This window comes from Bidens hawaiensis, unplaced genomic scaffold (assembly GCF_021521415.1).
Source record: "Bidens hawaiensis isolate Kalapana, Puna unplaced genomic scaffold, B.hawaiensis_p1.1 tig00057791_1, whole genome shotgun sequence".
In the NCBI taxonomy this organism is placed as follows: Eukaryota; Viridiplantae; Streptophyta; class Magnoliopsida; order Asterales; family Asteraceae; genus Bidens; species Bidens hawaiensis.
In genome coordinates, this window is record NW_027500421.1 from 3,183 (window position 1) to 75,271 (window position 72,089).

Here is a 72,089-nt window from a genome sequence, read left to right on the forward strand (position 1 = left end):
CAAACGTTATTGTATACTTTACTTAAATAATTGCTCGATTCGGTGTTCTATGCTTACATGATTATATGCCTATGTGTTTACCGCTTTCGGTTGGTTGAACTATAAATCCTATACTATTTGGCAACCTCTTATAGCAAGGTGTCGTTAATGTATTCTTATTAACGATAACTATTAAATCCTAGTCTGTTGGGCATCCCCTTATAGCAATGTGTCACTAATGTATTCTTATTAGTGATCTCTTTTTATCCAAATTTATTGCTATTATTTATTGTTTCGTATACAAGATTGTAGCTTTTCTTATTATATACATATATGCTCAAAACCATGAATTGCTCACCAAACTTTGTGTTGATAAACTTTATTTTATGAAATGTTACAAGTTTGCATTTAGGTTGATTTGGGATTGTGAAGAAAACGTCATCAAGACCTGTAAGATATTAGCAAAATTGAACAATATTTGATTTGCTATATTTTGTTATAATTATCTTGTGAACAAGTATGTATATGTGAAATTTGATGTTATGAAATGAAATGAGTTTGTTAAATAATATTGTTGCTATAAATAGTATCATGCGCTTATCGGCAATTCGTCGCATCCCGGCATATTCTGCCGCTTTTGGTCGGGGTGTGACACTAAATTTCAAGCTATTCTCGGTACATACAAAATATCAAAAAGTTTAATACAATGATGGGAAACTTTCTATGTTAACTTGATGTCGCGTTACACAAGAAACGAATAAATATGTTAAATTCTGAGATCCATATTATAATGAAATTTTAACCTTAAACTAGAATGTATTTTGAGATTGAAAAAAATTTAATCCAGAGTTTTATTTTAAGTATTATTTTTGACATAACTAAAAGGTTTTAATATTAGCACTATTATACGAATCTATAATTATGAATTATTTAAGGACCAGAGGGTTTTATTTTAAGCAGTAATTTTTACATAATTAACATATTATAGTATAATCTTAAATTCGAATTCAAATTCAAATAAAATCGTGTAACAATTAATTAGTACTTTAATGGAATTCTAAAAAAAGGTTGGAAAGAATTTTGAGATTAAAAAACTTTTAATGGGAGATTTTTAACTTCAAAATGTATACAAAACGGAAATATTAACATAAACAATTCAAATTTAACGAACATTAACATTGTATTATGACAATAGTGAAAAAAAGTAACACACAGATACAAGAAAGTATCAATACTTTACAAATTAAAAACCATAAGAAGTTACAAAAATGGTTAATTACAATACCTTTCTTTGATACAACCTATTAAAAGAAAAAGAAAATACGATTAATTACAATGAATAATTATAAATAAAATAAATAATTACCGAAATATACCAATTAGTAGTTCATTTTATGATGATTATATAACATAAGTGCATCGAAAAAACCAGTTGAAGTTGACTTCTTGGATAGAATTCTAACTGACAATTTGTTGTCATGTTCACTTAAAAATAAATATAATCAATTCTTTTCGACGATCACACAATTCAGCCAGTACTTCAACCAATCCATTTGTAAAACATACACTTTTTCCATATCTGTTAACTCAACAATACAATACAACACCTTATAATGTTGAATTTGAAGTGTTTGATGCATATCTCTAAACTTATCGTTATTAGTTTCCACAAATTCATTTGGAAGTTCCTATAAAGTTATTATAAAATAAAATATCGAAAACGTACATAAAATGTTATAGTAGACAGAAATATTACAATACTTACCAGAATTGGGAATTTAGGATTCCAGAGCTCTTCAGGATTATTATGTAGAAATAATTAATCAAATTCAAACAATTTCAAACAACCTCTGTGAAAAAACCCAAAAAAATAATTAATAATGTATATACTAAATATAGATGAAGATGATAACAACAAAAATCAATAGGAGAAACCCGAGTGAATGAACAAAAAATTATTGTATAATCGTTATATATTGTATAAACAAACATAAAATAAAAATATGCAATCATAAAATTAGAATCGAACAATAGGGGGAAAGATTATGATACCGGATAAATGGAAGACAATCTTCGGGATTTGATAATTGTTACTACTTGTGATTGATGTTTGAGAGAATTGGTTAAATGGCAAGAGGGAGAGAAAAATGAAGAATGTGAATTAGGGTTTCTAATATTATGGTTTAAATAATAGGAATGAGGTGAGTTGGCAGTTGGTAAGATAAGAAAGTTGTGACATGGCATCTATGTGGCATGTAGGTGGATACCCTAGAATGATGTCATGTGTACAACTTGTGTTGTTTTAATAGATTAATAAGATTCTAATGCTACAGGTATATATACACTTCAACCCTTATCCAATATTATGATAGAATTACAGAAATTTTATCTTTACCGTTTCTCTCTTTGTACTTTATATATCCTTTACGTTTACAAATCCAACGCTCATGTCTTTCTTAATAATAAGTAAGAGAATAAGAATCTAACGCTCGAAACTCCTCACCATGTCATAAGTAAGAGAATACAATGCTCTGTCTCCCTCGAAATGTCATAAGTATGAGAATAAGAATCTAACGCTCGAAACTCCCATGTCTTTCTTAGTTGGACCAACCAGCGAGAGAGGTCTTCCTGAATTTGATTACTTATGTCAACTAAGGAGATTTAGGTTACAATTCGGATTATTTACCCTATCTTTCTTAGTACACACCAACTTATACCGTCCACTTCCACCCTTCACCTTCCCCTTCCAGTTATGTTTCAACAGCACCACCCCAAACCGCCTCTCTCTCTATATGGGTGTTCGACGTGATCGAACAGTCATGCCTTGGTTGGGATGCCAAAAGAGGCAAACGAGTCCGAGAAAACGCACCATTCTAATTAGGTTCTAATGGGAACCTCATACTCACGAAAGCCAATTGGCATATAGTGTGGCAGACCAACACCGCCAATAAGGACGTTGCATATTTCGCTACTCTCTCCTATGGTAACATGGTGCTTCGTGACTCTAACTTTGTCTCGCAAGTCTTCGATTCCCCTGGCACGCTCTTGATAAGCCAAAGTCTCCGGGTGAGAAGAGGTCCGTACAAGCTCATGAACCGGGATTCGTTTACCAACAACATTGAAGGGTTTATAGCTTCGTGATTGAGCCGAAAAGACTGGATTTGCACTACAAGAACTACATGCGGTACTGGTAATCCACGTTCCGCGAATTAAATAGAGAAAATATGAATATTGTGATTGAAACCTTGGTGATTCAAAAAACAGAATACGAAGAGAAAAACTTTAATGCACTCAGGTGTAATATTCAAAACTATCATCAGGGCCTGCCCAAAGGGGGGGGGGGCCCATTTTCCTGAAAGTCCCACAATTGTTAATATATATATATATATATATATATATATATATATATATATATATATTTGTTATATATAAATTTGTTTTAAAACATAAGTCTATATATGACTTCTCGGTGCAATGGAAAAAGTGGTAATTTATGGAATTAAAAATCACAGGTTATGTGGGAAAACAATTGTTTAAACTTTTATCAACGTTAATGTTTTGATAATGACTTAATTAGAACAATATGACAAGAAATAGTCTTAGTTCATCATTGATACTCTATGCCACACACATGTCCCTTAACATTTGATCGATCATCATTAGTCACAATTAAGCAAACACAAGACTAAATATCCAAGATCAAGATTATCAAGTTCATCTTTACTAAGGGTTAAATTAAAACTAAAACACCAACATGAAGATGAAGAAATTATATGACTAATTCATTGAAGACTAATTAACAACTTAGTTAAGTTAGGCTGCTAGTTTTTATAAACTTAGGGTAAATTTATAAAATATTTATATTGAAACACAATTGTATAAATTTATAAAATATTTGAATTTCAAATGTTTTAAGACTTATTCCACTCTTGGTAAGTCTTACATCTAATCCATGCATTGAATACCAAACTCACCATATGGGCAAGTCAGACTCAAAGAAAGAAAGAGTTAAATCTTTGGTTAAAATTTATGAAGTATGTTTAACTAAATTGGTAAAATACTTGGGTTCCGTTGTATGTAGAAGCGGGAAGTGAATGGGATGTATTCCCACATGTGTTGGTCAACATTAGAAGCCAAAAATAAAAATGACCACACATAACATTCATATTGGAAAGCCCATTGTGAAGTGGATTGGGCGTCCATGGTCGCTGGATCGACCGCCAGGTGTCGGTCCCTATCCTAAGCATCTCATATGCTTGGATATAGATAGAAGGATTATTTAAACTAAGTCTTTACCCTTTACGTTAACATTTATATACACACTTGAAGGTTAATCTTTTCCATTATCCATGTCTAATCAAGCTTCAATTATTAGAGAGGAGATTACAAGTGTAGAGCAAAAAGAAGTGCCTTTTCAAAGCTAAAATCCAACCAAATTAATTATAATTTGAGGGGTGAACACTAGAGGTTGTTATAGTGTTTTGACAAGTGAAGATTCATCACTTAGTTGATGTGTTGAGAGGGGAAAACACTATCTTAACATAGTGTTGTTTTGTATTAGGTTGGAAATTCTATCTTAACATAGAGTTAATTAGTTAGGTGAAAGCTCACTATCTTGATATAGTGAGATTAGAAGAAACGATAAAGCTAATTACTTAGTGTGATTGATGAAGAAGGTTATCACTTCCTTTGAAGAGTAATACGATTGCATTGGTGATTCCTACCATTTTAGAGAAACAACTAGTGAAGAAAACTCTCGATAGGGGATCAGGGAGAGAACATAGAGTGGATTAGTTAACATTCACCTGAACCTCTATAAATCTGGTTATTTCGTCTCTAACTCATACATTTTTACTTATTTATATTTGTTTTGTAAGTTGTGAAAAGAGTTTAGCAAAGTTATTAGCTCGTTAAAATCGGATTAGAAGATAAGAAAAACTATTCCCCCTCTAGTTGATTTCTACAGGTTCAATTCCCTTAATAATATTTTAATTTTTATAGAAAACACTTTCAGTCTTGTTAAATATATTGACTATTTTAGTAAATTATTATTATTATTATTATTATTATTATTATTATTATTATTATTATATCGACTTTGAAAAAACAACTCAATTGATAAAATTGTCAAATTATTTATCACATAACTAAAAACGCGATTTCAGAGACCTCTTTTAATGTTCGTCTCGAGCCCGCAAACTTTAAAGGATTCTCGGAGACATCTTTGAAGATCTGTCTTTTGAGTTCCTTTATATAGATACGGGGCAAGGTCTTTATCATATCTTTGATCGGGCATCGACGGGAACCTTAGACTTTACACTTACCATGCAACTGTTTGGGGAAACGCGTGGAGCTTGTTGTATACTTTATTTGATAGGCTTGAGAACGACAACGAGAACGAGATTAATTTTGAAGACTAGTGTCAGTTACGAAATCAGTACGGGGAGATTGGGTTTTGTGAGGACAACCAATATGTCGGCTGCGCAACACTAACCGGGGTGTTTGCATGGAGCAATGATTGTGACACGAAGTCTCCGTGTTGTAACGCGGATAGTTTTACATGTTATCAGCTCAAATGTGTCATATCATTTCATGATTAAGTATACGAACGAGACTGGAGCATTGAAACAGAGCGATTGCGAGAGCACATAACAAAAGATTGTAAGTGTTCGGGTTACTTATATCATACGTACGGATATAGAGTTCGAGGTGATGGATTGATTACGAGTTGTAGACGTTGACAAGGGTCGGGAACTTGACTAGTTTAGCGTTCATCCCGTTGCCTAGACACGGGTTTTATTAGAAACTTGAAATAAAGTTAATGTTTTTAACCTTTGGATGTGTATTTGTGTTGTATTTAAATAATATACATAATAAAACGAGAGTAAATAAGTTGCCATGGTTTTAGAGATGGTAAACTCGAGTTTTTAGTTCGATGATGATGGGGATTAAGACAAAATATATATGTATACAACTCAGAAAGAAAATTTACTTTCATTTGGCGACAAAAATTGACGGAGTTAATTAGTTAACTGAATAAAAATGATTACTGTAGCATTAAAGGTCTAGATAAAAAAAATAAAAGAAAATGACCTTTTAGATAAAACGGACAAATATAATCAAAATCTTACGAGGATTTTAGAGTTTACTCTTTTTACATTTTTCATAACTTAAATCAAAATGATAACTTGGGTATGTTTGGTTGGAAGTACTGGAATAAAGAGGGAATTAAATGAGAGAATAAATGAAATAAACAAGGAAATGAAATGGATCATTACTATTTCTTTGTCTTGCTTGGTTAACATATAAGAATGAAATAAATAATTACTTTATATTGTTTGGTATCTAAAAAAAATTGTATGAATGAAATAGAAATAACAAAAATATTTCTATCCCAAAATATATATTTTTTACAAGAAAAAAAAACAACTGAAATGGCCACGGTGGTGGTGGTGGTAGCGACGGTGACGGTGACGGTCAGGTGGCGGCGGGTGGCGATGGTAGTGGTGGTTGTTAGGTGGTGGTGTTGTTCAGAAAGTAGGGTGAGAGAGGAATAAAATGAAGAAAAAGAAGAGGAATGAAAATGAATGGTTTTGATAGAATGCGGTTCCATGTGTAATGGATGATTCCATTCCATTAAGTAACCAAACACTACTTTCTTTATTCCCACGTAATAAATCATTTCATTCTCTCTATCATTCTTACATACCAAACATCATTCTTACATACCAAACATTACCTAAAAGTTTCATTAATTAACCAATCTAGAAGAAAGTATTTTCAAGCACGTACAAGACAAGTTGGTACTGTTGTTCAAACATTGTGTGCCTCTTGCAAGATGCAGTTGTCACTAATGTTGATTCCAATATATATCTCAAATAATATCTTACATTAAAAAATTGGAATAATAAAAGTCAAAACAACGTAAATATGCAAGCAAGATTTTTTGGACGAAGTTTCCGTCAAGACTCAAAACATCTTGTGTTCATATATATATTTTTTTCTTTTTTCTGAATGACGAATTTTATTTTCATCTAAAATCTCTTTAACCTTTCATTTATAAAGATTTGTTAAACCCATCACCTCCATTTTAGAAAGGTTGTTCGTATGAAAGCCCCATACATATAGAACACTATTGTGTTTATGTACGCATGAGTGACTGTTTATATATTGGCCGGCAGTTTATACGTATACGAAGGGTGTGTGTTTGTTGTTTAGAGTGTCTCTAGTGTGATAGGTCACAAAGGGGTGCAAATCTTGGTGGACTGAACTTCAACGTGTGTGTATGATTGCAATCATATATTCGGTTACGATGAATGAATCATTCGATTATCATTACATCAAGATGTCTCTTGTTCTTTATCACACTCATGCATCGGTCTCAACGATTCTATCAAGTGCAACCGTTGCTTGTTGATTCAATCCTGAAAACGTATTTACATCTTATAGTTAATCGGAGTTCTTATATTAATCATCAAAGCCACAAGAATTAATAAAACCTAAATCAGTTTAATTATTTTGACAGGACGATATAAGGAACTACTATTGAAAACTTAGAAAAAATTTACGATTTCATTTGAATACCTAAAAGATCAAAACAAATATTGAATGAATACGAACTGATGTTACCTCCCAATGGAATCAAACAAATGGATCTGGAATCTAAAACCCAAATCAAATCTGAAGATTATTATAGAGGAACATAGAGCGTTATGATGGAGAAAGACACCATGCTGGTGATGGTTTTTTGTTGGTGGCAGTTTAAATCAATAGTTTTGGTAGGTCGTAAAGGGTGGTGCTGTTTGGCCGCACTGGTAGTTGTGTGTTAGACCTCCATGACAACAAAAAGAAACTCATTATACAACATGTTCTAACATAGTTGATGCCAAATATAATAACATGTCAACAACTGTGAGTTGGATGTCCGATAACTTGAAGAACTTATAGTGTGTGCTGAGGATGAATGGAACTGTGAAGTGTTATAAGGATGATATTGCTCTCATGTGTTTAGCATGTACGTAACTTAAAATTTTAACATGGTTAGAACAAAAGGTCACCGTCTGTTTAACAAAAACACAAATGACATCCGATATGATACATTAGTTAAAAGATAATATTTGAAATCTAATCAAAACATAAAAAACAACTTTTGATTAAAATATAAATCTACCTATACAATTAAAAGAAGACCTAGTGTCTACATGACATTCAACTAGGCTCTCACATTGGATGCCAAGTGTGCAAGTTTCAAATTTAACAAATTTTCTACATGACATTCAACTAGGCCTTCCACATAGAAGGCTAAGTGTGCAAGTTACCAATTTAACAACTTCCACTTCATTATATATCTTAATTTAATTCAAATTGTTAAAATGAAAAAATATATTGTTGATGAGAATCAAACTTACTAAATTTCTCTTAAAATATTTGTGGTTTACCAACTCAACTAAGATGATTTGACGCTAAATTTATATTTTCCTTAGTATAGATTTACAAAATTTCATTTTGATTTATTTTAAGATACAAATACAAATTATTCTTACAAATTAATGTATTTTATGAAATATGCAACTACTTATATTATGTAATACCTTATAATTTATAAAAGTATAATATTTATTATATAATTCATATACATATATATATATGACGTTTTATATATTTTTCATCTATGTGTTACACGAAATACCAACCTAGCTGGTTATTAAATATCACAAACTTTGGGAAGAAAAACACATGTGCCGACAATGGTAGAAACGCATATCCAATTTATTTAATAGATAACGTTTATATAAAATCCAATATGAAAATATCTTCTTCTTCTTCGTCCTTCTACATTCATTCACCATCACCGATGCCATTGTTCCTCAGAACGAAACCTTCCATTATGTCAACCAAGGCGAGTTACTTTTCGAATCCGAATACTTATTCTTTGATTCTGAATAAGATCCAACTTACCGTACACACTCGCTCTCCGCGCAGGGACTCAACGTGACCAGTCCGTGAGGCCATGGGTCTGGGAAGCCAACCGCGGCAAACCAGTCCGCGAAAACGCCACATTCTCATTAGGATCAGACGGAAACCTAGTACTCGCGGAGGCCAATGGCCAGATTGTGTGGCAAACCAACACCGCGAACAAGGGAGTTGTCGGTTTCGCTATACTTGAAGATGGTAACGTTGTGCTGCGTGACGCAAAGGGTAACTTTTTCTGGCAAAGCTTTGATTACCCGACCGACACGCTCTTGGTTGGCCAAAAGCTTAGAGTTAAAGGTGGTCCGCACAAGCTCGTGAGCCGCGATTCGGTCAAGAACAACGTTGGCGGGGCGTATAGCTTAGTAGTTGAGCCTCAAAGGTTGGGTTTGTATTACAAGAACACCATGCGGTACTGGGCATTCACGATCCCAGAATTAAGCCGAAGCAATGGGACAATTCAAAATGCAACATTTCGAGTTGCAGAAGCTGAATACCTAGAGAACAATTTTCACGAATTGGATTGTGAAGTCGTGAATCCTCCCACGTTATATGAGACAACTTCTATTTATATGGGACGAGTTCTGTATAATAGCTCGTTATCGTATCTAAGACTGGGCATCGATGGGAACCTACGAGTCTACACTTACCGCCGAGGGGTGCGGGGACAAGCTTGGAATCTGTTGTACACTTTGTTTACGAACCAGGATGGATACCTACTTGAAGACGAGTGTCAGTTACCAAATCGGTGCGGGAAGTTTGGGCTTTGTGAGGATAGTCAATGTGTCGGATGCCTGTGCCAAACGGGGTGTTTGCGTGGAGCAAAGACTGTGACTCGAAGTCACCAGGTTGTAGTGGTTTTACGTATTATCAGCTAAAAGGGGTTGACCATTTCACGGTTAAGTATACACTTGGGACTGGACCGGTGAAAAGGAGTGATTGTGAGAGCAAATGCACGAAGGATTGCAAGTGTTTGGGTTACTTTTATCATACGGATAGTTCGAGGTGTTGGATTGTTTACGAGTTGAAGACGTTGACAAGGGTCGGGAACTCGACTAGTTTGGCGTACATCAAAACACCCGTTAGTTAGACACGGGTTTTATTTAGATAAAGAAGGTTATGTTTGTAACCTTCTGATGTGTGTTTGCTCTGCATTTAGATGATATTGTTGTTTGTATTATAATGAAAGTGAGTTGTCTATAAAATGCCTTAAGTGATCCATGTAAAACAACTATTTTATATTATTTGTGTCAAGCAAATAAAGAACAAGAACAACAAATCTATATATATTTTAAGCATTTTCAACTCATCCAACTCATCCTCTAAATTTATATGAAGAGAGTTTGCAAATTATATGATGAGGTTTTAGTAGTTGTGAGCATAGCTTATAGGGTTGAGAGAGAAAATATAGTGATTTTTATAAATTTTGGGGAAACTTTGTTTTACCATGTTTATTTTTTAATATTTGTTAAATTGCTTGTGCGTATAAGAGAGAGAAAACTGTAATTATAAATGTATAAAAAATATTATTTAATTAAATATATGAGAGAAATGTAGTATTTTGTAGTGTAATTATACAGATAGGGATGTGTGACAGGCTAAGAATGCTCTTATCGATATTATATAGCACTCAAGAATTCAATTTCCTCAACATCTTAGGGGGGGGGGGGGGGGGGGAGGGGCACCATCGACAAAGTGAAAATGGGTACATATACCCGATAGGTAACATGGTCACCCTAAATGGTTTTAAGATGTCAAAAGTAGTGGCCTACTACCCGATGAAGTTAGGAGGAGAGAGATAGCATGTATGTGTAGGTAAAGTAGAGAAAGAGAGAGAATTAGATTAGTTGAGTGAAGTATTACGAAATTGGTGAGTAATGGATTAATTTGAGCGACCACTCTTTTACCTTATTGAAGAGGGAGAATTATTCGCATTTATTATCGATTGGGCTCTACAAGCCCGTTTGTTGATCGAATTCCAAGGCATCTAGGCTGTCTAGTGTAGATATTTATTCTAATAAACAAAACAATTTTATAAAGTGTCGGTCACATTCAAAGATCATCGAGGATGTGAAGTCCTTGGGTTTCCTATGGATAAAGTGTCGGTCAAAGGAACCGGATATCACCTGGAACGCCTGGAGAAGGTTTGATGTCTTTAATTAAGGAATGTATGTAACGTATGGTTAGTAATTATACATCACTTGATGTTTCATGTATGTAATGTTTAGCCACTGGCTAATTGATGAATAAAATTTCTGTTGGCCGTTCAAAAAAAAAAAACAATTTTATAATTTTCATGGTTTAAACGGCCAGAATTTTATTAAAAGTAGAGATTGGTGATGGCCATTTTCAAGTCATACAAAAACCTCTAAAAATTATCTACTAATGTTTCTCTAACTAGCGAGAGTAAATAATGTGTCAAAGCCATATGGAGTCAATTGAAAAGTACTAACCGAATTTTAAGAAGATTTATTTAGAAATTTATTAAACCATGTAGTGCCTAAGACATATCAAACAACAAAGTTCTTGGATCAATCTCCTTGTAAGCTAGCGGAAATCATTTACAAGTTAACCGAGATCTCGTATCTTGTTGATGTTGGTTATTACCCGAAATGGTAAAGAAAGGGAGACAGTAGAGAGAGAGAGAAAGGGAGAGAGAGAGAGAGTTGGTGAATGGATAAGATATTTTGCAAACGGTTATATTGCATGGGTATGGTTGCACTATTTATAATGCAAGCCATACCATGCTTGTTTCATTATTTACGGCCCAATGGCCTCAACATACATGGCCTCAGGCCCAAACATACAACATAAGAAACCGACAAGCTAACAAGTACATCGTAAATTGAATAGTCAAATACAGAAGACTATTGAACAAAGCGGGGCCGAACAATCTCCCCTAGTCTTTAGTATTTGTTCCGGTAGCTTCCATCTTCAATCGGTCTCATAATCGAGGCCTTCGTCATTCTCGTATAGTTGATTGTCAACAAGATAACGAACAAACTTGTTGAACTTCTCAACTATCATGTCCTTGTTTTCCCGACGAACATCTTCGACTGTGGCTAATGGAGAGTTACAGCTTCATCAAGTCTTCTTTTGCTGAGGGCGGCTAACTCGTGCTAATCAAAGAAACGAAGAACGTGCATTCGTTTGCAATGGATCACTTCCCCCGTGTTGTTATCAAATTCCCAGCAAATGAAGTCATGACAACCTTTCTTTTCTTTCTAGAGATCAGATCAATCTCAGTTGGATGACGATTCAAGTTACCCTTGTTGAGCTTGAAGTTAGGGTAGTCGTTTTTTTTTCATTTCCTGCTTAAGAATCTCATAAACCATCCTTTTAACTCTTCCTCACCCGCACTCTGAACTACGAATCATCTAAAGTAATTCATGTCGAGTTCAGACAGTGTATGCATATCAGTTTAGTCATGTAGTTCAGGTCACTATTGGCACGCTAGATTGCCCACGTCTTGCTTGTGGCGTGCCATTTGTAGTAGAGAATCAAGGAGTCATCGAGATAAGGGCAGAGACGGTCTCTTAGACTGACAACCCGTGTGATGTAGTATTTATTTTTCTTTCCTTGTCTTAATGTTTGAGAGGATTCACCGCTAGTTTCAGGAAGAGCCATCCCAGTTTGGCTCCTGATTTTGATCCATCTTATCATCACCATAAACCGGAGTGTCCGGGTTCAGTGAGTAGTTTATTCCATCGTCGATTTCCACAACTTCTTAAGCTAGAGACTGGGTATCTGCACAAGTAGCAACATTAAAAATAGAGGCAATTTCATCCTCTATTGAAGCATCCCGATCTCTTATTTTCATTGCTAGATCAATAGTTTGGGAGTCCAATCTTGGCATTTCAGGTTGTGAAGCAGACTGATCAACTGCTCCACTGCCACCAACATTATTATTACCGCCATTACCACCATGTGATTCATCAAAGCTGTATGAGGATCATCATCCTCTTCATCAGACTGGTCAGCATTATCAGTCTCATCTTCCTCTTCTTCGTTCCTGGTGCCAGTTACTCCAACACCCAGAGTAATCACCGGAACGGTCTCACTACTTACACCCGAAACAACAATAGTTTCAACCACGCTGGTACCAGTAATCATAACAAAAACCATGGTTGATTCACTACCACTAACACCAACACCACTTCCATTCTCACCATCAACATATTTAACACCACCACCACTTATGTCACTTCTAGAACAAGCAGTACGAGCATCAGGAACGAGCTCGGCTAAAGCAGATTGTCTCTTTTTTTTCCTTTTTGTGTTTCATCATCATCATCATCATCAAAGTCAATTTAGCTGTGGAAGACTGTTTTTAGTCGTTTCTTCATATCTTCAATATCTTCATTAGTCAACTTCATGATTTCAACAGCAGCAAGGTTGCGGTTCACGCGAGCTTCATTGACCACGACTTAAGTATCGGTTAAACGTTCATGTTTCTAAATTTGGGCTCTAGGTCGGTCAACTTCGGCTCTCAAGTAAACATTCTCTTCAAACAATATTCCAATGTTCCATGAGGAACCTGATTCACTCACCAACATACGGACTCAAGACTCAAGACCTTCAACCTCAATTAATGTTCTACAAACCCCTGATTCTAATCCTCTCCTTAATTTTATGCAAGATTTGAGGAGGAATGCATATCATATTCAAGATAGGAGACCCATGATCAAAGGCGAGTCACCTCATCATGACGTTCAACATTCAACAAATATTGATTTGTCAGCAGGGTATGTTGATTGTTGACTTGGTTATGGAGAGTCTCAATCCAGAGTCTTTGACTCTCCATCAGGGCTCTATCAACCTCCCTCTCATGTTCTAACTTGGTAACCTTAGCAGCCAACTCCCTTTTCTCCTTTTCAACCTTCACATTCACCTTCTTTTGTTCTATCACGAAATCGATCATAACCATTTCCCGTTTGGCCCTTTTCTCCTTTAATACTCCTTAAGTGCCTGAATCCTATCCATGGTAGGATCCGTATACACAGGAGGCTTCTTGAACTTACCACTTGACAAGGGGACAACGGAAATGACTAGGGACTTGGTGATTGTGGTTGGTGTAATGGAAAAGATGGATTGGGGTGAGGTATGGGTAGGTATGGTTGTGGTTTGTGTAGCTAAGGATGTTGTTAGGATAGAGGTAGGCTTGAGGGTTCGGTGAATTTTTATGTAATTCTAGGAGAGAGTATGGCTAAGGTAGTAGGTGAGGATGTAAAGGTAGATGGCAAGAAATGTGTGCCCTAAGAGGTGAGGTAAAGGTTGAGCTAAAGGGTGAGGATATGGGTGAGCTTGTCCTAGGAGGTGAAAGAGGTATTTGTTGGATGGGTGAGGTATGGGTTGGTTCAGTTTCTGGTTCAGTTATCTTTAGTAAGAGAAGGCCTTGTATGGGTTGGTGTTGGTGAGAGGGAGTGACTTCCGGAGAAGTTATGGGCGAGTCATGGAGTTTCCTAGAAGTATGTGTGAGTTTGGTTTTGGCTTTGGTTTTGTGTCTTGGCATAGGAACTTGTTTTCCTTTTAAGGATTCTACGGATCGAGACAAGGTGGTGGGTGAGGCTTGGTGTGGGTCTGCATGGGTGGTTTGTGGTGGGGCTTGTGTCACAGTGCAAGCAGGAGGAAAGATTACCTTAACACCTCAGACTTCTTGGAGTCCTTAGCTTTCTTTTAACGTTTGAGGGGCCGATCGGGTTCCTCTTCTTCTTCTGATTGCTGAGACGGACCGCCAGTAGAAGGCTTATTGACATCCTTCCTTTTCTTGTCATGTCTTTTCTTGGTTCGTTGTTCACCCTCAACCTCTGTATCTGACTTAGCAGCCTCACTATCAGGCTCTTGTTCATCAGTGTTTCACCATCATTAACACCATTGTCTCCACTATCATCATCATCATCATCATCATCATCATCATCATCATCATCATCATCTTCTTCTTCTTCACTCGTTTCTTCACTCTCAGGTTTGGTCTCAGCAAATAAACCGAACTTTGTACCAGGGACATCTCCTTGATACTTGTAACCACTACAACTAGCAGGAACCAACATAGCCTTGAAGACAGCCTACTTCACCATCTTAGCATGGTGAGGCTCAGTAGGTGGTATCTCGTTTCCGTCATCATCAAACATTTTCCGGGTAAACAGGCCTTGGAACTTTTGGCATCAATTCATCGAGAATAAGTTGCACCAACCTTGGACACATCATCTAATTGTTCTTTGAATGCACGTTTGATTGCGTGCATTTAAAGAACCACTTGGACTATTTGAAATCAACCTTGTTCGTCAAACATGCTATTATTCCAACCCACTCCGTCTTAAGCTTATCAAAACCTCTTTTCTGCTCAGACAGACAATTTTGCGTGACTTAAAACAGAACTTCCAGTACGGAGGCAAATTTCTTTTCTCACACGTTGTCTAGACAACATCATACCCGATGTTGGTGACATATCCCTCCAAATCCTTTTTCTGAGTGAGTTCATAATAGAAATGTGGGCATCCTTGATGTGTAGGGATCGACGAACATCATCTTTTGTGATACTTAGCTTTTTCCCTGCCACTAATTTAGTTGTAATAGTATCACCATTCTTTACAGTCCTTTCTTTCGTCCAAAATTACTCAATCCATCATGTATGAATCTTTGGATTTGCAGATATGGCATGCATAAGAGGACATTACCTTAACTCTTTGATCATAGAAATGAACACCTTGTACTTCTTCTTTCATGGATTTTCAAGTGGACAATTTCTGTTATGTTGATGCAAAGATATAAATGAACAAATTATAAGGGATGATTATTGAGTTAGAAAACAAAGATATATATAGAATCAATTGAAATAAAATTAAACTATACAGAAAGAAAAACAAAAAATGTTAAGTAAAATTGAATCGAATCGAGTTTTGATTCAATCGAATCGAATAGACATTTTTCAATTGAATGATTCAGAAATATTCAAGATAAAATGAATCGAGTATAGATAAAACTAATCGAATCGAGTTTCAAATGAATTGAATCGAGTGTCAAAAGAAACGACTCGTCTTGACTTCAGTTCTTTTGTATTTCTGAGATTCGACTCGTCTTGAGTTGGAAATTCGTTTCGAATCAAAAATTGTTTCGAATCAAATTTGAATTCGATTCAAAATAACATGTTGTCCAAAACTCAATTCCACTTAAAACTGGACCAGGTAGTCCCGATTATCACATACTGGCACTCTTTTCACCCAAACTCGATCAACAGTTGGGTCAATTTGACCCTTGACAGCTCGGAAAACCCTAGAGATCTAAAACCTTAACAGGTTTAAACAAAAACTCAATTAAACTCATCAAAAGGTTTATAAAGATGTTGATAACATGTTTTTAACAACAACTAGATCTAATAAAAACAAAGTCCCTTCGATCCATGGACGATTCCGTTATGAACCATGAAGAACAAGGTTAAAGATCAAACAAGGATTTAAACAACATATGTGATATTGCCGAGGGTGAAAGATCCATTTTGATGAATATTAAGTGTGAATTGATAAAAGAAACAAGCAGATTTGATGTTAAGGATTTTGGTTTCTCCTTTATATAGGGTTAGCCTATCTCCCGATAGGGTCAAAACCTCTCGAGTTTTAAACGATTTTACACTCTCAACCTCCGAAATATGAAAATATTTACAAAATTAAACCCGAATAATATTTATACACCGAATCCAAACACTCCAATATATACAAGATATATTTTTGTCAGTCCATTCATGTAGCAACATTTACAATATGGACCGTTATCATAAAGTCATACATAAAAGATAAAACCAATAAATAAAAATAAGAAAAAGAAAGGTAAAGATAAAATTAAAAATAAAAATATACTAAAATTAAAAAAAAATAAAATAAAAAATAAAATGTAATAAAACACACTTAAAAAATGAGAAGCAAAACAAAACAGAAACCAAAACAATATTAAAAAAAATAATGTAAGAGTAAAAATAAAATTAATATTATATATTATAAACTAATTATAATCATTAAAGGTGTTCACAATCTTGTAAGAAAGATCACATTGAATCATGATATCCGTTAACGTTCAAGATCACATTTCTATTTCAATTTATTATGTCAGCAAAGGGGTGCAAATCTTGGTGGAACGAACTTCAACGTGTGTGTACGATTGCAATCATATATTCGATTACAATTAATGAATCATTTGGTTATCATTACATCACGATGTCTCTTGTTCATTTATCACACTCACACATCTGTCTCAACGTTTCTATCAAGGGCAACCGTTAATTGTTGATTCAATCCTTAAAAAGTTTTTACATCTTATAGTTCATTGGTGTTCTTATATGAGTCATCAAAGCCATGAGAATTTATAAACCCTAAATCACTTCAATTATTTTGGTAGGATGATACAAGGAACTAATGCTAAAAATTTAGAAAAAAATTACGACTTCATTTGAATACCTAAAAGATCAAAACAAATCTTGAATGAAAATGAACTGATGTTACATCCCAATGGAATCAAACAAGCCAATATGGAATCTAAAACCTAAATTAGAAAATCAAATCTGAAGATGATTATAGAGGAACATAGAGTGTAACGATGGAGAAAGACACCATGTCGACGATGGTTTTTTGTTGGAAACAGTTTAAATTTAAATATATAGTTTTGGTAGCTAGATCATACAAGGTAGTGATGTTTGGCCGCACCGATAGTTGTGTGTTAAACCTCCATGACGACCAAAAGAAACTCATTATACGACATGTTCTAACATATTTGATTTCAAATCTTACTATTCTATTAAAACAATACAAGATATTATATGGCCTTCAACTAACATGGTTATATAGGATTTCATTTCCCTTCATTGTACCTCCTAACGAAACCTTCCATTATGTCAACTAAGGCAAGTTACTTTTCGAATCTAAGTACCAATTCTTCATAATACGATCCAAATACCGTAGTCTTCCACCACTTACATTCCCACTCGGGTTGGCCTTGTACAACACCAACTCGAACGCGTACACTCTCGCTTTCTACATGGGGACTCAAAGAGAGCGGTCCGTGAGGCCATGGATCTGGTGATCCAACCGCGGAAAACCGGTCCTCGAATACGTCACATTCTCATTACCCTCTGATGGAAACCTCGTCCTCGCGGAGGCCAATGGCCAGATTGTGTTTCAAACCAACACCGCGAATAAGGGGGTTGTTAGTTTCTCTATACTTGCGAATGGTAACAGTGTGCTTCGTGACGCAAAGGGTAACGTTTTTTTGGCAAAGCTTTGATTACCCGACCAGCACGCTCTTGGTTGGCTAAAGGTTTAGAGTAAAATGAGGTCCGTAAAAGCTCGTGAGCCGGGATTCGATCAAGAACAAAGTTGAATGGGCGTATAGCTTAGTAGTTGAGCCTCAAAGAATGGGTTTGAATTACAAGAACACCATGCGTTACTAGCCATTCATGATCCCTGAATTAATCCAAAACAATGGGACAATTCAAAATGCAACGTCTCAAGTTCCGGAAGCTGAATACCTAGAGAACAATTTGTTGGAAGTTTTAAGTGTGAATGAAGGAAGTGGTAAAGGTTTGTCCCACATCGGTTTGGGAACAAAATAATGAATGGTTTATAAGGTGGAGCCCTTACACCCATTTGAATTCTTTGTGACATGTTTTACCACAAGTTCTACGCGCGCGCAGGGGGGGGGGTGCAAATTTGGGTTTCTGGAATAGAAATTCATCGAACTCGTGCGTTCCGAAAACCTGAGCCCGAGTGAGACGATTTTTTGAATTTGTTTTTGAAATTCAAAACTGGTCCAGTTAACACAATTAATAATCATTAAGAGAATGATTATGACTTTCAGTTTTATAATCTGCACTAATGGTCATTATTTGATATTATTATTATTTAATGGTCATTAACAGTATTGATTATTATTATTGTGATTGTATGGCTATATAAACAGACCAGTTCTTCATTTGTAGACACCAGAACAAACACACTTCATCTTCTTCCTATTGCAGCAACAATATTATTTTCATTTACATTTCAGGCAAGTGTCCGAGTCCGGCAGAGCACCGATTCTGTTTCGAACCGGAGTACCCTGAGAACAGACCGAGAATCTGTTTAAGGGAATTGTGTTAAACACAAGCCCAGTTTAACTACATTGTTTATTTTCTTTTTAATTTTCTGGAATTTATAATACAAGTTTTCCAACAAACTTAAACAGATTACTTATTATTATTCTTGTATTTACATTTCAGAATGGAATCCCAACCCATGAGAGCTTTTGTTTCTGCCATGATGACTACCGATGTTGCTGTCACAACCGGTTTGGTTGCTCCGCTGCCGAGTGCAGTCACGTCTCATGCTGAAAAACCGGAGAAGTTCACCGGTGTGAATTTCAAACAGTGGCAACAAAAGATGTTGTTTTATTTGACCACTTTGAACCTCGCGAGGTTCTTGACTGAAACCGTTCTTCATGTTGATGAAGGGGCAACGGATGTGCTGTCGGTGAGCGCGGTTCAGGCTAGGAATCATTCGGATTTCTTGTGTCGGAACTATGTCTTGAATGGCATGGTTGATGCACTTTATAATGTGTATTGTAAGTCCAAGACTGCCAAAGAATTATGGGAGTCGTTGGACCGCAAATACAAAACCGAAGATGCCGGTACTAAGAAATTCGTGGTGGCTAAATTCTTGGACTTTAAAATGATAGACTCAAAAACTGTTATGAGTCAAGTCTAAGATTTACAAGTTGTTCTTCATGATATTCATGCGGAAGGGATGTCTCTTAATGAGACATTCCAAGTTGCTTGTATCATCGAAAAGCTACCACCAAGTTGGGTCGATTTCAAGAACTATCTCAAGCATAAGCGAAAGGAGATGATCATTTAAGATCTTGTTGTTCGTCTTCGTATTGAAGAAGACAATAAAATTGCTCTAAAAAGAATTGACGGTCCCGGAACAACAAAGGCCAATGTTGTTGAACATGGCCAATCTTCAAAGGGTAAAAATGGTGGAAAGAAAAATCATGGGAAAGGCTTCAACCTTGGTCCTAAGGGGGGAGTTGGGAAGAAAAAGAAGTTCCAATGAACTTGCTACAATTGTGGAAAGCAAGGCCATAGGGCAATGATTGCAAGCTTCCGAAGAAAGAAAATGCTTGACAATTTAACATGGTTCGTGAGGTTGAGAACCTTGTTGCGGTGGTCACGGACCTCTCGATTATGGTCATCGAAGTTAACTTGGTTGGGCAAAATAACAAAGATTGGTGGGTTGATAAGGTGGCTACCCGCCATGTGTGTTTTGACAAAAGTCTCTTTAGCATTTTCAAAGAGGTGACTAATGGAGAAAAGGTGTTTATGGGAAACTCCGCTACGGCCGAAGTCAAAGGTGAGGGGAATGTGGTTTTGAAGATGAATTCGGGAAAAGAACTTACTTTGTCAAATGTGTTGTATGTTCCCGAAATTCGTAAGAACTTGTGTCGGGGTGGCAGTTGAACAAGTTTGGGTTCAAAATGGTGATTGAGTGTGATAAGGTCGTGTTGACCAAAAATGGTGTGTATGTTGGTAAGGGCTATGCCCTTAATGGTATGTTCAAGTTGAATGTAACCGTGTTTAACAATATGAATGAGAATGCTACTAGTTCTACTTATATGCTTGAGTCTTCTAATGTTTGGCATGGTAGACTAGTTCATGTTAATTTTAATTCCATTCGACGTTTGATTAAACTTAAATGCATACCAACATTCGATATCGACTCAAATAATAAATGTGAAACTTGCATTGAAGCAAAAAAAACGAGATCGTCTTTCAAAAAGATTGAACGATTTACTGAACCCCTAGAAATGATTCACACCGATGTGTGTAATCTAAAAGCAATTCCTACTCGTGGTGGGAACAAGTACTTCATAACGTTCATTGATGATAGTACAAGATATTGCTATGTTTACTTACTTAAGAGTAAGGACGAGGCTATTGATAAGTTTATCTTATTTAAAGCCAAAGTTGAGAATCAAATAAATTGAAAAATTAAAAGAGTAAGGAATGACCGAGGAGGTGAATATGTTTCACCTTTTATTGACTTGTGTGAAAAAGAAGTAATCATACATGAAGTCACGCCTCCTTACTCCCCTCAATCAAATGGCATAGCGGAACGTAAGAACCGAACCTTGAAAGAAATGATGACCATGATGATAAGTTCTGGGGTAAGCCCGAACATGTGGGGGGAAGAAATCTTATCGGCTAATTATGTCTTAAACATGATACCGAATAAGAAGAAAGATTTTACTCCATATGAGTTACGGACGAGAATTAAACCACCATATAAATACTTGCGAGTGTGTGGGTGCCTTGCCAAGGTAGTGGTGACTCCACCAAAATGCCTACTAATAGGACCCAAAACCGTGGATTGTGTATTTATAGGATATACCCTTCCCTGTGGTGCATATCGATTTCTTGTGCATGATTCCAAGAATCCCGGAATAAACAATGGCACTATAATAGAATGAAAGGATGCATCATGGTTTGAATATAAGTTCTCATGTTTAGATAAAGGAAAACCGAGCTATTCTAGACCGGTTGAGGAAAGTAGTCAAAACGAAAGAACTGGAGATGAACCTTGGGAACAATCTGAGATAGTGGAGGTTGAAATCAGAAAAAGTAAATGGCAAAGGACTGAAAAATCCTTTGGCCCTGATTTCCTTACCTACATGGTAGAAGAGGAACCTCAAACATATCAACAAGCGGTGAATTCCGCTGAAGGACCTCAGTGGAGGGAGGCCATCAAATGTGAGATAGATTCTATCTTACAAAATCATACTTGGGAACTAGTGGATCTTCTTCAAGGGTGTAAACCACTAGGATATCGATGGATCTTCAAGAAGAAGATGAAACCTGATGGCACCATCGATAAGTATAAGGCAAGGTTGGTGATCAAAGGATATAAACAACGAGAAGGTTTAGATTACTTTGATACATATTCGCCGGTCACGCGAATAACATCTATAAGGTTGGTGCTTGTCATTGCCGCCATTAGAAATTTGGAAGTTAACCAAATGGATGTAAAAACAACTTTCTTGAATGGAAATCTAGAGGAAGAGATTTACATGGAACAACCCAAAGGCTTCATAGCCGTTGGGAAAGAAAAGAAAGTATGTAAACTTGTGAAATCCTTGTATGGATTGAAACAAGCTCCTAAACAATGGCACCAAAAGTTTGATCATGTCATGCTTGATGTTGGGTTTAAAATCAATGAATGTGACAAATGGTTGTACGTGAAGGACACATCCGATGGATATCTCATTTTGTGTTTATACGTAGATGATATGCTCATTGCTGGAAGTGATGACAAAATCATAACGTCCACTAAGAACATGTTAAAAGCAAGATTTGACATGAAGGACATGGGTTTGGCGGATGTGATTTTGGGAGTTAAAATCACACGAACCCAAAATGGACTTGTTTTAAGTCAATCCCATTACGTGAGCAAAATTATTGAGAAGTTTAATGCGAATGACTCTAATGTAGCTAGAACTCCCATTGACACGAGTCAACATCTAGCTAAGAATAGAGGTGAACCCGTTAACCAGTTGGAATACTCAAGAATTATTGGCAGCTTGATGTATCTTATGAGTTACACTAGACCCGACTTAGCATATGCTGTGAGCAAGCTAAGTAGATACACAAGTAACCCAAGTTCAAGTCATTGGAACTGTGTGATTCGGTTGCTTCGGTACCTAAGATACACTAGAGAATACGGGTTACATTATAACAGATATCCTGCAGTTGTCGAAGGACATTGTGCTGCAAATTGGATATCTGACACGAATGATTCCAGAGCAACAAGTGGTTATGTATTCACACTTGGAGGTGCTGCTATATCGTGGAAATCGTCTAAACAAACGGTTATAGCTAGATCCATGATGGAATCAGAATTCATCGCCCTAGATAAAGCGGGCGAAGAGGCAGAATGGTTACGTTAATTTGTTGAGGATATACCAAGATGGCCTAAGCCGGCATCGGCCATCTGTATACATTATGATAGCCAATCGGAAATTGGCAGAGCTCATAGCACAATGTATAATGGTAAGAATAGACATATTAGACGTAGACATAATACGGTACGACAACTAATATCTACTGGAATTATCATTGTTGACTACGTGAAGTCAAAGGATAATATTGCGGATCCGCTAACAAAAGGCCTAAGTAGAGAGTTAGTTTAGAAGTCGTCCATGGAAATGGGACTGAAGCCCTTGAAAAATTAAAGTTCATACGAAGAAAACCTAACTCAACAGACTGGAGATCCCAAGAGTTGAGTTCAATAGGAAAACCTACTTGTATGAATTAGTACGGTCACTGGGGGGGGGGGATAACCCTACAATTTTAAAAGGGAGTTTACCACGTGGCAAGGTAACCTTCCTAGTCCATTCCTAAAAGTGACAAGTGTGAGGCTAAGCATATGGCTTTTAATTATTCGACCAAGGTAGTCATACATGGTGATCACCTATGTGAGAGAAAAGTGTGGTCGCTTCGAAGGGTGTTGTTGGGCACAACACTTAATAGCTCTCGCAGAACCAGGCGCATGTTCATGACCATAACAAACATAACTATGAGGACTTGACTTTGTCAGGGAGAGTCTTGTGTGAAGTGTATTTTCGTCTACACAAACGGCAGACGAGTTCAAAGATATCACTGTCTACTCAGAGCCAGTGGGCTAAGTATGCTTCATAAGCAAAGGTTCAAAGGATAACACCTACATATTGTATGCAAGATTCAACTGTTGAAATCTAATTGGAATAATGTTGTTGTTTCGACCTCCATTCATGTGGGGGATTGTTGGAAGTTTTAAGTGTGGATGAAGGAAGTGGTAAAGGTTTGTCCCACATCAGTTTGGGAACAAAATAATGAATGGTTTATAAGGTGGAGCTCTTACACCCATTTGAATTCTTTGTGACATGTTTTACCACAAGTTCTACGCGCGCGCAAGGGGGGTGCAAATTTGGGTTTCTGGACTAGAAATTCATCGAACTCGTGCGTACCCGCACGTCCCGCGGGCACGAATGCAACTCCGAAAACCCGAGCCCGCGTGAGACGATTTTTTGAATTTGTTTTTGAAATTCAAAACTGGTCCAGTCAACACAATTAATAATCATTAAGAGAATGATTATGACTTTCAGTTTTATAATCTGCACTAATGGTCATTATTTGATATTATTATTATTTAATGGTCATTAACAGTATTGATTATTATTGATTATTATTATTGTGATTGTATGGCTATATAAACAGACTAGTTCTTCATTTGTAGACACACCAGAACAAACACACTTCATCTTCTTCTTATTGCAGCAACAATATTATTTCCGTTTACATTTCAGGCAAGCGTCCGAGTCCGGCAGAGCACCGATTCTGTTTCGAACCGGAGTACCCTGGGAACAGACCGAGAATCTGTTTAAGGGAATTGTGTTAAACACAAGCCCGGTTTTACTACATTGTTTATTTTCGTTTTAATTTTCTGGAATTTATAATACAAGTTTTCCAACACAATTTTCACGAACTTGATTGTAAAGTTGTGAATCTTCCCACGTTATATCGTACAACATCAATATATATGGGACGAGTTCTGCATAATAGCTCGTTATCTTATCTCCGACTAGGCATCGATGGGAACCTACAAGTCTACACTTACCGCCGTGGGGTGCGTGGATAGGCGTGGAATCTATTGTACACTTTGTTTACGAACAAGGTTGGATTCCAACTTGATGACGAGTGTCGGTTACCAAATCGGTGCTGGAAGTTTAGGCTTGTTGAGGATAGTCAGTGTGTCAGATGCCCTGCGCCTAACGGGGTGTTTGCGTAGAGAAAAGACCATGACTCGAAGTCACCAGGTTGTAGTGGTTTTACGTATTATCAGCTTAAAGGGGTGGACTATTTCATGGTTAAGTATACATCTGGGACTGGACTGGTGAAAAGGAGTGATTGCGAGAGCAAATGCACGAAGAATTGCAAGTGTTTGGGTTATTTTTATCATACGGATAGTTCGAGGTGTTGGATCGCTTGCGAGTTGAAGACGGTTGACAAGGGTCAGGAACTCGACTAGTTTGGCATATATTAAAACACCCGTTCGCTAGATACGGGTTTTACTTGAAACTGGGAATAAATGAGGTTAAGATGTATGTTTGTAACCTTCCTATGTGTGTTTTGTATTTAGATGATATTTTTCGTCTGTATTATCATAAACGAAAGTAAATGATCTATAACATGCCTTTATGAGGACCTTATCCTCATATGATCGATATAAACAACTATATACTATATTATTTGAGTTAAGAAACAATTCAACGTGGAGTTGATTCATTGACAAAGGCAAAACATTCAAAAATATGTGGGTGTAAGAAAGATTTAATACATACATACAGAAAACAATGATTTAAAAGATAATCACCGTAAAAAAAATGTTAAAAACAAAGAACAACAAATCCACATATTTTATCGTAACATAATAGACAAGAAGTCAAATTTCTCAGGATCAGTTGGCATATGAGAATGAGGTGCACTTATTCTCAATTAAATGCCTTGGGTTTCAAGAATGGAGGCGCCTAATAAGTTCATTTAAACAACTCATGATCAAAATTTTGTTTGAACGAAAAATGTATAAAGCCTTACGATTAGAGGTAATCTGATGAGAGAAAGCGACCCATACGCTAGCAATCAAGAAGTCAATTTGAGTCATTTGTTTTCGTTGACTGTTAAGCAATTGATCGTTGTTTTAATTTTAAACATCATATTTCTTTTTCTTTTTAGTTTCAACTATTTACTCAAAGGACCTCTCTCATATAGACATGTAAACAAACAATACGTTCAATGACCGGTTTATGAATTGTTCAGTGAAAAGTTTGTTTATGTTCGTTCACTTAAACGTATTAACATGGACAAAAAATTTGTGTTAATTTATTTTAACGAACGAACATGAACACATGTTTCATTCATTTATTTATATTCGTGAACGTTTTTTACGTTCGTTTATTTATGTCCGTTTAAGTTTGCTTTGTTTGTATATGATTTCATAAAATTTTATTTTATTTGCAAATTTCTGTGTATGAACACTTATAGCCTAAAGAGTGTGTAAATGACGCTTATAATCGATCTTGGGCTATGGAAATAACTAGTCGGGCAGGTGCTTAGTTACAAAGATATATAAGTTCAATTTTTTGTATAACCCAAAGTGTGATGGATTGTTACTTAATTGGGTTCTTGATCGTTTGGATCTTAGTGGGTATTTTTTTAAGATAGTTTTTACATTCAAAAAATATATAGGAAACAAGCCCAAACTTAGTTTTATAAGGGCATACTCAAATTGTTTAGTGTCAAAAAATGATAATCAGAGAAGAGTACAACTGAATTTATCTCTTGTACTCAACCAAAATTACAACCTGATCAACTACAAATCATCAATTCAATGATTTGTACAAACACTCAACAATCTAACAAATAACGAATCTAAAACAACTCGAACAAGACTCAAACCCTAGATCAAACCCTAGATTGAACAGACTCTTCTAACACCTTTTTGAGAGAAAATAATATGAGCGTTTCACAAAACAATAATTGCAAAATCTTTTTTATATATTATATATACACTCTGCTCCAACCACTTTGACCGGCTAACATACCTGGACCCGCAATGTGCTACAAGCCCATCTTCATGCTACAGTCCATTAGTCTTCTTAAGCAATCAAAGCCCAAATATTATAAGCAGCCCAAAACCTCGTACACGTATATTGAATTCAGTTAGTAAATATTTATATACCTTATTTTAAACACCCCCCCCCCCCCCCACACACACACAAAATTCAATGACTAAAAACATAAAAAAAAACATAAATGATTACAAAGCTCTATGTGTTAACCAATTAATAATCCTTTAGTAAACACATCCGCTATTTACTTATCAGCTTTAACAGCTATTGTTTTAATTATACCTTTAGATATCTTATCCGTTAAGAAAAACAAATCTATTTCAAAATGTTTTGTTCTTTCATGAAAACAAGGATTGGCGACAATAGAAATTGCAGCCAAGTAGTCACAAAATAGGTTAACAGGAAGACTAACATTTATATGAAGCTCTGCGAATGCTAACAGATTGACCAACCACATTATTTCAGATGTTGTAGCACACATTGCGCAGTATTCCGATTCAGCAGAAGACCTTGAAACGGTTAACTGCTTTTTTACTTTTCCATGCAACTAAATGTCTTCCCAAAGATACACAATAACTTGTCTCTAAACATTTAGCCCAGTCTGAATCTGAGTATGCTCTCAGATCAATTGTATCACTCTTAGTGAATAAGACTTCTTTACTAGGAGCACCCGTTAGATTTCTCAAAAGTCGTAAAGCAATTTGTAAGTGTGAATTATAAGGCTTGTGAATATACAGACTTAAATAATGCACATCATATGCAATATCGGGTCTAGTATGAGACAAATATATCAGTTTACCTACAAGCTTTTGATAACCGGTTATATTGGTTTGTGTTACTGAATTCTTTTTGCACATATTTGTGATCACAAAATGTTGTTCTAGTGGACAACTAACTGGTTTACATACTGTCATGCCATATCCAGCTAGATGATCTAGACAATATTTTATTTTCAATAAACAAATACCCTCATCAGTTATGATTACTTCAATACCAAGAAAATATTTAAGATCACCGAGATCTTTTATTAAAAATTTAGTTTTAAGAAACTTTTTTACTTTACTTATTTCTTTATTACAACTACCAATTATTACAATATCATCAACATAAACAAGTAAAACAATAAACGCATAATTAAACATGTTGATGTATATAAAAATATACATCTTTTAAGTATCAAATAATTTCTAAAAACTGCAACTTCTATCTTATAATATAGTTCAAATAACTACTTATCATGTAAAATATATTTTCAGGAACATCCAAGCCTCAAACGAAGAAACAAATGAAAAATGAAGAAAAATCAAAGAAAACAGCAAAACGCACCCCCATGCTTCATGGAACATGCCCCATGCTTTCCTGTGCAAGAAAAGATAAAAATCTGCAAGAAAAGACAAAATACTGGACAGCTGGACACGAGGCCGTATTTTAGGGAACATGGGGTTGTGGTCACCTTTCAGAAAAGACAAAAGAAAATATAATAGATACCCAAAATCATGGGGTCATGCCTTACAAAGCACGCCTCAATGGTGAGTCGGCATGTACGATCTGACAGTGCATTTAATGCGACTGGAAACCTGGACATGGGGGTGTGCCTCACTGGACACGAGGCCGTGCCTGATCACCCAGACAACCTATAAATAAAGGTGCATATTGCATTCAAAAAGGTGTGCATGGAGAGAATTTTATACGTGTTTCACTTATAAAACACTCACTTTACACTCATATTGAAGATCTTGTGGAGAGTTTGAAGGCTTAGAGGTCATAATCATCATCCATCATCATCATCATCATCCATCACCATTAAAGAAGGAATATTCTTCCATTTTTTGTTAGATTGTTCTAGTTTAATCATGTGTCTGTTATCTTCGTCTCCTTTGATGTTTTATGAATAAGCTTTGTTTTACTTGATGATTATATTAAATATGTGATTTAGTTCTAGTAAAGTACATGGTTATGTTGCAATTTTCTTTGATGAAATTTTTTTTGTCACTTTAACTCAAAAAATCAAGATTGATGATTAACAATCTTTCATGATTCAATCATGTTCTTGGAGACTAGAAAGGGTAAAAATAATATCTTTATAACTTATCTAAGATAAAACATAGATCCTTATATTGTACTAAGAAATTATGAGATATAAGTATGATCTTTCTCTAGTTTTGATAATTCTGTAATAACATTGTTAACACGATTTCTTAGGTTATCATGCTAGTTAAAGAAATCATATGCTAAAGGAATTTGTAATTATAATCTACTTAAATCAACCACGGGGAGGTTTCTTTGATGAAATTTTTTTTGTCACTTTAACTCAAAAAATCAAGATTGATGATTAACAATCTTTCATGATTCAATCATGTTCTTGGAGACTAGAAAGGGTAAAAATAATATCTTTATAACTTATCTAAGATAAAACATAGATCCTTATATTGTACTAAGAAATTATGAGATATAAGTATGATCTTTCTCTAGTTTTGATAATTCTGTAATAACATTGTTAACACGATTTCTTAGGTTATCATGCTAGTTAAAGAAATCATATGCTAAAGGAATTTGTAATTATAATCTACTTAAATCAACCACGGGGAGGTTTTATGACTAAATTATAACCACCCGAAGTTGTTAAAATTGGTATTTGAGAAATCGAAGTCAATCCTAATCTTTATACTTTACTTAAACTACTTGCTTACTTAAATTGACATTCTCGTGGTAGACATGAAGTTATGCGTGCTAGTTTCTTTTATGTCATAGGGTAAGTTCACTTAGAAATGAGAGACTATTCTATTACTAGGTTTGTTACCTGTGTAGCACATGGGTTAAAATAAGTAATTTTTTGTTAAATAATAACATAATGTGAAATACTAAAAAAATGTATCACATATATAAAGATATATTATACGGTAAAAAAAATGTACATTACGCAATTTGGAAATAAAAAGTTGTTAGAAAATTTATAAATCATAAATTATTTCATTGCTATTTTCTATATCAATACTTAGTTGTAAATGGCTACTTTTTAAAACCAATCGTGGATCAAAACTCATTTTAATCTTAAACTATTTTGACATGAACAATGTTTGATACTTTAACTGGTTAAAGAAACCCACCCGTTTCGTATTGGTTACTTATAAAAATCTAGTATTAATAACTAATGCAATATGTTTTATATTAAACAACTTAACATATTTATGATGGTATTAATTCTTTTAAATTAGGATGGAATTTAAAAATTGAAATTAAAATATTAAAAAGAGAAATGTATTTAATATGAGAGAGAGGAGGGAAAATTTTATAAGAATCAATATAGTGACGACATGTGGTATTTAGAAAACTTTATTTATTAATTAGTATAGATACATTATTAAAGCAAGCTTATCACATATTCACTTTATAATCATCAAGAAAGAATAGAGTGGATTCATGATTTTAGATGGTAACCTTCATATAATTGATTTACTCATTTAGAATTTCTCTTCTTGTTCACCTATATTATATATATGTATATGTAATTCTATAAAAGTTTAAAAATCACCCTAAAATGATAATCTTCTCCGGTTAAATTAAATGAAGATTTATTATTAATTAGAAATATTTGTGTCTACGGATCGATACATGGTTCTTACCAATACTATTTTACATATACGATAGGTACACTTGCCTATTTTGTGTGCGGTTAGTCTTAGTAGAAATCACTTTTATAAATTTAAAACACGATCTTTACGACAACTAAATCCATCATATTTAAATTAAATGACACACCGCAGCACACATGTCATACCCCCATCTAAGGCCTAGGAGTATGACCAACAGTTGGTACCACAATTGTAAATAAATCAGAGTTACGTTTGTAAGCGGAAGTCTTATTAAACTTTAAGGATCAAAATGTAACAAATATATATATATATATTTATATTTAAAATACGGGATTATAAAAATACCCGTTTAAGTTATAACAAAATGTATTATTTGTTTTACATTACAAACCACCATTTAAGGTTTTACAAAACAAAATCCGAGCCATCGGATAATCATAATACTTCGTTATTCCAAGCTCTAACTTTGTTCACCTGCAAAAATGTAAATAAAATACGTCAGCAATGAATGCTGGTGAACACGCTGACGCAAAAATAATTTCTTTTACTTTATTACCCCTCGAGACTACGGCTGCCTCGGCCCATCGTGGCTTAGGAATAACAAAGTCAAACAACACATTATCAATTCGAGCCTCTATTCTAGGTCACCTCAGCAAATACTGCAGCGTTCGACTTAGTTAAGTACCCGTAAATATAAACATAAGGTCGTACTCCCTGCAGGAGAGCGTCCTACGACCAAGGGTGGTGCGATATGCCCATCGCGTAGTACCACCTATATAAGGATCCAGATACACGTATACCACAGCCTGAGGGCTAGGTTTATACCCTTATTTATAACGGTTTTAGGAACACGTAGTTCCTTGTAAACAATTTCACATAACATGTTTGACTCGTTTGAAAATAAGTTTCTAAATTTTGGGGGCGTATTCACCTTGTCGCTTTGGGATCGGCTTCACTCACCATCCGAGTGTCTTTCCCTTATTTATCTCGCACCTATAGTACGAGTATAAACATTTGTTAGTCGGATATACAATCCGGCTTAAGACCTTTAGTCTTATTTTATATCTCAACCTCGATGAACCTTTAGTTCATTTTCTTTTACTTAAAAACCTTTAGTTTAAAATTTATAAATCTTTAGTTTATATAAAAACCCGACATTTCTTCTTCTCTAAGAAACGTATTCCTTTTCTTTTGTTATTTAAGAATACTCATTATTGCTTAAATAATATTTTCATAACAACTTACACACACATATATATATATATATATTCACAATTCATCCTTTTTACCATTCATTCTTTTATTCCTTTCTTTGTTATGTTTATATCTCTTTTATCGAGATATCGAGTATAACCTCGACTTAAGGCTTAAACCTTGAATATTATATTATATTATATTATATTGATTTGTCGTTACGCCTAACCTTATTGGCGTATTGGAAACCCTATGAACTCAAGCAGCACTCCAACGCCGCTTCACTTCTCGACCAATTCTTTTCTCGATACACAAATAGATGAACGCCAATCTTCAATACACGTTGGCACGTTTCCCAAGACTCATCGTCATAATAACAAACACCTTCTTGGTATTTGGGTATAGGGTGGCACAACTTCAAGGAAACGTAGGTATACAAACGAGGGATCGGGGCACGCTTATCGAGGTGGATCGTTAATATAATTGTTGAGATTTAGTGAGATGTCAGAGAGAGAAAGCAAAGTTGAGTTTTGGTGTGTGAAATGGAGAACCCGGACCTTGCTATTTATATACATGAAATTGGATCCCATCGCGGTAATCGATGGGTCCCTGGGCTGATCTATCGCGTATCGCGATATAGGTCTGTCGAGTCATGGGGTAGGTCTGCCACGTGTTGACACGTGGCAGCAGTGTTGCCACGTGGCAGCAGGTGATGCCACCGTGTGCCACGTGGAACACGTGTCACGCTGTGTCAGAAGCCTCATCGCGGTACGAGATGGGCTTATCCTTTTGTCTATCGCGTATCGCGATAGGACAAGAAATCAGAATTTTCATTTTAAACCCTAAGGTTTGGAATTTTGCATTTTCAGTCCCATAACTTTGGAAAGTTGGCAGAATTGATCCCTAGACTTTGAAAAGTTTACATTTTGAACCCGAAATTTTCTCGATGTTACATCCTCCGCACCTTGAAATAAATCTCGTCCTCGAGATTGCTTTACAAAAACAAATGGGGGTATTTCTTTTTCATTTTCGATTCGAGTTCCCAAATATATTCGGGCCCTCTACGCGAGTCTCATTTAACTTTCACAATTTTCAACGTTCTTCTTTTTAATTTCTTTGTTTTCGAATCTTCTATTTGTATTGGACGTTCTACAAATTTTAAGTTCTCGTTTATTTCAACGTCTTTTAATGGCATAGTCAAAGATTCATCGGTCAAGCATTTTCGCAGATTCGAAACGTGGAATACATTGTGTATCCCTTGCATTTCCTCGGGCAGTCACAACGGTATGCAACAGTGCGATTCGTTCGAGTACCTCGAAAGGTCCAACGAATCGAGGACTTAACTTTCCTTTCTTACCGAAGCGAACAACGCCTTTCCAAGTCGAGACTTTCAACAAAACTTTGTCACCAACTTTGAATTCCAACGGTTTACGACGAACATCGGCGTAACTCTTTTGGTGATCACGTACCGTCTTAAGTCGTTCTCTGATTTGGAGAATCTTGTCGGTGGTTTCTTGGACTATCTCAGTTCCAGATAATTGATTATCTCCGGTTTCAGACCAACACACGGGCTTCCTATACTTTTGACCATATAACGCTTCAAATGGTGCGGCTTGAATACTCGTGTGATAACTATTGTTATACGAAACTTCCATTAGGGGTAAGTGGTCATCCCAACTTCCACCTAAGTCTATCACACAAGCGCGGAGCATATCTTCCAACGTTTGAATCGTCCTTTCACTTTGCCCATCGGTTTGCGGATGATAGGCAGTGCTAAGGTTAAGTTTCGTACCATGAACTTGTTGGAAGATTTTCCAAAAATGAGACGTTAAACGACTGTCTCGATCAGAGATTATAGACAACGGTACTCCATGCAAAGCAACGATGTTGTTCACATAAATACGCGCTAGTCTATCCATTGTGTACGACTCATTGATGGGTATAAAATGTGCGGATTTCGTCAATCGATCCACAATTACCTAAATAGCATTGTGTTGTCTAGTCGTCTTTGTGAGTTTGGTAATGAAATCCATAGTGATTAACTCCCACTTCCATATGGAAAGTTCGGGTTGCTGAAGCAGTCCCGATGGCTTTTGATGTTCAGCCTTGACTTGTAAGCAAGTTAAACATTTCGCAACATGCGAAGCGACATCCCTTTTCATTCCATTCCACCAATAGTTTTCTTTGAGATTGTGGTACATTTTATCACTTTCAGGATGCATCATATACTTAGATTTGTGAGCTTCATTCAAGATTTTCTCTCGCAAACCTCCAACGGTTGGTACCCAAATTTTATTACCGAGTCTAAGGATATCATCGTCACCCTTGACTAATGAGTCAATGGTGCCATTACGTTTTTCGTCGGAGATTTGGTTCTCATTGATCGCTTGAGTTTGTGCGGATTTGATTTGTTCGATGAGATCAATTTGGAGTTCTAGGCGCAACGATCGGACTCTTTTGGGCTTTTCATGTTCTTTACGACTTAAGGCATCAGCCACGACATTGGCTTTACCTTCATGGTAAGCAATCTCGCAATCAAAGTCGTTGAGAGCTTCCATCCAGCGTCGTTGGCGCATGTTAAGCTCTTTTTGATCAAAAATATGTTTCAAACTTTTATGATCAGTGTACACAGTAAATATTACTCCGTAGAGATAGTGCCTCCATATCTTCAGTGCAAAGATTATGGCGCCAAACTCTAGATCGTGAGTCGTATAGTTCTTTTCGTGTACTTTGAGTTGACGAGAGGCGTAAGCGATTACTTTCTTTCGTTGCATTAGTACACATCCCAAGCCGGAGTGAGATGCATCACTGAATACTACGAAATCCTTAGTACCTTCTGATAAGGCCAGTATAGGTGCTTGAGTAAGTTTTTGTTTGAGTATATTGAACGCCTCTTGTTGCTTTGTTCCCCATTCATATTTAATGTTCTTACGAGTTAAGGAGGTTAGGGGAACAGTGATTCGAGAAAAGTTTTCAATGAACCTACGGTAATAGCCGGCCAATCCTAAGAAACTTCGAATTTCGGTTGGCGACTTTGGAACCTCCCACTTAGAGATAGCTTCAATCTTAGCGGGGTCCACTTGAATACCGTTGACGTTGATGATGTGACCAAGAAATTACACCTCGTGCAACCAGAACTCGCATTTTGAGAACTTGGCGTACAAGTTTTCGGTTCTAAGAATTTCAAGCAAAGTTCGGAGGTGGACTTCATGATCGGCTTTTGACTTTGAATAAATAAGTATGTCGTCGATGAATACGATAACAAATTTATCCAAGTAAGGCTTACAGATTCGGTTCATCATGTCCATGAACGCAGCTGGGGCATTAGTAAGTCCAAACGGTATGACCGTGAACTCATAATGTCCATACCTTGTTCGATAAGCAGTTTTCGGAATATCCTTGGATTGAACTTTGAGTTGGTTATAACTGGAACGAATATTGATTTTAGAAAAGAAGCTAGCACCTTGAAGTTGGTCAAAAAGATCATCGATTCGAGGGAATGGGTAACGATTCTTAATTGTGACTTTGTTTAATGCACGATAATCGATACACATACGCATGGACCCGCCCTTCTTTTTGATGAATAGAATTGGCGCTCCCCAAGGTGATGAACTTGGTTGAATGAAGCCTTTCTCAAGAAGCTCATCGAGTTGTTTCTTCAACTCCTTCATTTCGGTTGGTGCTAAGCGATATGGAGCTTTGGCGATCGGAGTAGTACCGGGAATGAGATCGATCCTAAATTCTACTTCGCGATCGGGAGGAATTCCAGGAATCAGGAAAGACATCGGAAAAGTCGGAGACGATAGGAACGTCTTTGATTTCTTTTAGCTTTGACTCTTTAGTGACGTAGGCCATGAATGCGAGGCATCCTTGATTCAAACATTTTTTAGCCCTAATCATGGAAATTATGCTAACTTGACCAGCGTCTTTGTCCCCTTCTATTCGAATTGTTCGTTTATCAGGGGCTTGAAGTTCAACGGTTTTGCTATTGCAGATGATATGAGCATGGTTGTCGGATAACCAATCCATACCAAGTACAATATCAAAGCTAGCCAGACTCATGGGCAACAAACAGATAGGTAAAAGATAACCAGCTAGAAGTATTTTTCCGTTTTCAAGGGCTTCGGAGATTTTAACGATTTCGCCACTAGCAGTCTCGACGCTTAGAATTTTATCTAATCTTGTTAATGGTTCGTTTAATAGACTACAAAAACTATAATCTATAAAACTCAAATTGGCACCCGAATCAAATAAAACTCTAGCATAGGTGTCTTTAACCAGAAACGTACCGGTAATGGTTTTCGGCATGTCAGCGGCTTTCTTTGTGTCGAGTACGAAGACTCGAGCGTTTCCTTTCTTGTCCTTGCCACTTCCACCCGCACCACCAGCAGCGGGTTTACTCTTTGTGCACTCGAAACTCAGATGGCCCATTTCCTTTCAATTGTAGCAAGTCATCTTCTTTTTCCAGCAATCACCAGCCGCATGACCCATACGATTGCATGATTCACACACTTTTGGAGGCGGGACGGAGTTGCATCGACCCTTGTGATACCTCCTACAAGTCTTGCATGGTGTGGCGTTTGAATTGAATCGGTTTTGGTTTATGCCTTTGCCCTTGTAGTTGGCGCCTCCACTTGTTCTCCCTTGAGTTGTTGTTGTCGAAACTTTCTTGTCCTCTTCTTTGTTACGAACCATACCGCCCATCAGATAACCAGCTAACTCCATCGCAGAGTCAGCGGTTTGTGGTAAGTGTGACCTTACCATGTCGCGGATTTCCCGTTGCAGTCCCCAAATATATCGAGTGACTTTGCTGGATTCAGGATTCACCAGCCAGGGAACAAGGCGACAGTATTCATGGAACTTGGTATTGTACTCTCGGAGATTTTTCCCTACGACCTTAAGATTGAGAAACTTAGTTTGGATTTGGTCGGTTTCATGCATGGGAAAAAATTATGCCATTAACAATGCTTTAAACTCTTCCCATGTTAGGCCATACATCACATCTCTCCCTTTGCTCATCAACAAGGCATTCCACCACTCAAGCGCCTCTCCTTTAAACATTAAGGCGGAATACTGAATCTTCACCTCATCGGAGCATTTGCTTGTTATCACGATTGTTTCCATTTCCTCAAGCCACCTTACGGTTGTGATGGCTCCTTTATCACCATGGAACTCTTTTGGTCCATAGTATTTGAAATCCTTAAACGAACACCCACAAATTTTGAGTTTCTTGAACTCACGCCTAACTCCACCATCGGCATTAGACTCATGAACACTCTCCTCGACACGAGACGGTTTCAGACGGGATTTAACGGATTTGGAAGGATTAACGGATCGAGAATTTCTAGATTGTCTAGATTGTGATCTAAACTCAGATTCTTCCCTAACCGCTTTCTTGATCATCTTTTGAATTTTATTCATATATTTCTCGGGAATTTCTTCCTCTCGCTCGTTCTCGGGGTCTTTCCCCTTGTCTTTTATTTCTTTTTCTTTTCGAGCATTTTCGTTGTTATTACTTTGTTCAGACATATTTCTTTTTCTTTTTCAACTTATATCTGAAATTTTAACAACGTTTCTTTTATTAAACACCCATTTTATTACACATACATATAAATATATATATATCACAAAAGGATATATATATATACTTATTTTACATACACACACACATATATATATCGTTCTGACGGATGTATATATATTGATCATCCTATCATTACACAAGAACGTTTCAAACGTTCTTTATTACATACATATTACACATATCATACAAAGCTATTTTACATACAACTTCTTCTTCACATCTCTTATCACCATTGCTTTAATCCTTCAAAAACTTCTTCACAACCTTCGTTATTTTGTTGCACTTACGAAGGAGTGTTTCTCCCACCTTCTTCTTTTTCTTTCCTTCCTCGTCCACCTTCTTCCTCCAATCGTCGGTTTCTTGTAGAGCACGATCCAAATGTTCTTCATACGATTGTGGGACTACGTTGGGGTATCCATACTGTGGAGGTGGGTCGCGGTAACCCAATGTCACCATCTCGTAGTGATTCCTCGGTTCTGGATACGGAACGTAAGTCATGTCGGATGCAAGGTAGAGATAGGTTTTAGCAGCACGGTTTTGCTCTCGGATCTCATCAGCTTGTTCTTCTTCTGTTGGGATCACACCTTGGAATGGTGGGAAGCTTGACGAAGTTTGGTTCTTGAGTTTATCAAGGTATTGAACATATGGATCAATGGAATCATAGCTTGGATTTTGGGAAGTGAGTGATCCATCCATTGATATCTCATTAGAATTATCGGGATGCTCTTCTTCCAGTTCCAACTCTTCCTCGAGATCCTCCTCTTCTTCGGGGTCCTCCTCTTCTTCTTCAGGTTCTTCCTCTTCTTTGAGTTCTTCTTCTTCTTCCAGTCCATCTTCCTTCATGGGTTGTATGGTTTCATTGTTTATTGGGAGCATCTGGAAAATTTCACAGGGCATCATTACCCTCATTTTAGGTTTGCGGGACGGTCCTTCACCATTTTTTGGTTGGGAATTGACTTCATTAAAAGTCAATTGTTGTTGATCAGAGAGGTATTTCATCCGGTCGGAGGATGGGTGAGAGTTTGGTAGGTACCCGGTTGGATAGTGTTGCGGTATCTCCGAGGATTGGTAAGTGGGGATCTCTGTTGGGTGGTACATCGGTACTTCAGATGGATGATATACTGGTATTGTCGGTGAATGGTAACTTGAGTGTCTTGGTGGCTCAATCCCTTGCTTCGGTGGACTATCGGGAACGTCTATTGGATAGTGTTTACTTCCGGGATAAAATACAGGTTTGGTCAAGTCATGTTCCACATCTTGGTTGAAATATGCTTCATAATACCCATCACTCATGTTGTCTTCGGGGTAAGGTTCGGCAATTCCATCCTCTTTTTCTTTGCGCACAAAATTCTCTATATGAGCTTTCCGTGACATCTATTAAGGGTAGTTTAGAATGTGGAAAGGGAAAGAAAGGTTACCAGCCTATCTTATCCCTAAAACAATTAAACAATTATTTCCTATACTTGGATCGAAGCTTGGGTATTGTTTTATGATACCCAATTCGCTAAGATCGATGGCTCTGATACCAACCTGTCACACCCCCATCTAAGGCCTAGGAGTATGACCAACAGTTGGTACCACAATTGTAAATAAATCAGAGTTACGTTTGTAAGCGGAAGTCTTATAAAACTTTAAGGATCAAAATGTAACATATATATATTTATATTCAAAAGACGTGATTATAAAAATACCCGTTGAAGTTATAACAAAATGTATTATTTGTTTTACATTACAAACTACCATTTAAGTTTTTACAAAACAAAATCCGAGCCATCAGATAATCATAGTACTTCATCATTCCAATCTATAACTTTGTTCACCTGCAAAAATGTAAATAAAATACGTCAGCAACGAATGTTGGTGAACACGCTGATGCAAAAATAATTTCTTTTACTTTATTACCCCTCGAGACTACGCCTGCCTCGGCCCATCGTGGCTTAGGAATAACAAAGTAAAACAACACATTATAAATTCGAGCCTCTACTCTAGGTCACCTCCGAAACACCGCAGCGTTCTACTTAGTTAAGTACCCGTAAATATACACATAAGGTCGTACTCCCTGCAGGAGAGCGTCCTACGACCAAGGGTGGTGCGATGTGCCCATCGCGTAGTACCACCTATGTAAGGATCCAGACAGACGTATACCACAGCCTGAGGGCTAGGTTTACACCCTTATTTATAACGGTTTTAGGAACACGTAGTTCCTTGTAAACAATTTCACATAACATGTTTGACTCGTTTGAAAATAAGTTTATAAAAGTTTGGGGGCGTATTCACCTTGTCGCTTTGGGATCGGCTTCACTCATCGTCCGAGGGTATTTCCCTTATTTATCTCGCACCTATAGTACGAGTATAAACATTTGTTAGTCGGATATACAATCTGGCTTAAAACTTTTAGTCTTATTTTATATCTCAACCTCGATGAACCTTTAGTTCATTTTCTTTTACTTAAAAACCTTTAGTTTAAAAGTAATTTATAAACCTTTAGTTTATATAAAAACCCGACGTTTCTTCTTCTCTAAGAAACGTATTCCTTTTCTTTTATTATATAAGAATACTCATTATTGCTTAAATAATATTTTCATAACAAAGAATATACGTATATACTTACACACATATATACATATTCACAATTCATCCTTTTTACCATTCATTTTTTATTCCTTTCTTTGTTATGTTTATATCTCTTTTATCGAGGTATCGAGTATAACCTAGACTTAAGGCTTAAGTCTTGAATATAATATTATATTATATCGATTTTTCGTTACTCCTAACCTTATTGGCGTATTGGAAATCCTATGAACTCAAGCAGCACTCCAACGCCGCTTCACTTCTCGACCAATTATTTTCTCGATACGCAAATCAATGAACGCCAATCTTCAATAAACGTTGGCACGTTTCCCAAGACTTATCGTCATAATAACAAACACCTTCTTGGTATGTGGGTGGAGGGTGGCACAACTTCAAGGAAACGTTGGTATACAAACAGGGATTGGGGCACGCTTATCGAGGCGGATCGTTAATATAATTGTCGGGATTTAGTGAGATGTTAGAGAGAGAAAGCAAAGCTGAGTCTTGGTGTGTGAAATGGAGAACCCGGACCTTGCTATTTATAGACATGAAATTGGATCCCATCGCGGTACGCGATGGGTCCCTGGGCTGACCTATCGCGTATCACGATATAGGTCTGTCGAGTCACAGGGTAGGTCTGCCACGTGTTGACACGTGGCAGCCGTTGCGACACGTGGTAGCGGTGTTGCCATGTGGTGACACGTGGCAGCAGGTGATACCACCTTGTGCCACGTGGCACACGTGTCACGCTGTGTCAGAAGCCTCATCGCGGTACGCGATGGGCTTATCCTTTTGTCCATCGCGTATCGCGATAGGACAAGAAATCAGAATTTTCATTTTAAACCCTAAGGTTTGGAATTTGGCATTTTCAGTCCCTTAACTTTGGAAAGTTGGCAGAATTGATCCCTAGACTTTGAAAAGTTTACATTTTGAACCCGAAATTTTCTCGATGTTACAACACCACATGTAATAATCACATTGACTTTGTACAAATCCTAAATCAAGTAGCACATTCACAAGTTTCTCATTCCACATTCTAGAAGCTTGTTTCAATCCATACAACGATTTCTCAATTTACATGCTTTAGTTTCTCCATAATTAAGAGAAAAAACCTTCAAGTAAAGACATGTATACATCTTTATGTAAATCACCATATAAGAAGGCATTATTAATATCAAGTTGAAAAATGAACCAATATTTTTTAACAGCTAGAGACAATACACACCTAACAGTTATCATCTTGACAACAAAAGAGAAAGTCTCAAAAACATCAATTCCTTCTTTTTTATTAAAGCCTTTGGAAACTAACCTGGATTTAAACCTTTATAGTTATCCGTTAGACTTGTATTTAAGTTTGAAAATCCACTTACATCCAATAGTTTTCCTATTAGGTGGTAAGTCAAATAAATCGCATGTATTATTTCTATTTAAAGCCTCAATTTCTTTATTCATAGCTGCAACCCATTTGGGTCAATTACAGCTTCTTAATAATTCTTACGCTCACAAATTTTATCAAGCATAGAAAGGCATTATTAACATCAAACTGGTGAAGAGATCTTCATTTGCACTGATCGATAAAATGACCCTGATTGTGTTAAACTCAGCTATTGGAGAGAATTTTTTTTGGTAGTCAATCACATACGTTTGAGTGTATGTACTCTTTAGCAACTAATTGCATATTGTATATTTCATTGGTTCCATCTGGTTTATGTTTAATCGTAAAGACCCAACGACATCCGGCGGGTTTCTTTCCTATTGGACGATCACATATTTCCCATATACCATTTTTAATATGTGCTTTAATATCTATTTCCATATCATCCTTCCAATTTTTTTATCCTAAAGCTTGTTCCATAAAGTTTTGAATTTGTTGAGCGTATAGAGAAGCGTTAAAGGCCTTAGCTTCCTTAGATAGGCTTGCTTCTGCAATGCTGGCTATGGGATATCTAGAAGATTTGGATTGTTTTTTTGCATGTTTGTCTTTGCATGAATTCGTGTATTGACTCTTGGTGGGTCGACAAATCTCTCAGTTATTTCTTATTGTTCCACTTGCACTCTTTGAGGTTCTTCATGTTCCACATGTAATGTTTGTTCTACTTCTATCTCATGGTTGTTAGTTATATCAATATTAACATGAGATCCTTCTTCTGTTGTATTTTCAGATATATGAGAGTTATTTACCTCGATCGTTAGATTGGGAGGTACTGAGATTGTAGCACTGATTATTGATCCAACATATTGGTATGGAGTTGGTGACTCATCTTCAGTATTGTGATTGACTCCTACGGAAATGGGGCCCATTTTGGAACCCACATAGCCAACTTAGTGTGTCATGTTCTTCCCCCCCCAGCACTGAGTTGGGAGGTATAAAAGTATGCGGTTTCAAGGAAGTCACAATTCATTGTAGTGTACATGTGACTTTTTTTTTACTATAGCACCGATATCATTTTTGTTTGAAACCATATCCTAAAGAAACACATTTTTCAGCACATGAGTTAAGTTTGGTCCGGTTAAATTTGGGAATGTGTACAGAGACGACAGTTTGGTAAATTCATAAAGAGTTTGAAGAGGGGTTTTTAGGTCAAGGGCTTTGGTTGGTAACCAGTTGATAAGATACGTGGCAGTAGCGAGCGCCTCAGGCCAGAAGGACGTAGGAACTTGAGATTCAGTTAGAAGGGCACGGGTTTTTTCTAGGAGGATCTGGTTTTTCCTTTCGACCGTGTCATTTTATTCAGGAGTGTGTCAGCACACGTTTGGTGAATTATCCCTTTCATTTGACAAAAAAGTTTCATTGATTCATTTATGTATCCCCCCTATTACCAGACCGGAGAGTTTGGATGTTGGTTTTAAATTGATCTTGTATCATGGCATAATACATAGTAAATTTATCACAAACTTCGTTTTTGTGTTTTTAAAAATAAACTCATGTCATACGAGTGCAATCATCAACAAATAAAACAAAAAGATCGAAAATGTAGTCCCCCAAAAACTTTTTTTGGTCACCACACATCCGTGTGGATAAGTGAAAAAAGGGTAAAGGAAATAGTTTTGGAAATAAAAGATGTAGATAACCGGTGGATGTGTGTCCCAATCTTCTATGTCATATCCAAGCTTCTCAATTTGTTATCCCATGAGCCAGCATCACATTACATGGTGAGTCACTTCTTCCACATAGTACAATCCGTGGTGTTTAGTGCAATGCCCAATGATCGCTCCCGTATTGATATCCAATAGTATACAAAATGTGGGATGCATTAACATTGTGCAATTCAATTCCTTTATCACATTACTAGTAGATAACAATATATGTGACAAAGGTGAGACATAAAGACCATTTGGGAGTTTCAAAGTTGGGGATATTTCAATAGTTCCTCCCCCTTTTACGGGAACTATTCCCCCATTAGCGGTTTTGATGTGGTTAGTTTTGGGTTCGGATTTTTAAAACAAGTACGATAATTCAAAAGTTATGGTGTCGGTTGCCCCACAGTCAAATATCCATGACTTATCTAAATATTTACAAGTTTCAACCATACTAGCTAGTCCAATAGGCTCTAAATCTTCTCATTAAAGATATTTAATTTTGTAAAAATAAGAATCTCCTAGGGGTTTATTTTGAAAAAATAAATCAATTTTAAACTTTTTGACATGTTTTGGCATGTATCACTAACAATGGAGTTTAGAGAGGAATTGTTTAATATTTCTAGAACATGATGGTAAAAAAAAATATAAGGTTTATAACATAAGGGTTTAAGGATATTGTCCCAAACCCGTTACCTCCATTGTTACAGAGACCACCACTTGCATTTCCGGCACAAACAATACCACCGACATGGTAGCTTCTTTCATGGTCACCGACAATCTTTTGTTGACCGCGCACGGTTTCCGCTATATATTTAGAGGTGCCGACGGAGGCAACCACTTTTCCTCATTCCATACCCTTCTTGTGACAATCGGTCCACGACTCAGAAGAGCCGACGAGTGTGAAGCATTGGTCTCTTGTGTGTTTTGGATTTCAATTTGGTTTTATCAAACCGGAATAATGATGCATTACTCGATTTTTTCTGATGCATTACTCGATTTTTTCTGATCGGGTCGCCCCTTGATAGAAAGCCTAAACTTTCGAATTCGTATGACCTATTGATGGCCAACCCTGCCACCACACGGTGTTGAGGATATGAGTTTTCAGACATGGTGGTTTTTACGAAATTGAAAGGCTTGAGATGAAAGATAAATGATGAGTAGTATTGAGCATGTTGATCCTAAGATCGTATACAATGCTCTGATATCATCTTTGGAATTGGAATACTGAATTGTAAATTCTTCATAATTGGAGTAACAAATGATAAATGTTATTTGAATACTTCGGTTTCATATATTCTGATACAAAGGAAAAAAGATTAAAAAAATACAGGAATTGTATCACTAAAGTTGGTAATATAATCACAAAATATATGGTTGGAGATTCTCATGATTGAGCAACGGTTCTATATATTAATGGTTCATGTTATCAAAATCTCCTTAACAAGGAAATGATGTATTTGTTGAACTTATTCATTTTTATATTTTCTAACACACTCATAGACCAGTTTCTATGAGGGTAAGGGAAGTGATGGATTGACGGTGGCTAGAGCTTCCGGTGTAACATGAGACTCACGAGCACTCTGCCTATGATGCTCAAGCTAAATCTTGCTACAAGTCGTCTCCTATGACGGGAGACTTATATTGATATATGAAGTAACCAACCGTATCATACTCAATTGATAAACCTCGGACAATTGAAGGACAGAACGTGCATTAATGGAGTTGTTAACGCCATTTACCTAATCAACTGGATCAATTATGGATGTTGATTGTAACTACAGTTAGCGGATATGATGGATTACGGACAACACCCTCTAGTATCTTTGTCTGAGAAGACGGGGCACTAATATAGATAGAGTGTATGACTTTCAAACCACATGATAACATCGCCGCCACCCCATATGGTTAGGGTGCATAGCTTTATTCCATGGCAAATGTTTGCCACACAAAATTGATTCATTTTTTACATTTATTATACTTGAATAACTAAAATAACAAAAAGTTCTATGGTACTTATGGGTAGGTATTGCCAGGATGCGTGATTTGGGGTATTTGAGGGTAGAAATGAGGTGTCGGTAGAAGATTGGGTGGTGCATTGATAGTACTCATAAGCCCCCCCCCCCCCCCCCCCCATATTCACAAGAATATTTCCAACATAGTTATTTAAAGATGGACTGATGGTAAGGGTCCGATACATTAATTCTTTGTCGCACAATATGCGCGCGACACTGTAGAACGTTGATTTTCAAAAACCCTAACCACAATTACACTAATATGCTCATCCCTCTCCCTCAAGCCCTCTCCACTACCACCGATCCACCACTCGTTAGGATCAACACACCTCCTTCACCATCACCAGAGTCGCAACGAGGGTCCGACAACTTGCCGGAAAAACACGAACGTCGCTCCCCTTGTTTCAAAGGTTTTGTTTAGTTTTTTATAAGAATTGAAAATGAAATTGAAGCCAACTTATCGGTTAATCTTTGAAATCGATTCAACTAATTATCAATTTGAAGTTTCAATCGATTTTTTTGAGTTTTGAGTTATGAGTTTTAACCTTAAATGTATCAGGATTTAAGTCCGAACGGTTTAGGTTTTAAGGCTGAACATTGTAAAGTTTAACCTCGAACGTTTTAGGGTTGGGAATTTGGCTTGAACATTTTTTGTTTTTTAACATTGAACGCATTTCGCATACCCAAGGTATGTTAAAGAATTACTATGCGTTAACCCACCCCCTACATTTGTAATACATAATTGGACTTCACTTACGGATAAAGAAAGACATGACTATGTAAATTTGGTCTTATGAGTACTCTAAAAAAATGTAAATGATGACACCGTCATAGACCATTCCGTCTAGTTATGGATATGGTTGTCGCTACGGTTAGTCGATACCTGATCATATTATTTTGTATAGGAGATGCGTGCGGAAAAAAAAGTTATGTTGAAAGCAAGGGACAATAATCATTGAATCAAGCAGTCAGCAAGAAAGGAGTCGTTGCAAATATTATCAAGTACTCTTGCTACTCCGATTATTTGTTTGTATTTTACTGCCCTCTTTAATAGTATTTATTATATAGAATATATTCAAACATGTGACAGCTGCCTTTTAATTCATTTGAGCGATATCGTTTTGGTTCATTACGATATCAACACTAAAATACAATTATTATAAAAAAAAAGGAAAAAAGAATTTTGTACACTAATCCTAATATTTTTTTTTTTTTTTTTTTTTTTTAATGTATTCATAATAAACATTAATTGGGTTCCAATATGTAGAAACATAGATATTACATCAATATAGCAGGTAGGCGGGCAACAAGCTGCGCCGCCACCCCTTTCTGAATTGCAAACCCTAACCTGCTAAAGACATACCCCTGCCCCTTTGGAGTCGACACATTGCTATGCACAACCTGTTGGACCCTGGTTAGAAAACGGATAGCTTCCGGTGCCAAGGAGCCAAATGTATCAAAAGCCAGAGGGACAAAAACATGTTGGTTCTCTTCGCAGGCTTTAGCATGTTTCTCCACCTTCTTCGTTTCAGCCCTTTTTATTGCTTGCCCAGCTACAAACCCATTATCCCTCAAACCAGCTAAGGGAGATACCCCTGTGAGGTCAACACAAGCGTGTTTTCCCCCGGCCCAACCAAAGACGAGCAAATCTGCCGGTCGTAGAGTGGATCTCCCTTCCGTGGGGTCTGTAAGGAAGTTTACGGGGGCTTCCTTTTTAGCTGATATCCCAGCTCGCCTTAAGATGTCCCAAAGAACGTCCCGCACCCAATCATGTCGGTATTTGAACCCAGGCATCTCCTTGCAATGAACCGCATGCTCTCCGAATTTATCCAGGCAGGCCTTACGGCAGATCGGACATGTTTCGTCTTCGGGGTACATTGGGACCATCAAACGGTACTTAAGAATGGCCCTATACTCGACCGCAGACATGCTTTGGCCCAAGCCATCAATCGGGATAACGGTCAGAAAATCTTGGGCATGAGGACCTTGTAAGCATTCAAAAACCGCCTTCTGTCGGGGGGACAATCCAAAAACTTCTCCCAGGCTCTGAGCGATTTTTCCAAAACGGGCATTCGCCAAAGTTTTTTGAGGCTTTGGTGGGGCGGTGTCCATGTTAGAGAAACCGCCAATGTCAAAGTCTGGGATAGCGCCATTTAGGCGTTCCAGGGCCTGCACGTAGTCTGGGTCCAGGTCGACAACTCCGCTATTCCTTAAGATGTGATTCTGTAGCTTCCAAGACTGAGCCCTCGACGCTACAAAAGCGTAAACCCCAACATCATGAGCCGAAAGAAGGCCTAAACCCCCTAAGCGCATCGGTAAAGATGCAAGTCGCCACTGAAGATCACCAAAGAACGGGCCTCCACAGACAACTATGTCTTCGATGGCTTCTCGTAGCCCCTTATCAAAACCGGATACCGCATCATCCATCATATGGGGGTGGCATGTTCGTAACCCAAAAAGCAACTTAGCAACCCCCATGCAAGACCTAAGCAGGAGGAGTTCGCTCTGGGGATCCCTAAGGCAGGGTAAGAGTTTCATAAGATCAACCGCACGAGATGCTCTTCGCCTCGCCAACTCCTTAATAAAGAAGGGATCTCGACTAACAGCCCCTCCAAGGAGCTTTACCCCTCTCTCTGGTCTACCAATCCCACTAGGGAAGAGCCCATCTTTGACTTTCACCCCATTACACGTTGGCCAAAAAACCTCGGTTTTCTTAATATTAAGTTGCAGCCCCAATGATGGCCCTTCCGAGTTGATAATGTCTAGGGCTTTAGCGACTTCGTTGGCACCACCAATAATAGTCCCATCATCCAAGTACCAAGCATGAAATGGGAGGTTACAGTCATTTTGTACCCGGAGAACAAGAGGCTGTAATGTTAAGGCAAAGAGGAGGGGCCCAAGGGGGTCTCCCTGCTGAACCCCAGTAGTAGCCCCTATACAGTCATTATCAACGTACAACCTAGCCGGCTGGGCATAAAGGAACTGGACCCATAGATAGATAGACGGGCAATGATGATGAACCTCTCGGAGAAGGGCTGTGCGGTCGACCATATTGAAGGCGTTGGAGAAGTCCACGGTAAGCATAGCTAAAGAGCCGTCCGCGTGAAAGGAGTTAAGAAACCGGTTCGCGCTGTGAAGCACCGCCTCTGCCCCATTAGGGGTCCCCACCCCAAACTGAAAGTCCCCTAAATACTGAGTCATTTCCTTCCCAACCATCTTCATAGCCACTTTAGAAACCAACCTACGCCAGATAGCCCCCACAGCAATGGGCCGAATTCCATTATCCGGCTTTAATAAAGGGGTAAGGGGGGCCGAAGCAATAAACTCAGCGAGCACCTTGGGGCACAGACCCCCTAGCCATAAGTTGACGACTTCAGTGATGGCTGAGAGCAGACCCATGGAAGTCACTGATCCCTCACCACTAAGAGCGTCCAACAAGTGTTGCGCTCGCATCCCGTCTCTCCCGCATGAGGTCCCTTTAGGAAATGATCGGATACATCTAAGCACGCAGTCCCCATCCACAGAGAGAGTAGGCAGGACGACAGAGCTAGAAGGCAAGGACGGAGGCGGCACCACTGGGTGTTTATCAATGAGGGCTTTCATGGTTGAATCTCCGAGAGGGGCAACCCCACTTGAGCATAATACCTTGACTGCAGCTGTGAAATGACCATCCCTGACTTTCCTGAGACATTGTTTAATATTAAGGCTGTTTTCAGAACCCTCCTCCCCTCCGACCTCTTTTTTAGAAAAAATGCTCCCCCCACGTTATCAAAGAGAGAAAGAACCAAGTCAGCAAAACCAGATCCGTCTTTCCACACCGCAAGTGCTTGCTGAATGCTACTACATTGCAAAGACTTTCGATTCCCTGACCTGCGTTCCTGCCTAGTGGAAGGTTTCACCACCCTTAAAGTACAACGCGGCAACAATAGTAATTTGACCCAATTCTCAATCGAGCCTGGTGAATCCACTACCTTGCGTAAAGCGCATGCCAAAGTCTGAGCAAACGCCAAACGACAACTTGGGGGGATGCTCTTAACCGTTTGAATGGGAAGGGAGAAAACCCGTTCCAAAAGGGATACATCCCCAACCACTCCTACAGATGGACTTGGGTCCCTATCCACAGACACACGATTAGGTTTCTGGATCCCAACAATGAATTCCCCAGCATCTCCAGAATCCACAGAAAAAGAATAGACACCATCAGCATGCTTGCACCCCCTGCTAAGGGCATGCAACGTCATGCACCTCCCACATAACCATTTATCCCCCTCCCGAAGGGCTTCCCCAACATCTATAAACAGGTCCAAATCCTTAGAGATAGCGTCTTTTAAAAGGTTCTTCCGAGTATCCGTTTTGAAATGGGTACTTTGCATGTGCTCAATTAGGCGGAAAAACCCCGAGGACCCAGGTCTACCATCCTTACACTCGTGGAAATGCTTAAAGGGGCATGGCCTTAAACCGTAAGTGGAGCTAGGACCAAGCCCTCCTGTATTTACGTTTCGAGTTCTTTTTATGGTAGCCATGTACACACGAAAACAGAAACAAACAAATCACAAAAGACACCGGACCCCTAAAGACCCCGACTCGAGATGAGTTAGAGCAAGAAACAGAGACCAAACCCCTCACACTCGAAGGAGGGGAGCAACTACGGGTTGCTCACCCCCATCTAGCACCCCACAACAACCGCTAAGGCATAAGAGGAGGAAGGTATAACTCCAAAACAAAGCAAAATGGGTAGAACTCCAACTCAAAATACCCCCTTAAGCACCCAAAAGGAAAATAGAAAGAACAAGTGTGAAAAATCAAGAAGTTTGGTTGAGGCAAAAGGTCGAACAGTTGGTGTGCATGACAGAAAAAAGGTAATTTTATATTTGGGGTGGGAATCAAATAGTGTCAGATTAGAATGGAAATGGAAATGGAGGAGCTTTAGTTGATTATGTTATGGTAAAAGAGTATAAAAATGGGTTATTCCGTTATATTTGTTTGTGACATCAAGTGGTGATGTTAGAGTTGGCATCAACGGTGTTGGTGGCAGTTGAAGAATTCGGATTCATAATTAAACCTGTTGGTTGAGACGATGGTTTTGAAATCCAAGATCTGAGGAGATCGATGGAATTAGGGTTATGATTAATTGGGAATGTTTTTGACAAGGTAATTTCAAAAACTATAGAATATAGAATATAGATATAGTATTAACAGGTAATTTCAAATAAAGAAACAATGCTCGGTCGCATCAAGATAGGGATGGAAATGAAACCCAAAATTGATGGGAAAACTCAAAACCCGATATAAATGAGACGGGTAATACCCAACCCGTTAGGGTTTGGGATTAGTTTTGAAATTTTTCTCAGGTTTGGGACGGGTTTGGGATTTCTAAAATACCCGATTACCCGACCCGATTACCCGATAACATAAACCCATTTACCCGATTATATATCCGATGTACCCGATATAGCTTATTATATTATATATATACTATATTTCAAATATATTATTTGTCGGAACTTGTTTATGTCAATTATTTGAGACATTTTATCTTTATGGTAACCATCTTTGTAATCGATTAGTTATATTTTGTCTAAACCAGGTAGAAACCTAGCGGGTTTTGAGTCGGGTATAACCAACGAGTATTTTATCAAAACCCGATAAAAACCCCGAAACCCGATGGAAAAACCTAAAACTCGACGGGTAATTACCCAATCAAAACCCGACGGGTTTGGGACGGCTTTGGAATGGACTTTTATAACCGGGTATGGGTTTGGGAATACCTAAACCTGACCCAAACCCGACCCATTGCCATCCCTACATCAAGATACTAACATAAGTTTAATTCATAAGCGTAACTGATCGATGTATGGGAATGTCTTGATAAAGCAAGAAAATCTTGTGAACAAGAAACAAAAGATTTAGCGCATCCAGAGATTATAACTATATACAGAAGTGAAACTTCACAACCTCTTAAGCAGTTTGAAAGTTCTATGCGCTTAAGGAAAAATGTTGGGATTTGTTTTAAGAGTAAAACAAATAATAAAAGACGTTGAATATACTATCTTAGTCTCTTTCAACAAGTTGGTACTATTGTTCAAACATTGTGTGCCTTGGTTTGCAAGTTGTAATTGTGACTAATGTTAATTCCAGTATCTCAAATAGTAACTTCAAAAAATTGAAATAATAAAAGTCGAAAACAACTAATTAACACCGGAACACCATACAGCTTGCATTTGATGTTTACTAGGATTAGAGAAGCAGGATCTTTTCAGCTTAGCATTTAATGATATTTACTAGGATTAGAGAAGCATGATCAAAATTTATAAAACGTCGAGTGCCTATACTCAAAACGAAAGCTGAACCTTTTGATTTCATTTATTGTTAATAATAATTATCAACAAAAAAAACACATTAAGTTCAGAAAGAGAGATTGGTAAAAAAAGGAAGATACAACAATAGTTAAGAATTAATTAGACAAAATGGCAAAACTAGTCCTTTATGTTTGCACGCTTTTTCAATGGTCGATTTTTTGGCAAATTTAATGACAAAAAACATCATTTATTATTAAAAACTCTATCACGGTATGTCATTTGGCCCTAACCCAGTTATCTTTTCTCGTTAAATCCGGTCATGTGCATTGCACATGATGATAGTATTGTAATTTTACATATTTATTTAAAAATTGGAAATAAAAAAGAAAATATATTTAAAAGTAAATACTCTCTCTCTCTCACACACACACAGCCACCATTACCAGGCACCGCCGGCCATTAAATCCGGTCATCCGCCACCTACAACCACCATTACTAGTCATTGCTGGCCGTCTCCACCCACAGCCACCATTACTAGTCACCGCCGGCTGCTTTAGCCCTAAATCCACACATTAAAAACCCTAAATCCACAATACTCTTCAATCTTCATAATTACAAAAACAAAAACCCTAGCTTTAGCCATAATCTATCTCCACCAACTCTGTTTAGCGATGATCACCACCGCATCTCCGGTAACCATTACCACCATCGCCGGTGACCACCACAAGAGCGTCACACCATCAATCCACCGTATACCCTAAAAGACACAAACCAACACCACCATTCTACAACACCCTTCTGTTTCATCTCGCCGGAACCCCAGGTCGGAATCACCTAATCCAATAAGAACCCTAATTTTGATTCCCCAATTACTCAACGATTTGCCTTTGTCAGATTAAACTGACAGTGGCTTTTTGTTCCTTAGATGATTGCGACCTAAAACACACAGCCACCATTACTAGTGATTGTCTTGACGGGGTTTCGGAGTTGAGGTGAGTTCCAAATTTAAGCTGAGGTTTTGTGTTGTGGTGGACTGGTGGGGTTTTGCTGAGGAAAAAGAGTGCGGTGGCCTGTGGTGGTGGATTTGAATTATGGTGGTAGCGGTGGTGGTGAGCTTGAACTGGACGGGATGATGATAGTGGTGGTGAGCCTGATCAAGAGAGAAAAAGAGAGATTTATTTTTAATATCATTTAATTTTTTAATATATGGAAAATTACAATACTACCTGAGAAAGAATAAAGATGGAATAAAAAGAGTGAGTTATATTTAATATCACTTAATTCTTTTTTAATATTTGTAAAATTACAATACTACCTTCATGTGCAATGCACATGACCGGATTTAACGAAAAAAAATAACTAAGTTAGGGTCAAAAGACATACCATGATAGAGTTTTTAAGAATAAAGGATGGTTTTTGTCATTAAGTTTGTCAAAGGCCGAACTTTGAAAAAACGTGCAAACATAAAGAACTAGTTTCGCCATTTTGTCAATTAATTATGCTAAAATCAATGATAACCTACCTTATATATTTGCTAACGTTCAAATTTCATAAAGTAATTATAAATTAATTTTTTTATAAATATATAAAATTACATTTTGATTCCTTACACTTTAATAGTTAGACTATAATTGTTAAAAATCAAAAAAAAGAAAAGAAAAAAAACTTTCGTACACTTAACGTTCTTTTCACTAACCTGTATCCAAAAATCTCATTAACAACATCTACAAAACAAACTCATAAAATCCATCATATTGTCGCCACATCACAATTTCAAACTATTATAATAATTCTCACTTTATGCCACTAACTACAAACCTCACTAAAAGATATAAATTATCAAGGGAAATGACGTTGAGGAGTGTATACCTTCTTACCTTAACTATTTTGATATAGGGCTGTTCAAAAAGCTCGCGGCTCGTGGCTCGCTTGAAAATAGCTCGAAAATAGCTCGGCTCGAAAAAGCTCGATTCTAAATGAGCTCGGCTCGACTCGGCTCGATTTCTGAACGAGCTCGAGCCAAGGTCAGCTCGGCTCATGGCTCGGTCTGGCTCGACTCGTTAGCTCGGCTCGTTGGCTCGGTTACATTAAACCCTAAGTTTTTATATCTATATATAATAATTGCATATCAAGAAATGAATAAATAAAAATTATACATATATTATGCCACTAAATACCCATAACATTATAAAAGAATAACTAAAAAAACATATAAAGTTAAAAATTCTTTAGTTTATAAATTTTATATAATATGTATGTTAAAATTATAATTTTTTTCTTTTATATATCAAAATTTGTAAAATATAAAATAAAAAAATAAAAAATAAAAAAAATTAAATGAGCCGGCTCGACGAGCTCGAGCTCGGCTCGAAATTTAAGCGAGCCGAGCTCGAGCTTGATTTTTCAGCTCGATAAAGAAAACGAGCCGAGCTCGAGCCAGCTCGATTAAGTTCAAGCTCGAGCTCGAGCACACTCTGGCTCGACTCGACTCGGCTCGTTTACAGCCCTATATACGATGATCATATAGAGAACTAAGGAATGAATGGGGATTGGAATGGGAGAAGGAATGGAATGGACAAAGGAATGAAATGGATCATTACCATACATTTGTCTTGTTTGGTTAACATATGGGAATAAAATGCATAATTACTTTATGTTGTTTGGTATCCGAAAAAATTTTTAGGAATGAAATAGAAATAATAAAAATATTCCTATCCCAAAATATATTTTTTTTTACAAAAAAAAAAAAAACCTGAAATGGCGACGGTGGTGGTAGCTCTAGAGATGAAAATGGTGGCGACGGTGGTGGTGGTGGTGGTGGCGGTCAGGCAGCGGGGGTGGTGGTTGTGGTCAAGCGATGGTATCATTAGTAGTGATGGCGGTGGTGGGGTGGTGGTGGCCAGGCAGTGATAGTGATGGTGGCGGTTGTGGTCGGGTGGTGGTTTCCGTGGTTATGGCGAAGATGATGGCGGTGGTAGCTTTGGTGGTAAGGTGGTTGTGGTGGAGGAGGTGGTGATGGCGACGGTGGCGGTCAGGTGGTGGTGGCGGAGACGGTGGTGGCGGCGGAGGTGGTGGTGGTGACGATGGCGATGGTGGTGGCGATGGTAGTGGTGGTGGTGGTGGTGGCGGTGGTTGTTGTTAGATGGTAGTGTTGTTAAGATAGTATGTTGAAGGAGGAATTGAATGAAAAAAAAAAAGAAGGGATGTGAGAAGGAATGATTTTGATGGAATGAAATTCCTTGTGTAATGGATGATTCCATTCCATTGTGCAACCAAACACCTCTTATTTTATTCTCACGTAATAAATCATTCCACTCCGTCTGTCATTACTGCATAACAAACGCTAACTAATGATGAAAACTAACTAATGATGAAAACTTTGACAACATTACGAATTCATTTGAATCCTTAAAGATTTAAACAAATCTAAAATGTAAATGACTTGATATTATATCCCAAAGGAATCAAACAAGCGGATCTAATTATGCATGGCCGCCAAAAGAAACTCATTATACATGTTCTAGAATAATTGATCGTCAACAATTGTGACTGTTTAATAACTTGAAGAACTTATGGAGTGTTATAAAAGAACACTGTTTGTTTAACAAGTAAAGCATAAATGACATTACATGTGAAAACATTGTTTAAAAAAAATCGAAATTTAATCAGGACAAACGTTACGTATCACTCACCAAAATATCGCAAAACTATTAGACAAGGAAAAAAAACGCATATGCCGACAATGATAGAAACGCATATCCAATTTTATTAAATAGACAACTTTTATATACAATTTAATACGAAAATATCTATTTGTATATATAAATAGGCATACACATTACACTTCTAATCCAACAATCAACCTTGACCCCAGTAGCCATGGCTGCTTATTCTTCCTACCTTTCACTTCTAATCTTCTTCTTCTTCTTCTTCTCCATCACCAACGCCATTATACCTCCTAACTAAACCTTCCATTATGTCAACCAAGGCGAGTTACTTTTCGAATCCGAGTACTTATTCTTTGATTCCGAATACGATCCAACTTACCGTAGTCTTCCGCCATTCACCTTTCCTTTCGAGTTGGCCTTCTACAACACCACCCCGAATGCGTACACTCTCGGTCTCCGCATGGGGACTCTATTCAGCCAGTCTGTGAGGCCATGGGTATGGGAAGCCAACCGCGGCAAACCTGTCCGCGAAAACGCCACATTCTCATTAGGATCAGACGGAAACCTAGTACTCGCGGAGGCCAATGGCCAGATTGTGTGGCAAACCAACACCAAGAATAAGGGGGTTGTCAGTTTCGCTATACATGAGAATGGTAACATTGTGCTTCGTGACGCAAAGGGTAACTTTGTCTGGCAAAGCTTTGATTACCCGACCGACACGCTCTTGGTTGGCCAAAAGCTTAGAGTTAAAGGTGGTCCGTACAAACTCATGAGCCGCGATTCGGTCAAGAACAACGTTGACGGGGCGTATAGCTTAGTAGTTGAGCCTCAAAGATTGGGTTTGTATTACAAGAACACCATGCGGTACTGGGCATTCACGATCCCTGAATTGATCCAAAACAATGGGACGATTCAAAACGCAACGTTTAGAATTGCACAAGCTGAATACCTAGAGAACAATTTTCACGAATTGGATTGTGAAGTCGTGAATCTTCCCACGTTATATGAGACAACTTCTATTTATATGGGACGAGTTCTGTATAATAGCTCGTTATCGTATCTAAGACTGGGCATCGATGGGAACCTACGAGTCTACACTTACCGCCGAGGGGTGCGGGGACAAGCTTGGAATCTGTTGTACACTTTGTTTACGAACCAGGATGGATACCTACTTGAAGACGAGTGTCAGTTACCAAATCGGTGCGGAAAGTTTGGGCTTTGTGAGGATAGTCAGTGTGTCGGATGCCCTGCGCCTAACGGGGTGTTTGGGTGGAGCAAAGACTTTGACTCGAAGTCACCTGGTTGTCGTGGTTTTACTTATTATCAGCTTAAAGGGGTGGACCATTTCACGGTTAAGTATACTGAAGGAACTGGACCGGTGAAATAGAGTGATTGCGAGAGCAAATGCACGAAGGATTGCAAGTGTTTGGGTTACTTTTATCACACGGATAAGTCGAGGTGTTGGATCGCTTACGAGTTGAAGACGTTGACAAGGGTCGGGAACTCGACTAGTTTGGCCTACATCAAAACACCCGTTCGCTAGACACGGGTTTTACTAGAAACTGGAAATAAAGAAGGTTAAGATGAGGAGAAAAACGACTTTTATGTTTGTAACCTTCCGATGTGCGTGTTTTGTATTTAGATGATATTTGTCCTGTGTATCACAATAAAGGAGAGTAAATCATCTATATTCATGGGGACCATATCATCACAATAAAGGACTTAAATTATTTGTGTCCAGAAACGTAAATTGAAACCTACAAGTGTAATTATAAAAAACAAGAATAACACATTTTATCGGCATATAATACACAAGTCAAATTTCTCGGGATCTAGTGGCTCAATTTAATGCCTTGGGTTTCAACAATGAATGCCTCTTATTGAATATATACCCTCTTACTTGACTTGTTCCAATCGAATTTGAACAGCTCTACAGCCTCGTGTGTGGACTGAATTCCAAGGCCACTAGGCATTTATTCCGAATGATCCCAGCAATTTAAATTGATAAGTATGTATGCTCAATTCGAGTATCTAGATGTATTTTAACACTACTGAAGAGGTATGTACCCGCCTTAACAACGAGCGAGGCGGGTCAACCCACAAAGATACAGAAGTGACTTGAAATCAAGACATTATGAAGGCACAAAACCAAAACCTATACGCATGCGCTCAAGCATCATATGCTCAGGCACCACAGATGCTCGCGCATGCGCCCAGGCATCATATGCCCAGGCACCATACACGCACGCGCTCAAGCATCATATGCTCAGGCACCACAGATGCTCGCGCATGCGCCCAGGCATCATATGCCCAGGCACCCTACACGCATGCGCTCAAGCATCATATGCCCAAGCACCACAGATGCTCGCGCATGCGCCCAGGCATCATATGCCCAGGCACCATACACGCATGCGCTCAAGCATCATATGCCCAGGCACCACAGATGCTCACGCATCACCTATGCTCATGCATATCACATATGCGCGTGGCGCATATCACATGCTCGTGCATATCACATCTGTGCATGAAATATCTGCGCGTGAGAATAAAGAGAAGACTTCGCGCATCCTCAGGATAGGCGCGTATTACACGTGTACATAATCAACCTCATCCTTATCCAAATCAGGATAAGGACAACCCTGATTGTACTCGTCAGCAACCTTCCAGAAGGTATCCGTTAGAGGATAAGAATATGCTGATGTTGACAGCTACCAATGAAAGGTGGACAGCTCAGCGGAACCCATGTGCCACCATGTGACTGCACATGGGTCAGGTAAAATACCTGAGTCAGAGGATAATCATTGAAAAGTACCAGGTGTCCCAAGGACACGTGGCGTGAAGCAATAGGAGGAGGCCCAAAGGGCCCTAACAGAATCTGAGCCCAATCATTGGGAAACCCTAGCACTATAAATACCACACCATTCCCACAAGGAGAGGTACACATTACATTGTATTACAGCATATTACACAGCAACAGTACACAGTATTACACATATTACTACACTGTATTACACAATATTAAGCTATACTAAGCTATTACATACTCAGATTATCACATATTCTCCTACAAACTCTTATTCTCACACCGGAGGGTTACCCCAAAGAGGACCCCTCTGTCCCTTTCTGAGGGGTAAGTTCACGGTGTTGTTCGTTTTGTAGGTAAAAGATCTCGAGCTCCGGAAGACCATCGGTGAAATCGCATAATCACACCCGAGGAAAGTAGATCTGCTACCAGCGAGTAGATCCACGTTTCTTCATTGGCGCCATCCACTGTTACAACGGCAAGAAAATCTCATCAGTTCAAAAATTTCACCATGACTTCTGGTATTCGTAATGATCAAGTTCTGGAGGATATTGAGCATGAGGAAGTTAATGAGGGACAACAGTCTCTGAGGGTGCCACGCGATTCTGCGCGCACCACCAGTAACTATCCCTTCATCACAACTCCTCATGACCAGACTGAAACTCCTCCAGACGATCTCACTTTCCAACATCGGACCGGCGCGAAACAAAAGGGACCAATGGGTCCAGAGGAAGACACAATTGATCCAAAAGACTGGCTCATAAATGAGCAAAGACGTCTTTTGGAGAAGTACAGCGAAATGGTCAAAAACAAAAAGTTGGCCGATATGACACAAAGGCTTGTGTTTGACAAGCAAACCAATCAAGGCACAACAAAAAGGGCCCGCGCGCCGGAGGATGGTCACTCTGTTCACACTGAACACGCTGAGTTCAGTGATGATGAAGTCCACAGCATGAGGAAAGCGCGAGATTCTCATGCAGGAGGCTCACAGCTCCGCGCGCACGTGAACACGGCGCCTGGAGCCAAAGCCGAGCTAGACCTGTATACGCCATACAGCCCGCCAGTGAGGGGGCAAGTGGACGTAACCACGCCGTACAGGCCGGCCATCTTAGTGAAGCACTCAAAATTTACTGAGCGCATTGCTAAGGCCCCCATCCAGCACAAGACCAAGATGCCAAGTGGTCTGGGCAAATATGATGGCACAACAGATCCAGACGACTTCTTGCAAGGTTTCTATAACACTGGAAACCTAGAGAGCTGGACGATGCCAACATGGTGTCACATGTTTGCCCGCTGCCTCACGGGCGCGGTGCGTGTCTGGTTTGAAAGCTTGCCCACCGGGCAAATTGATGGGTTCGAAGAGCTGTTGGAAAAATTCCAAGCTCACTTCGTACAACAGCGCGACACACGCGCGACCCAGATGACATCATGCACTGCGTGCGCGAAAAGGATGAAACAATTGAAGACTACATCACTCGTTTCAATCAGGAGTCTTTGGCAATCGGAGGGATCACTGAGCAACTCTTGCGCGTGGCCTTCATACAAGGCGCGCGCAGTGATCACCTCCGCCGAGCTCTTGTGAGCAGAGAGGGCATGCCGGCTACTTGGGCCAAACTGATGGAAGCTTCCCGAGTTTTCGCGCGAAACGAAAAGCAGATTGCTCAGGATAAAGCAAGAGGAAGAGGGCACCAGGCAGAGGCACCGCGCAACAATGAAAAAAGGACCACACAGAACTCTGTCTGGTCCAGGTTGCAACAAACTGGCTTCTCTCCCGAAGATGAGCAAGCGCGGCCCAGCTCACCCCAGCCACAAAAAGACATTCGCAATCGCGAACATAGTGACAAGAGGGAGGGCGGCAGAGATCCTAACAGACCTCTGCCAAGAATTTGGACTCCCCTCACTAAAACGCCTTCACAGGTGTTAAACACTGAAAAGGTCCAGTTCAAAAGCCCCAAGCCGCTGCACCATAAGGGATCATCAAACAGTGGCATGTATTGTGAATTTCACAAGTCCACAGGACACAACACCAATGCATGTCACCACTTAAAGGATGCAATTGAGAAAGATGTGAAATCAGGCAAGCTGGCGCATCTGGCGAAAAATCCAAGATTGGAAGATGAGCAACCAGATGAAGCCTCAGCCAGCAAAAAGTTCAAAAAAATCTGATGTGCCCTATCTTTTCTTAATGTATTCCATTACCTTTCGCATACATGTTTCACACTTCCATTTATTAATTTTTAGCAATATAACAACATTGTATTGACTTCAAAACAAAAATAAAGCGAAGTAAAGCATACATGCGTGAGCTCCAAGCTCAAAAACGTTGGCGAGTCTTAACTCTAAAACATCAGGGCCTTAGCCCAAAAATATGAGCCTTAGCTCAAACTTAAGGGTTTGGGACCCTCATAATATCCTATGTGGCTACGCGCCATTCTTAAGGGTTTGGGACCCTCATAATATCCCATATGGCTACGCGCCATTCTTAAGGGTTTGGGACCCTCATAATATCCTATATGGCTACGCGCCACTCTTAAGGGTTTGGGACCCTCATAATATCCTATATGGCTACGCACCATTCTTAAGGGTTTGGGACCCTCATAATATCCTATATGGCTACGCGCCATTCTTAAGGGTTTGGGACCCTCATAATATCCTATATGGCTACGCGCCATTCTTAAGGGTTTGGGACCCTCACAATATCCCATATGGCTTCGCGCCATACTTAAAGGTTTGAGAATCCTCACAATATCCCATATAGCTACGCGCCATACTCAAAAACTAAGAGCCTTAGCTCAAAACACTCACAAACATCCATCTTACATCCCGCGCAGTCTGATCATAAAAATCCCTAAACACAACTAAGGCAAAGTACATGCCAAATCATAGTTGTTAAGGTCTCAGGTCAAGGTCGCGCGAGGAATCATAGTGGATATCTGAGTAGAACATGCTGACATGTAATGGCTAAAACTCATAATTCCATATAAAAACGCGCGACAACGTCGCGCAAAAAAGGAATAGTGAAAAGTCATCGCGCGTGTCAGCATAAACAAGATACTGCGAAACCACTTACAAAATAGGACTATGGTTAAGTGAAAAATTTCCTTACAACCTTGTTCTTATTTTAACATGCAAGCATATCTTATATCTACACAAGCAAACATAAAGAGATAAATGGAAACGCGCAAGATGTGAAAAAGGGAAAACAAATTTCATTTCATAATGTTGAAATTTACAAGTACGATGAATTACAAATTACAAGTACAAAAAAGAAATTTTTGATGAAGGGCTTCTCAAGTCTCCACGTCGACGGCAGCCTCTTCATCACCCTCAGCATCTGGGGCAACATCCCCCGCGCCACCATCATCGCCACCAGCCTCCTCACATTCATCGAGCAACTTCTTTAGCGCGCCGAGGTCGGGCTGGTCAGCAAGCGCAGCTATCTGCAAATCATAAGAAATTTATTGAGTACAAAAACACTTGGAAAATTTATCAAGAAAAACTCAAAGGTAAAGGTACCTGCTCAAGGATGGGGATGGGAGTATTCATATACTTCTCCCCCACCGCGGCCAAGTCCGCGCAGGCCGCGTCGCTCTGATAAGGGTACTCGGATGGGTTCTTCTTCAGCATACCATACTCATAACCATCCGTAAACCCTTCAGCTCGACCTACCAGGCGCGCGGCAACATTGCAGTCCATCACAAGGGCTTGAAACTCTTCAGAATATTTCATCGCCAAAGCGCAGCGAGTCATGCCCTGTGATACCAGCCATTGGCGATCCTGCGCGAGGCCAGCAACAGACGTCTCGAGGGCAGGAACCTGGGAGTTTAATAACTCAACAGTTTCCTTGGTCTTTTTTAACTCCTCCTTATCAGACGCTGCTGCCGCCAAAATTTCTTCTTTCTCCGCCTGCGCAGCATCAAGTGCTTCCTGGCTGGACGCTGCCGTCGCCAAGGCCTCATCTCTATCGGCCTGCGCGGCCGCCAACTCCTTCTTAAGACGCGCAACCTCACTCTCCAGTGAGGATTTCTCAGTGATAGACTGGACAAGAGATCGGTCACGCGCCTCCGCCTCTAGCTCCAAGTCGCGCGCTCTGCGCGCGAACTTGGACGCATCCGCCTCCGCGGCACGCAGCTTCTCCCGCGCCGCCTGAAGCTCATGCCCGCGCTTCACGAAGGCGCTGTTGGCACTGGCTCTGTTTTCACTAAGCTCGGCCTGGAGCTTTTCAGCTCTTTCGCGAGCATTAGAAAGATGCCAAGCAGCCACCCTAGCCTCTTGCTTCGCTTCCACAAGAGCATCGCGTACTTTTATGTAATCAGAACGGAGCTCTTGGGACGCAGCAATGAAGGCCGACCCAGCAAATATATGATCATTAAGCAGGTCGTCGCGAGCGCGCTCCTCCTGGAACCTCCTTTCAGATGGAGGCACAGCATGAGCCCAGAATTCCGCACACACACCCATCGACTGAAAGGTGCTATCTTCAGTTATATCCCATCTCGGGCGATAAGTGTGGTCGGCTTCCTGCAAAAAACACAAAAAATGTTCTAAGTCATAAAGCATACTTATATGGAAGTACGCACAGCTGAGCAACAAATGAAAACATACCTGCGGGGACGAAGCAGAAAAGTCAGCGCCAGCCCCACCAGAAGTATGCGCTGCGAAGCCTTGTGGCATTGCAGGGCTGGCGCGGACTCCGAAGGAGTCTTCAGCTTGAGCCTCCTCCTCCTCCTCATCTTCTTCAATCGGCCTCTTCCCCTGCGACCTGGAGGGTTCCAAACCAGTCTCGCGGGGAGGGCTGCGAGTAGGAGGAGGCGAGGGAGGTCTCGACGCCGCCAGTTCGGCGCGCAACACAGCTTCCTGCTCCTCTGTAATCCCAATAAGGGGAGATTCAGCACTAGCAGGAGCAGGAGCAGAACCAGCGGCGCCGGCAACGGCGCTAGGAGTCTCACCAGCAGCTTGTGCGCCAGCTACAACTCCTACGAACAAATCAATAACAAGAAAAATGATTTAGGACTTGATCCAAATAATAAATTCAGAAGACGGATGCACAACTCATACCTTGGCGCAATTCTGTTCGCGCGGCAAACATCGCCATGAAGTCCATTCTACCCCTTTTTGAGGGTAGAGCAGGGGACTTCGAAACAGCTTCCGGCGCGGCCTCGGCGCCTTGCTGCGCCTGAGCCTCATCTGCCGCCGTCGCCGGACCTGCAAACATTCAAATGAGCAAAGATTTGATAATAATCAGAATCGCGCTCATAGAACCATTATGGATAAGCAGAGTATACCTGTCGCAGGCGCAGCACTGCTTCTCTTTTCAGCAGCGCGAAGGGAGGAGGCGGCGCCACCATGCCTCAAGTGGACAGGAGGTCTACCCACTTTTACAGGCAGGGAAGCTAAAGAAACCTTGGTCGTAAATACCTGGGTTTCCTCAGGCCCCTTCGCTTGAGCATGGGGATGAACAACAGGGGCATCGTTTTTCTTCTGTTTCTTACTGGCCCCTGCGCCAGTTTTCCCCTTAGCTTTACGTTTCAGTTGGGGAGCCTCCTCTTCCTCCTCCTCCTCCGCGAGCTCCAGCTCGTAGTTTTCGAGCGCATCTACAACACATACAACAGAAGTGTTAGCAAAAATTTGGTATCACAAAGGAAATTGCATAAGTACAAAGGCTTACCAGGCGCATCGCCGTCAAAATCAAATCCCAGATCAACAGGGATGAACATGTCATCAAAGCGATCTGGGAAGCCCACCTCCCCAGCGCCAAGCGCGACGGAGCCACCCTCCACTTGATCATCATAAGCGGCGTGGAAATACTCCTTGGTGACTGCACAAAACAAGTCAAGTGATATCAGCAAAAAGAATTATATTCGCGCATAAAAACAAAAGCAATGAGACGAACTTACATGACCCGTCGACTTGGATAACGGGCTCAAGCGCGCTGTTGGCCCACCGCCTACTCATGCCAACCCCCACCAGCGCCTCCTCGCAAATTTTCTTGGCGGGGGATGGTTCGGCGGTCAACTTTTTAACCCAGGCGCCAATTGGGTTCTTAATAACATCCACATCCGCAGGCGCAGAATCGATCGCGCGCATCGCCATACGGATGGGAATCACGCCAGCCTTGATATAAAAAAATCTCTCTGCCCAGTCATGAAGGCTCTTGAATGAGACAGTGCTGCACTTCACCTTCTGACTGCGAGGAATAAAAGAAAACCAAGAGTCTTGGACCTTTGGCTTGTAAAAAAATTGAAAGCGCCGAGGAGTTGGCTCCTCGCGCTGCGATTTGCACATGAACTCGAAGTGAGTCATGCGCACAAGTCCAAATGGATGGACTTGGGATATATGAATCCCATAGAACTGCAACACCGCGCCTACAAACCTTGTCATCGGAAGACGAAGGTTGCAGTGGGTGAAAAAGTGGGTGTACAGTGAAATATAGCCGGGAGGCGGGTCCGCCGCCGTTTGCCCGGCCACAGGCAACATGCAGCCAAACACAGGGAGGAAACCCTGTGACGAGATGAGGCTGTCGAGATCGGCCTGCTTCAATTTGCAGGGGATTTCATTCCACCTCTTCACGGCCTTGGTCCTCCCAACTTCCTCCGATGTGGTCTCAACAACCCTCTTCCCCTTGCCTTTTTGCTTCAACGTCGACATCACCACAGATTTCACACGGCGTCTTCGAGAGGCAATAGAGGTGATGGAGGGGTTAGAGGAGTCTGAGCTATCAGACATACAACTGCAGCAGCAAAAAATTGAAGAATTGAAAACGCCAGAAGACTCAAACCAGAATATCAAAGGCAGAAACTGCAAACTTAACAACAATGAAGATGAAGATAAATTTTTCTAAGGGCTTGCTTTTATAGGCCCAGGAGAGAGAAAAATCGGCACTGATCGGATTTCACGCGCCCCCACTCGCAGGGGTAAGCCAACGCGGGCGCGACACGTGTCCCTGACACTGTTTGAGGGGACATAAAAGGAAACGGAGCAGGCACGGAGCAGAGACGCGCCCCCACTCGCAGGTGCAAACCAATGCGAGCGCGACACGTGTTCTTGACAGCTGTGCGAGGGGACGTGAAAAGCAACTGTAGCACCTCGAGCACACGAAAAGTCTGACACGTTTCCTGCGCACGTCACCACCAACCAACCACGTATTTGGACGTTTCGTTTCAACCAAAGGGATAGAACTTCGCGCAACGAAGAAAAACAAAGAGGAAAAACGACAAAACCCCACTAAAAAAGCAAACTGTTAGTCTAACATCTATCTTGCATCGCTCGCGCGAGACAAGACACACATTAGACTGGGGGGGCTTGAAGAGGTATGTACCCGCCTTAACAACGAGCGAGGCGGGTCAACCCACAAAGATACAGAAGTGACTTGAAATCAAGACATTATGAAGGCACAAAACCAAAACCTATACGCATGCGCTCAAGCATCATATGCTCAGGCACCACAGATGCTCGCGCATGCGCCCAGGCATCATATGCCCAGGCACCATACACGCACGCGCTCAAGCATCATATGCTCAGGCACCACAGATGCTCGCGCATGCGCCCAGGCATCATATGCCCAGGCACCCTACACGCATGCGCTCAAGCATCATATGCCCAAGCACCACAGATGCTCGCGCATGCGCCCAGGCATCATATGCCCAGGCACCATACACGCATGCGCTCAAGCATCATATGCCCAGGCACCACAGATGCTCACGCATCACCTATGCTCATGCATATCACATATGCGCGTGGCGCATATCACATGCTCGTGCATATCACATCTGTGCATGAAATATCTGCGCGTGAGAATAAAGAGAAGACTTCGCGCATCCTCAGGATAGGCGCGTATTACACGTGTACATAATCAACCTCATCCTTATCCAAATCAGGATAAGGACAACCCTGATTGTACTCGTCAGCAACCTTCCAGAAGGTATCCGTTAGAGGATAAGAATATGCTGATGTTGACAGCTACCAATGAAAGGTGGACAGCTCAGCGGAACCCATGTGCCACCATGTGACTGCACATGGGTCAGGTAAAATACCTGAGTCAGAGGATAATCATTGAAAAGTACCAGGTGTCCCAAGGACACGTGGCGCGAAGCAATAGGAGGAGGCCCAAAGGGCCCTAACAGAATCTGAGCCCAATCATTGGGAAACCCTAGCACTATAAATACCACACCATTCCCACAAGGAGAGGTACACATTACATTGTATTACAGCATATTACACAGCAACAGTACACAGTATTACACATATTACTACACTGTATTACACAATATTAAGCTATACTAAGCTATTACATACTCAGATTATCACATATTCTCCTACAAACTCTTATTCTCACACCGGAGGGTTACCCCAAAGAGGACCCCTCTGTCCCTTTCTGAGGGGTAAGTTCACGGTGTTGTTCGTTTTGTAGGTAAAAGATCTCGAGCTCCGGAAGACCATCGGTGAAATCGCATAATCACACCCGAGGAAAGTAGATCTGCTACCAGCGAGTAAATCCACGTTTCTTCAACTACCCTGGTGCACAAACCGGATTTTGGGCCAAACTGATTCGGTTTTGGTCCTGGTTTGGATTGCAACCGGCCGGTTTTTAAGAGATATAATATGAACCAATAAGTACAATTCGGATTTGTGATTGGATAAATTGTTAAAGCCGGTGGATCTGATAAGATAGGACTGGATCTAGAAAAGATAGGTTTTAGATTGAAACCGGTATCAAAGTATATAAATTCAGAGGATCAGATGGATTTGGATTAAGACTAGTTTCACTATGGGTTTAGTTCGGTTTTGGAACCGAGTTTGAATCCTAAACCGATTTCATTTCATCGAAGTCTAACGGAAAATAATGTCCAATGTGATTCACATAAACGGCACCATAAAACAATGTATGCATATTTGCATAAGAAATTTAGATGATAAATGATGCTCTATATTTCTAGACTTTGACTAGTACCCTTGTGTGAAAGTTGACTATGCAATGTAGCATACGCAGTGCCTTGAGTAATTGATTACTACATTTACTATAGAAGGCTGTGTGTTTGAACCTGCTTAGATGTATGCTTAAGCACCTTTTTTTTCTCCTCTATGTTCGATCTATCCCCTTCACTAGGTCCACTTTGTCGGGTTAATGTTAATTGTACAAGAAATTCTTATCCTAAGAAGCGTACAAAGACTTTCAACTTCAAGTCAATGGTTTCAGTTATAATAAACACTCCGTGACATAATTGTAAATACACAACTTTATGCACAAAAACTATATGATCATACAACTTATGTCCGAATTACGTAACATGGATTAATAGCTACACACATATATAAATAATCACACAACATATACTAACAATTAGTGGTGGCAAAATAGATGAGTTGGGTTGGATCGGTTGTTGGGTCTAGGTGTGTGCAAATTAACCGTCCTAATCGTTAACCAGACTATAATAAATATAACTGAACCGATTTTAACCGATAATCGGCATAATTGTTGGGTCGGTTTAATGAATTTTTGAAAACCAGCCAAATACGGGTCAATTTTAGTTCAAGATAATTTCAAACCCGCCATAACCGAACCACCTCATTTACAAGATTCTCAACTTTATGAAGTATAATTAGAAGACACTATTAATGATTTGGAAGGTAATAAACTAATAATGCTATCATTTTTTTACTATATGATTTAATTTTACTAAAAAGTTAATCTATTTATCGTTTGTTTGAATATATATTATTAATAATATGGATTATATATTTTGTTAAGCTATGTAATACAATTTTAATTTTTCTTTTTGGTAATATTTAGTATCAAAGTTTTAGGCTCAATTACATTGTTTTGGTCACGGTTAACAATTCCATAACTGAGTCGTTATAACCTTTAAAACCGATTAGCCGAAACCCCCATATACATATCAGTTATGGTTATCTATTAACCGTCATATTGGTTATGGTTATGGGTTTGGCTTAAAATCGCTCCACACCGACCCATCATTTAAAAAAATTGTTTGGATGGTATAGATATGTGTCATTTTTTTTAAAAAAAAGAATAAACTGTGGTTTTCGTCAATTGGGTTTGTTCAAATACGTGATTTTAGTCCAATAGTTTCAAATTTGTGATTTTCCTCTTGTGGTTTCATTTCACTTGCAAATAAACCCGAATTCAATAACCCCGTTAAATTTGATCGTTAAACCCATCTGCGTGCCCAACACGTGACGGGCAGTTTCGTCTTTTTTCTCCCCAAATAAACCCCAATCTTAATTCGCAAGCCCCTTCACGTGAGGGGCTGAGGTGTATTTGAAGAAAAAAAGGATAAAAATGCCCCTCAACACTCGTTACACAATTTTCAACCCATTTTCACCCGTTTTTTCTTGTACCAATTTCGACCATTCCAATTTTTTCCCCTTCTTTTAGTTTGACTAATTCCAACTTTTTCCTTCTTTTAATTTGACTCGTTCAAACATATTAAAATTTTCACTTAACCCAAAACAATCTATAATTGTTATTATTATACGACCCAAAACAATCATTCGCAAGGTTGTAAATGTTGCTTGGCGGACCCTAGACGGCTGACTGAGGAGATGGGTGTACTCGGAGTACTTGGAGAGTACTCGGACATGGTGAATATAAAAAAAATATTTTTTTAATATTCTATATATGCCAAATATCATAAGTTTACTAACATTTATAACAAAATAAATGAATATCAATATAAATAAGAGAAAATATTTAAAAAATACAAATATTCTAAAAATTACTAATCAGTAATTAAAAAAATTATATTTGTTCTTTAATGTTATAAAGGTACGAATTATGTTTTATTATTTTCAGTCAAAATCGACCCAAGTTCACCGATAAAATGCGATTGTTGCTGAGGTTGACTACCTTTGATCGATCCTAAGTAACTATGTGGAGTAAAAAAACTCATTTCTGCAATACACCTTGTAGCGAATACCCGAGAAGTGCTCGACCTTATAAATCTACTTTTACAACATTGTTCATTAGTAACAATCATACAACTGTTATGATAATTAACTAACCTATGTATTTAATTACACATGTACATTATGTAACTTACAAAAATAATTTATAACTTGTATGATAATTAAGCAACCTATTTTCATAATTACATAAATACATAATTGCCCACGTTATACATAAATCACGACATGGTTTTTGAAAAATAAAAGTCAATTTCAAAAAATATAGCAAAAGGGTACTTAAATTAAAAATAAAAAGAATTAAATGTTCACCTTTATGAATTACTAGTTTTAGGCTCGTGTATTATACAGATAATTGTTACAAATTATAAACTTTAACCATTAAATGAAATACATTCAACAATATGATTATATATCGTTAATACAATTACAATTTACATTAAAATTATATAAATCACATAACTAAGATTACACAAATATGTTACAAATATGTAAAACATTTCTTGTACCCTACATTTGTGATTGTACTGGTCGGTATACATTGTTTATCAACAATCAAAATTTTCTCATAAAATTTTTACACATGTTTGCTTATAACTCTTGATAAGATAACGTATAGGTGTGCTTATAACTCTTCCAGGTGACAAGTAAGATTCTAGATAAATGATAATGTATCCATGAAACTAACCAAAAAAATATCCATACACATAAAATATCATACCTTTAATCAATTAATATGATGTCATTTGAGATTATGAGCTCATGTTTATCCAAAAATCATGATTATCTCAAAATCCATATTACTTGAAATTTGATGAAATAATCATCCTTAGAATCTTTAACATTTGAAAATGATTGAACATGATAAATTTGTTGTCACTAATATTTTGTTTATGATAATTTTTAAATTGAAATCATATTTTACAATTAACAATTGTATAATCAAGCAACATATAAAACCGAAAATTAAAATATAACAAAATGATTTGTTTCATTTCATATGAATGTAATTGCTAGAAAATGACAGAAATACTAACCTTAAAGCATGTTCAAATAACAGTGATTATACAGAGTTATCGAAATATTAGAAAATTTAAAGTTGCGTAAAGTGAATGTAATGATTCTTATTTATAATAGTTGAAAGTATCGGATTAAGAATGTATATATTTTAAATACTAATTCCATGTTATTAGTTAATATTATGGGAAGTTGTTGGAATATTTAACTAATCGACATATATATTTTAACAACTAATAGGAAAAAGAGAAGTGAAGATTTCGGATTTTATGAAAACATGATAAATGACTTTTAACCGGATTAACTATTTTTTTAAAAAATAATTAATGTGAAAATGGAATATTTATTTCTATTAAGTTGCATTATAATTAAGATGTGAATCTTAATGAATTTTTATAAATTTTAATAATAAATGTTATAATGTATTTTTTAACAAAAGTTATGTATAACTTCATTATTTTGAATATAAGCCATAATAAACACTTTAATTTTGTATTAACCACCATGTAAACTAACATAACCTCAGTTCGTTGTATTTGTATAAAATAAATTTAATAAGTTAATATAATATTGAAATTATGTAAATAATTGATGAAAACGATATCGTAGGTTTCAAAATCTCAAATAATTTTTAAAAAACAAAAATAGTGGAATGAGATTGAAACATATTTTTTGTTTAACGTTTTAAATGCTTTTAGTAGGTAATTTGTCCTATAAGATATAATAAATTAAATATATTTAAATGTATGAAAAATATAAATCAAACCATAAAATATATAATTCTGAACCATATTGGTCTGAATTATGATAGAAAATATTGTAAATATAATATTGATCTTCTTATTGCTAAAATCATTTATACTACACAAAAAAGTCATATAAATAAATGACAAATAATTCATATAGTAAATCGTTATACATATGAATTATAATTATAATGTTCAAGATATATATAATATGTATTCTCCATGTTTGCAATATTTATACAAAATGTCTGAAGAAAATTAAGAAAAATACACATTTTCTAGAGTTCAAATGCGTATGAGAAAATTTAAATCCAAATTTGAAATCAACCTTATATAAAAAATTATGCACTGCTGCTCGAATCAAAATTTAAAAACAATTTGTAGTTTACCATACAAATCCAAATTCTTCGACAATGATGCACCTTTGCTTTCTTTAATTTGCAATTAGGTGTGACTTTAAAATTTTATTATAATAGGCCTTCAACTTCAATTTCAATATTTCTTTATATTCTTATTTCACAATTAATGTTAATGAATGAATCAGTTAGGAGTTACATTTAATAAAAATCTTGAATTCATATATTGAAATGACTTAAAAAATAAGAATCGTGTATTGAAATGACTTAAAAAATAAGAATCGTGTATTGAAATGACTTAAAAGATAATGACCATATATTGAAATGAGTTGAAAAAAGATAAGGATGGCTAAGAGATTGACAAGTGACGATAATAGGTAGTATTTTATTAGAATAGATTGATAGATTTATTTATTTATTTTCAAATAAATAATGCCATATGCCAAAATCAACGTTTTCTGGAGTGGGAGATTTGAAAAAGTCAACGCCATTTTACCCTTCCAATTTCTTTTCAAGCTTTCGTTGATTTCTAGATCAAATTGCTCAAAATCCTTCGTACGCTCTGTCCAATAAGAGATCTTTGTAGAATTGTATTGAAAGCTTTTTCATAAAGGATAGTTCTATGGAAGGAAACAGCTTGACATATTACAATCTTGTTATCTTTGTTGTTTCCTTATTATACTCTCCATGCATGTTTTGGACGTATTCCTTGGTATTTATATTTTATACTCCTATCTTTCGTTGATGTAATCAGAACAAAGTATACGATTCAAATACCATATGAAAATTGAAAAGTTCTGTCTTTCTGTAAAGTTTAGTAGTTAATTAGTTATGTTAGTTGAGCCACTAACCACTGTGGTTGCGAACCCTAATCTTTGACCCAACATATGCTCCATGCAAGGAAAGACCCAATTTGCTGTATATGGGCACCAAAACAGTACAAAGCCCATATTCCCGCAAAGAATTGTTAAATGGAACGAGTGTTTTGAAAAATGAAAATAATACTAACCTCGTTCCTACGTTACGTACAACATGCGTATTCCACAAAAATCTTGTCAAAATGATAATTAGGCGACAAACAAACTCCAATTTTATTATACGAGATCAACACAATACAATAAGAAGAATACAAATCTAGAATGTTTGTAACAAATCATCAACACGATGATTTGTATCTATGAACACATAAAAATAACATGAATAAATTCTGAACAAGATGAACAAGAATCATACCCTAGAACTATCAACTTCTTTAACAACTTGAAGAGAGAGAAACTGCAAAATTTTATGTTATTATAAAATGAAACAAGTTGTTTATATAACAAGAGACTTTGACCAGCGTAGAGTTGATCATAAGTCATTAAGCCCGTCACAACATTCCTAAGCCCATGAACAACTTCCAGCCCAAGAGATGCACCAGCCCAATTATGCTTTCAAAGCCATACAACAAAAAATTGAATTGTATTAGTTTATATCTTTCAACAAATATGTGCACATTTGCACATCAAGTGTGGATATAGGTTCCTATCAATGGAAGATATGATAACAAGCTATTGCTATAGGTTATTTCCATCCTGGCCATCGGACATTGATAACGAGCTATGTTGTACTAGT

General features: G+C 38.2%; 5 pseudogenes across 1 annotated transcript; all 5 read left to right on the top strand.

Annotated features, from left to right (window-relative positions):
- The first annotated feature begins 2,567 nt into the window (after window positions 1-2,567).
- Window positions 2,568-3,335, top strand: LOC143602036 (epidermis-specific secreted glycoprotein EP1-like; annotated as a pseudogene).
- Window positions 3,336-3,453: 118 nt separating this feature from the next.
- On the top strand, window positions 3,454-5,782 carry LOC143602034 (EP1-like glycoprotein 3; annotated as a pseudogene).
- A 3,014-nt stretch (window positions 5,783-8,796) lies between these two features.
- LOC143602033 (EP1-like glycoprotein 4 pseudogene) lies at window positions 8,797-10,160 on the top strand (annotated as a pseudogene).
- Window positions 8,797-56,369, top strand: LOC143602032 (EP1-like glycoprotein 3 pseudogene; annotated as a pseudogene). The gene is made up of 2 exons (XR_013147758.1): window positions 8,797-8,858; window positions 54,934-56,369. The product of XR_013147758.1 is annotated as an EP1-like glycoprotein 3 pseudogene (transcript).
- On the top strand, window positions 13,994-25,062 carry LOC143602035 (EP1-like glycoprotein 3 pseudogene; annotated as a pseudogene).
- Window positions 56,370-72,089: the final 15,720 nt, after the last annotated feature.